This window comes from Cupressus sempervirens, chromosome 7 (assembly GCF_028749045.1).
Source record: "Cupressus sempervirens isolate cs-2001-9-10 chromosome 7, ASM2874904v1, whole genome shotgun sequence".
Taxonomy (NCBI): Eukaryota; Viridiplantae; Streptophyta; class Pinopsida; order Cupressales; family Cupressaceae; genus Cupressus; species Cupressus sempervirens.
In genome coordinates, this window is record NC_143124.1 from 770,110,448 (window position 1) to 770,182,536 (window position 72,089).

Sequence of the window (72,089 nt, forward strand, 5' to 3'; positions counted from 1 at the left end):
TGAATTTCATGAGACATTGTTCACTTACCAGGACCTTATGATCATCTTTCACCCAAGCAATCTGATAGGGCTGGAGATGTTTCTCCCTCTTGAACTTCAGCTTAGAGACCATCTCCTCTGATACCAAGTGATCAGTGCTACCACCATCAATGATCACATCACAACATTTATCCTCACACTTGCATCTGGTACGAAACAAACTCCTCCTTTGTCTTGGTTCAATCTCACCACTTAGTAGGACCCTTTCATTTACCAAGGTATCTCCTCTCTTTGCATCCTCTGAATGTGATGACTGTGCATCCTCATCCACATGAGCAACCCTAGCTTGACCCTCAGCTCTCCTATCTATCCTTCCTTGTTGTTGAGGGCATTCAAAGGCATGATGATGTTCTTCATTGCAATGGAAATAGGTACCATGGAAGCCTCCTCTTCCTTGTCCACATCCTCTACCTCTTCCTCTTTGATTTCCAAAGTCTTGATCATGAGAGTAGCTGAAACATTCATTCCTCTGGTTCCTGCTAGTACTCACATCTTCATTTTTCTTTTGGGTTTCATTTTGGCCTCCAGATGACCTACCACTTCCCCTTCCTCCTTGACCACACCCTCTTTGTCTCCCTTCAAAACTCTTATTTAGCTTCTCTTCAACTTGTAGGGAAAATTGGTATGCCTCTTCAATGCTGATCATTCTTACCAGACTTAATTCCTCTTGGATGCTAGGTCGCAACCCACTGATATAAAGAGCAACCTTCTCCTTATTTTCTTCTGCATGCCCTGCTCTAATCAAAAGTCGATAAAACTCCTTTGTATATTCTTAGACTAAACTTCCTACTTGCTTTAGCCCATGCATCTTCTTAAACAAATCAAGCTTGTAGTCCACAGGAATGAACTGCTTCTTCAATTTGTCCACCATGCGATCCCACCTTGTGATCTTCTCCTTTCCTCTTCTATCTCTTTCCAATTGAACCTCTTGCCACCAAATTTTGGCACGGCCTTTCAGTTTTTCCTTTACAAACTTAACCCTATCTGGGTCCCTCATATCGTCATACTCAAAGTATTCTTCCAGTTCATTGATCCAGTCGATCAACTCATCTGGTTTCAGATTTCCTAAAAATACACCCACATCAATTGTAGGTCTTTTCCCAAATTTAGTAATGGCCCTAAAAAGCCTTTCCTCTGCCTGATTCAGAACTTCCCCATCAAATTCCCTTCTGGTCCAATTTCTTCTTCTTCATTGTCATCCTCACTGTCATCACCTGCGGCAACATTTGTTCCTCTATAGAGCTCCTCCTGCAATGCTTGTACCTGCCTTTGGAGGGTTCTAACCTCCTCAGGATTAATAGCTCCAGCCCTTCCACCACACTCTCTTCATGGAGGCATCTTCTTAACTCAAACCCACAACCACACAGTCCTAGTGCAAACTGCCTCACAGTCAGCGCTCTGTCTACACACTCAGGAAAACTAGCTCTGATACCACTTGATGGGGACACGACCTAAGTACAGAATGAACACAACGAGAAAAGGGAAATTGTATTAACTTTGAAAATAAGCTAGTGCATTCAGTACAGAGATAATAGACTTCAAAACATGCCCTAAGGGCTTAGAATAGCACAAAATTGGAGATAATTTCTCCTTTTGGTACCTCCTCTCAAACTCCACTCCGAATTTCCTTTTACAATGCCAGTAATGTCCTTAAATAGACCCCAGAAGGTTAAGTACTAGGAGTACATTCTAGAAAGTGATAGTAGGAATCCACTGACCAAGTAGAAGGCTCTAGAAGTCGCGTTAGAAGTTGATGCAAATCTAGAAGAATCCAAAAATGGTAACCGAACTTCCGGGAGGCATAACTTTTGAACCGTAGCTCCGATTGATGAACTGTTTACATTTTCGGAAAGCTCTCGAAGCGCTCTATAGCCCTATGGACCAGCTTTGCTCATCCTCCTTTTTTTGGACCTTCTCAAGGTTATTTAATGCTCCTAACCTGATTTTGAAGAATTCTTAAGAGGTCTCCAAAAATTGAAAAACTGCAATAACTTTCAAACCGTGGGGCCTTTTGACCTGATTCTTTTTCTAGGTTGCTCTAAATTATAATTACATTCATCCAGCCAATTTACACCTTCTAGTTCACTAAAATGATGGCTCAATTACATACTCCTATTTTTTTGGCATTTACACATATCCCAAGGTGTTCAAATACTCTATCCTAGAACACTGATAGTGGAACTATGAGAGTTGGAACCTTTATTTGACCCAAATGGGTATCCAAAAATGAAAACACATGAAATAGAAACTAAGTACATTTTTTTTTGGGTGACACATGATTGCCCTTATACCTTTGGATGCTCCTGCATCATTATAGTTGCTTTAGATTTATCTCCAACAATCTAATCCGGTGCATGATGTCTTCTGACATACTTAGCTAATATAGGTTCCTTTCCTTTTGAATGCTTTACATTCTCATCCTCTTGTATTTCAACTTCAAATTCTAGCTGATCTGTCTATTGCTCGGGTCCTTCATACTTGATAAGCAATGACTTGGTAGCATTAGAATGTGACTCAGGTTCTCGTAGCTCAGTTTGAACTTCCTACAACTCAGTTATTGAAGACTTGGGCATAGAATATTTCTAATCAACAGGTGTATCTAGCACTGTATCAGGTTTAATAAAAACAAATCTACTGTAATCTTCTAGTTCCTTTTTGCTTTCTTCTTAAGTTCTTTCTACAAACTCATCAACTTTCACATGTGCACTTTCTATGATTTTGTGAGTAGAAAAGTTTAAACATCTATATGCTTTACTTTTGCAAGAATAACCCAAAAAATTCCTTCATCACCCTTTACATCAAATTTACCCTTTCTAGATTCTTTCAAAATGTAACATTTGCTTCCAAATACTTTTAAGTAACTTACATTGGGTTTATAGCCATACCATAACTCATAGGAGGTTTTGAATGAGTCCTTCTTCAACTGTACTTGGTTCAAGGTATGAACTATAGTGCTGATAGTTTTCTTCTAGTATTTGATAGCAATGCTCTTTTCAATCATTAGGGTTCTTGCATAGTCCATGATAGATCTATTCCTTCTTTTAGTTACTCCATTTTTCTTGGGAGTTCCAAGGGCTGATACTTGTCTTTTGATTCCCCTTTCAATGCAAAAGTTATTGAATTCATGGGAGATGAATTAACCACCTCTGTCTGATCTCAAACATTTTAGCCTTTTGCCTATTTCCTCCCCAACTCTGGCCAAATACCATTTGAACTTCTCAAATGCTTCTGATTTTTCTCTCAAGTACATGATAGTCATCAATCTTGAGTAATCATCAACAAAAAGAATGAAGAAATTTTCACTAGTATAGCTTTCAATTTCAATAGTTCCACACAAATCAGTATGCGCAATTTCTAAAACTTCTTTAGATTGATAGTTCTTACTTTTTAAGCTAGTCTTTTCCATGTTGCTAATTTAACAATTCTTGCATAGACCAACCTCAGGTTTCTTTATGTTAGGAATGCCTCTTACTTTCTTGAATTTACTTATTTTCACCAAGTTATCAAAGTTCACATGACACAACCTCCTATGCCATAACCAAATTCCTTCAACTTGAGTAATAAAGCATGAAAATTCACCAAGTTCAAGATAAAACAAGTTACCATTTTTTTGGGTGCCTGATCCAATCAGCTTTCCTTTATCATCCAATAGTCTTTCTTTTCCATGCATGAATTCCACTTTGAATCCATTATTAAGTAGTTGTGCCACACTCAACAAATAGTGTTTTAGTCCTTCTACCCAATATGCATTATCACATACAAGCTATTTGGTTAGTGAGATTCTTCCTCTTCCTTTTATGCAACAAGGTTCATTATTACCAAACCTCACACTGCCACCATCATAGTCTTCAGAATGTTCAAACTTAGTTTTATCATTAGTCATATGATGAGAACAACCACTATCTATGATCCATGTATCATTTTTTCTCACATGACAAATAAGTGTTTTTTCCTCATCATTATCAGACTCATCTTTTACAACAATGTAAACAATTTTATCTTCTTCTTCATCATCAAAATCATTAGAATTCTTAGCCATAAAACATGTTTTCTTACCTTTGTCCTTGAATGATTTGAAGTCTTTCTTGCCATTGCACTTGTGACCTTTCTTCTCATCCTTGTTCTACTTATTTGGACACCTAGCAGCAATATGTCCAGTTTTTTCACAAGAAAAATAGATTAGAGGAACCTTACCTTTGTATTTTCCTTTGCCTCTTGAATATTTCCTTGCTAGTAGAGCTTCAACCACCTCAAGATCACAATCAGAACTCTGTTCTGATTCATCTTCACTTTCTGACTGAAAATCTTTTATCTTCTTGCCTTTCTCTTTGAGTGAAAACTTGGCTTCAAATGCTAATTCAATGTTCTTGGTAGCTAGAACATAGTTATCATAGTTATCTAGCTCAAATGCAATCAATCTTGCAACTGTGGCTTCTAGATTTATCTTACGTTTTGCTTCACATCTTCTTTCTTGAATTGTAGAAACTCTAATTGCATAAATGGGAAGTAACACTCTAAGAACTTTACTTATTACTATTTCCTCTTTGGTATCTCCTCTAGAAGCTTTTATTGCACTAACACTTGCTTTGACTCTTTCAACATATTTTGCAATGCTTTCATCCTCTCTCATCCTCATCTGATCAAATTTTCCTCTTAAACTTTCTACTTTGGCTCTTCTCACATTATCATCTCCTCCATATATTTTTTGCATTCCTTGACATCATCAAATTCTTCATAGCTTAGGGCAGATGCAATGTCTATCATCATGACGTTATGAGTCTTCTTCTTAGCAATGTCATTTGTAGATAATCAGTAGGAGTTACATATGCTTCATCTAGATATTTTAGTCTTGTATCTCTAATGGACACCAGATGGAGTCTCATGAGACCTTGCCATGCTAAAAAGTTATCCCTATTAAGCCTTGGAATTTCACTCTTGTAAGACATCCTAATCTTTAGCTTAGGTCCTTGAAATCCTTCTTGCAAGTACCAAAAGTTCTGATACCAATTGTTGGAAATATAAATGGAGTAACTGGAGGGGGGGGGAGGGGAGTGGGGGGGGGGGGGGGTGAATTAGTTTCCACAAAAACAAATCCACAGATCCCTTAGATGTCTTAAATAACTAGTTACTATTGTCCTTCGGTAGCCACACAGAGAAATGTTGTAACTTGGTAGATTAACTTGTTACTAAACTTTAAGCATTCACAATTATTAACATGAATGCAAAAGTAAATAACATGAACACAAGAGACACTAGACTTAACGTGGAAACCCACTATGGGAAAAATCACCAAATAACTAGCTACCAACTTTCACTCTTCTCAAGTGAACCCTATTAGGAGTCAACCCTTTTAAAGGTTCAAAATAGACTATTAGGTGTGACCCTGTTAGAGGATTTAATCACCCTACTAGGAGTGGCCTTGCTAGAGGACTTTAGAACAATTCAGTAGAACTATCCACCTTGTTACATGATTTACAAAATGGCTATTAGACCAACTCTATTAAGATTTAGGAATTACTCCTACAATGGTGAGAAAGTAACAATAAGTGACCTGAATGAGATGCAACTTAACCTTGCTGGTACAAATATTTGCTTTGCTTCAATAGATCCTCCCTGATCGAATAAAACTCTGCTTCTCTCCAAGGATATCTGATCCTTCTCAAAATTTTCTTACACATCCTCTTCACATAATCAACTCATTTTCATACTCACTCATTCATACATCCATCCATACAATTGAAAACACACCTTGACCTTCTATTTATACATTACAGATTATCAAGTCAGCTCATTTACAAGTTACATTTACCAATAAACCATACATCAGTCAGCTACAAATATTACATTAAACAAATAAACTTTATTTCCCAAAACAATGAAATCCTTCATTGGCTGACCCTTCTTGATAAACATTGCTTTAGAAAATGATTTCTAGTATTAACCAAGTGAAGCTCGGTAAACATTGCAAACTCTACAAAATCCTTTGGAGACTGAGTGAACTTGGTAAGAACTAACTTTCCTTTGTTGACCTTGCTAGCTCGGTAGAAATTGATCTCTACTACAAAAGCCTTCAGCGTCAGAGTGAGCTTGGCAGAAACTATCTTCATAGTGTAACCTCCACAAACACTTGCTAGGCTCTATAATTCACTTTGCTAACCTTTTGAGCTTAGTAGACTCTGTCTTTTTCCTTATTGACCAACTAAGATTGGTAGACTCTAACTGATAACTGATATGACATTTGTGTAACATCAAAGACAACAGACAATTGAACAATTGTATCCAACACAAGTATCACTACTTGAGAGAGCTCGTTCAAGATAAAAAAGTGAAATTAGAATATGTGAATACTAAAGAGAAAATTGCTGACATATTCAATAAATATTTACCTGAGGATACTCATGAGCATCTTTGAGTTAAATTAAGGGTGATTCCCCTAGACAAAGCTACTTAAGTAAAGATGGCACTTTGTATCAAATGTGTTCATCAGATTATCTTACACATTGATGTAGAAAAATCTACTTTAGGAGTTTCCTAAGGTAGTAGTAAGAAAGAATAATACAATGATGGATCAGTCATACAAAGATGATAAGTGATGAAGAAGAATTTAGAACTGGCATGAAAGTAACTAGTATAAGTTTAAAGTGTCTTTGGCATTGTTGTCAAAGAGGGAGAGAATATCTATGTTACCATGAAAAGAGAGAGAGAGAGAGAGAGAGAGAGAGAGAGAGAGAGAGAGAGAGAGAGAGAGAGAGAGAGAGAGATCATGGGAGAGAATATCATAAAGGTTATCTAGATGAAGATGATCAAAATGATAGAGGGAGATAGTAAAAGCTAGCAGCGATATTCAAGTAAGAGGAAGTGATTAATTAGAGGGAGTTTATAAGATTAAATGATTGTGTTTCTAGATCAAAGATATGAATAACAATAAAAATAAGGATATTAATGAATACTTGATACATTGAGGGTGTTACTCGAGAATGTACATTTTTTGGATTGTATGATAACTTGAAGTATTCTAGAAATATTTTAGAGGTTTTTCCATCAATGCCAAAGAAGGATACTAATCTAAACTACAATTCAAACAATTGTTATTTTTTCATTGGTATCAAATCTATTGGTGAGACAATTTTATATCTAATCTAAATGTTATATCTATTTGATTTATAAAGAGGATTTGAGAAGTTGTTCATAACAAAAGAATCTACAGGAAAGGTTGAATTATCATGAAGAGGAAACTAAAAATGGGAATTTGATTAGTTGGACTTTGACAAGATAAATAGATTGTTTAAATCATGTTACAAGTTGAGAAGATATTAATATTCAAGTCTTGAAAGTGTAATCAAAGATAGATGAAATGTATAGGCTTGACCAAGCAACAAGCAAAAGACTAAAGAATTTTGAAGTACATACCAAGTGATGCTAGTGTCAACCAAACTACAATAAGTGCCAAGAAAAATTAGTGTTGTCTAAGAAACAATATCAACCAAGTAACAATACATGTGTCAAGCAAGAAGTTTGGTGATGACCAAGTGTTAGAACACGGTTTTGGTCAAGGAAAAACATTTTAACTATTTATGACAAATCATAATTTCAACTTGACTAGGTTGATTTCTTGGGATATGGAAATCATGTTGAATATAAGGATCAATGAGTTGGATCATTTAATTCCAAGCAAGGATTAGGTAAAAAACCTAAGAGATGGATTACAAGATAATCTTCTAGAAAAGAAGAGAAAAATAAAATGATTATAAGATACATTGTATTTGATGGATCTAATTGTAAACCCTAAGATCTATAGTGTTGTTAAGCATAAAAAGATTAGAATTACCTATTTAAGGAGGTACAATGGAAAACTTTTGATAAGGTTCCATAGGATATGTTGTAGAGAGTTGGAGATGATGGTGATGTGATTGACTCGCTACCCTAAGAAGGAGGTTCAAACAAGTTGAGAAGAGGATAAGTGTGATTGCTTAAAGGGTCACCAAGAAAATCTAAGATTGAGATGACAATGGAGGCCTATTAGTGAATCATCTTAAGAACTTAACATAGATTTGTACATGTAAATTAAGTTGTACTTAACATATCAAAGTCTTGTTGTTACTTTCTAACCATTATAAACAATATTGAAATCCTTTAATCAAGGTTGACCTAACATTCATATGTAAATCTTTTAATAGGGTGACATTCTAATGGAATGTTCTAAAGTCCTCTAACAAGGACACTCCTAATAGGGTGAATAAATCATTTTAAAAGGTCACATTTAATAGTGTTTTTTGTAAACTTTAGCAAGGTTGACTCCTAATAGAGCTCACTTTAGAAGAGAAAATATTAGTGACATGTTGCTGGTGGTTTTTCCCAAATTGGATTTCTATGTTAAATCCTAGTGTCAAACTTGTGTGGATGTTCTTATGCTATTTTTTATTAATTTTTACATTCTACAAGTCTATTATATTTAGAACAGTGGACATCTAGTTGATGTTGCTAATAGTTTATGGTAGAGATTGAGCAATGGAATGATAAGATTTGAAGTTGTTTAATGCTTTTTTTTTTAATTGGTACATCTAGACCTTGGATAATTGATTCAACCCCCCTTTCAGTTATTCTAAATATTATAATAAATACACCATACTTTTTTCATACAAGATACCCTTGACAACTAAGGATGCAAATGTTATATTCTTCAAAAATGTGGTTAATTTTTGGGGCATTCTATTGAACATAGTAAGTGATTGGGATCCACAATCCACTTCCACATTTTGGCAGGAGCTATTCAAAATCATGGGAACTCATTTGTTTGTACCTAGTAGAAAATAGAGAATGTTAGATTGTGGTGACTGATCCAAAAAGTACTATACATACTTCATAAAAGAAAAGAAAAATTTGGGCCCTATTTTATCAAGATTTTGGGCCGATGTGTAATTATTAATTATAACCCTAAAGTAGTTAAAATACTTGTAAAAAAGGGCTTAGGGTTAGGGATTGTTTCATAAGGTGTGATGTGAAATTGGTTCTTATGGTGCTATTGAGCTATAACGGATTATTGATTGTAATCAGGTTGTAATAACTAGATAATAGAAATATTGGACTTGCTATTTAGTGGACATAGCCCAGGGATTGGGTGAACCATGTTAAATCTTGGTGCCTTGTGTTCTTTTCTGTGCGATCTATTATTTTTTGTTATTGGTTATATTTGCATGTAATTTTTATTTTTGTCTGTGGTTTAATCCTAATAGAGAAGACAAAAAGAAAAAGGAAAAAGCATGTATGACCTAAACCTAGAAAAACACCTTAAGTGCTTTAGCTTCCTACATCTTCACCATGTTGGGAGTGTCTTCAATATTCTTATGAGTGCTAAATATGTTTCCTTTTGTTCTTGTTGAGCTGAGTGCTGGTCCTCTTGGTTGGACCCTTTGCAATCTTTTACTCTTCCACTTTTTTGCTCAGATCAACCTCAAGCTCAATACCTTCCATGTTTGCTTTTCCTTTTCCATTCTTTAGTTTCAAGATAAAAGAACATATTTTATCATCATTGTTCTTATGGATTTTGTGAAACCTTTTGTCAAAATCCTTAACTTGAGATGGTATATCCTCATAATTTCCTTCCATGTTCCTTCTAAACTCCCTTTCTTCCTCAATCCTTTCCTAGGAGGTAGTTACAAGGGATTTGATCATTATATTTTAATAGCCACACAATTATTGTAAGATATAGAAGAAATTGGAGGGTATTATTTTCCTCTTTTATTTGCATTACCTTTAGTAAGTAATGTTATATTATTTCTAGATTGAGATTCATCGAGACTCTTGCTGCTTCTTTGCAATCTAACAATGATGCATGATAGTGGATATTGTATTAGTTGGTAAATCTAATTTTATTCTATAGAAATTGGTATTTGAGTTAGCTAAGAATACATCAAAACAAGTGTTATCAATGGAATAGACAAACCAATGGGAGTTGTGCTAGCATAGAGAACTATTTCAGCATTTCATTGGATAAGCATCCTTTTGTGCTAGTTCTTCTAAGGGAGGGGATGCCCTCCTAAGACCTCCAAATTGTGAGGAATTTATGTTGTTTTAGATTCTAAATTTGTCACTCATGGTGATATATAGTAAAGGGTATGCCCTTATTGAGCTAAAAAGAAAGGAAATATGTTTTAACGGAAGGAATGTCCTTCTAAGACCTCTTTAAATGAGGCAAATGTAATTAGTGGACAAGGCATTATCACCCCAAACTAGATTATGGGTTTTCTTCCCCATTCTTTTCCCCCTTAATGTATGCACTTTCAATAGGTACAAAAATATAAATTTATATATATATATATATATATATATAAAAATAGAATTATATATATCAAAAGAGTTATTTTTTTGAAACATTACTATTTATGCTAAATAACTTGCTATTAATATTTCTTAATTTTTTTATAAAAAATAAAAAGTACAAGTTTACAAATGAATTTAAATTAATAATATTAAATTATTTTATAATTATAAATTTTTAAAATTATATTGATCTATTATATATAAAATATATATTTTTGATAAATATATAAAAATTATAATATAATTATATCTTTAATATATGATAATTAATATAATACTTACAATCCAATATGATAAAAATATATTTGTAATGTTATATATAGTGTTATGTGATCTCTAAACATTGTTTTTTAAAATAGTTTTATTTATAAATAGTGATAAGAATTTTTCATATTATAAACTTGTAAATTTTTTTTTTTATATCATTCTAAAATGTATTATATTATATTTAAACACCCTATAAATTTTATTTTGTTTCAATATAATTTATATCTCCACTTTTTATAAATAAATAAAAATTAATGACAATTTAATGCAATTTAGCATTTTTTTTCGCTCTCGTTATTTATCATTTGGTTCTAAAAGTCTAAACTAATAAATTAGTTTTTCCTATCATTTCTATATCATCTTTAATTTGTTAAAGTTGCAAAAAATAATTAGGATTTCATCAAAAATATGTTATAGAATTCAATTAAATTTAAAAATTACAAGAATATCTACATTAATATTATTAGCTTAACCAATCAAATTAAATATTTTAATTTGTAGAAAGAAAATATTTTACTATCTTAAAGATAACAAAGTATATTATGGCCCAAAAGTTGGGATAGTAATTTTCTTGAAAAAATTGACAAAGAAAAGAAAATAGCAAAAAAAATGACCACATATTTCAAAACTAAATTAATAAATACAAAAATAAAGTGTACGTCAAATATAAGAAAGTGCAGTTGGTCTAAGAAGATAGAAATAATTCTTGTGAATAAGAAAATGGTGAAGTGAAATATGATTGCAAACTTAGTGCAAAACTCCTAGTTATTATCAAAAAATGAATTTTTTGCCCTCACTAAACCATTCTCCACATCAAATAGGATTGATGTCTTCTAGAAAATGAAGATCCAAGTCATATCATTAAAAAGAAAACAAGAAGTTCTCTTTTTCTTCAAATTTACAAAACTAATTCATCCCAAAAGGAAGAAGAAGACAATGTAATAAAGAAGCATATTGATTTCTTCACGAATACAATATACTCAAAGAAAAATAAGAGAAAGAATCCAAAAGAGAAATCTCTAGGACCTTCAACAAAATGAAATAAAAATCAGGGTTCATGCCACAAAAATAAGGTGAGCTACAATCACATCTATTTGAAAGTTCTTTCATAGATTGCAGGAGGGAAAATGGATTACATTGATAAGCAAAAAAATGTGGAAATACCCTAACAACCATAGACATTCCATGGCCTATAGACCTCCTCTAGTCCAAATCTTTGAATCAAATAGGGATCCTTTAGGTCTCAACAAAATATTCAATCCACCCACAAAAAATAGGATTCTCCTAATCCTTGGCCATTCTACCCACTTTCCTAAACATGTCATTAATGAAACCCTATTTCCACAACATCCTCTGCACTCATGCCAAGCATTGATTTTGTCCTCTTTCCCCATTAACTTTCTCACCCCTATTCCATTTGAAACATTTTAGTTTAGATCGATAACTAAATGCCCCAATCTTAGAAATGGAATAGAGGATTATATTAGTGGAAAGAAGGATAAGACCTTTACACAAATTCCAATAGATTCTAACATGCTAAGTGGTACCAATACACATAAAAAATTCAGAGATAATCTCCTAATCGTCAACATTTTGTATAGAAAAGAATGCTAGTCTGAATACTTGGAATATGGAATTATTGCATTTTGTAATGAACCTAAAATAAAGGATCCTAATCTAACAAAATAACCATAAGGTTTTAGCAAGAAAAGGGTAAGTATATTCTCTATTTTATGATAGAAATTCAACCTCTCGCTAATCCCACAATATTGAAGTAGAATAACATAGAAAAGATAGAAATAAGACTAGAAAGTAAAATATGTTTTCCAGAAGGATAGCATGAAGAAGGGAAATAGTGGAATAAATGGAGGAAGAGAACTAAAATTTTCAAGAGGGAGATCAAGAAAATTGCCTAAATGACATAATAGTATTATTAGAAAATCCAAGGGACATTGAAAATGAGAATAATGGAATCAGTTTCCATAAAGACAATATTGAGAAACTTCAATAGTATGATCAATCTAGAAGTCAACAGGTGTATATTGAAGACATAAAAGGAAATCTTAATCTTTATATAAGATTGACCCAGGATCTCATTCTCATACAAAATGGCCTAACATATCAAATAATATTCTGTGAAATAGAACCTCTTAGTACACACTTAAGTAGTAGCAATAGAAGACATGGCAACTCAAAGAAATATATTAGTGAACATCCTCAATCTAGAGATATAGTAAAAGATCAAATCAAAGAAACAACTAAGAAAGTAACCTCTCCTAAGAGATAAGACAACAATGAAAATGATACCAATTTAGCTTAAGATACTGTAGAGAAGGTGGAACATAATTTTGAGACATTCCTTGACCCACATCTCACAATTAGGGGTACAATCAGAAAGGAAACATACTTTAGAAGAATCTAAAACACAAGAAGAGAACATAAATGACCAAATGGAAACTTAATTTGGTTAACAAATTGTGCTAAAAGGATGAGTAGAAACAACATAAGTAAAAAAATGTTGCATGGTAACTATGGAAAATTATCAAGGTGCACATGAAGAATAATAGTTTGTAGTAACACCAACATGTGAGTAAAAAAATAGAGTAAAGAAATAAAACAAAATCATTACAAATTTTGGCAAACTCCAGCAGGGGGAAGAGACCCATTTGAAGAAGATAATATACAATCAAACCATTAAGACAAAGAGAAGTAGATGACTCATCAACATCTAATTCCTATAGAGATAGAAACCATTATTAACAAAAAAACATCTGGCCACCAAAATGGTAACTCTAATATCATAAAGGAAAATAACTGGGAGGAATTTAGAGTACAGATAGGATTAGATAACAAGAAAGATAATTTAAAAAGGAAGAAAAATACAAGCCATGAAAAGTAGAGGGAAGATACAAATAATAACAAGATAGAAAATGAATTTGAGGAAGAAATTAGTGACATAATTTTGCAAGAAATAAAAGAAGAAAAGGAGGAAATAGAAAATGATACAATTGTAGGGGTAAAAGCACAAACCCGTGTAACCCTTTTACAGAGGAAAAGGCTAACAAAAGTATAATTGCTCACCTTCAATGACATAAAACTAGTATTATTATTTAGAATTTGAAAATGAAGTAAACAAATGAAATATGTGGAAATGGATGAAGTTTAAGATTATAATTTTTAATAATTATTTGGAATAAAAAGTGATATATTTTCCTATTTTTTAAAGACAACTTTTTAGTAGCTAAAAAATGCTAGAAATTAGGGGTCTAGTTCCCACCATGAAACTACATGGAAATAAACCTAATTCCCTTTGATCCCATATTATGTTATAGATAACATATGTAGCTAGAATAATAAAAAATAAAAGTTGGCTTTAGACCTCTATTTTCTCTTTTATAACGATTCAAATTTTGGCTTATTCAAATCGATAGTTTCCATCTCTCACCATATTTTTCAAAATAAATCTATTACAACCAAAAGAAAACTTATATATTCTGAAAGAGGACTCTCTACTCTAGAACATCATATAATTTTTAGAATTTTTTGATTCGATATAATATTTTTTTCTTTTTTCAAAATTGACATCTTCTCGAGTGTTAAAATACGTACTTCTAGATTTTTTTTATTACAATATATACTATATCTAATTAAAACACTGCGAAATCTAGATGTGAATATTCTTGACTTTTACCTCTATAAAATAGTGTTTATATGTTATTAAAAAAAATCATAAAAAATAGTAAGAGTTATTGAAACATCAATTTTTTGAAATAATTTTTTTTCTTTAGTAATTGGATACTAACTAGTATAAAACATGTATTTACTAGACATTTCCAATTGGAAAAGTGTGAGACCATGTATAAATTATCTAAAATAAATTTATCAAGATCATATGTTTGAAAAAAAATAAGTTTTAGATAGAAATACTCAAATTCAATTGTTTTGATAAGTCATCCTGAAAGTTGACACAACTTTGTACTTTTACCGATAGATAGTATTCAAAATGCAAGCAACAAACTAGACAAGGTAGGAATTGAAGTAATAGAGAAGGTATAGAATAATAAATATGTGGGAAACAAAGTAAGAAGAGAGAAAGGAAACCTTTGGTTGAACTAAGAATTGTTATGCGCAGAGAAGGACACCAAAAAAATATAAAGGACATATTTCATGTAGGGAAGTGAATTTCCTTTACATGGATCTATGAGAATCGCTACTTGGAATGTTAGGGGTCTAAATACCCCTAACAAAAAGATCTTACTCAAGCATAATCTATCCCGTTTTTAATCTAAGGTTACAATAACCCAAGAAACCAAATAAAAAAATGAAGAAGGAAAAAATCTAAGTAAAAAATTAGAAATTTGGAAAACTAAATTAATAAAAAGTAGGAGAACTATGAGGTATGAGGGTAGTCTAGGACCCTAGAGAGGTAGGCTACATATCAATTGAATCTAACAATAGATGAATTAGTGGAAAAATAGGAAGTTAAAAAATGATATTCAATTTGTAATAGTTAATGTATATGAACCAATCCCGATTCTAGATAAAATAGTGTGGAGTGAAATAAGAAAATTTATGGAATCCAACACTCTTGAAAGATTTGTCCTAGGAGAAGAAATTAAAGTTAAATTTTAAACTTTGATGAAAAATATGGAGGTTCCATGTTAGTTACAAAAAGTTTTGTCAGACTTTAGAGAATGGTATAGCAGAAGTAACTTAATTGATATTCCAACAATAAATGGCATGTACACATGGGACAATAGGAGGAAAGTTTTAGTTTATATAGAAGAATGTTTAGACAGATTTATTTTCAAGGGATATCTAAGTACAATCAATTGTTCCTTTAAATCTAATATACTCCCCTTTGTAGGATTTGATCATTTCCTAGTAAGATGAGAAATAGAAGAAAAAACTAGACCCTCAAGGAACCCCTTTAAATGTGAAAAGATGTAGTTCCTAGCTGATAATTTTCTAAACTACATAAACCAATGGTGGCAAGAATGAAATTATAAAGGCTAAAAAATGTTCAGTTTCATAGAAAAATTAAAGTGTTAAAAGAAAAAATTCTAAAATGGAACAAATTTATTTTAACAACATATTTAAAGAAAAAGTAGACAATGAAGAAAGTTTGAAAAACATTAATGAAGAAATCATTAAAAATGGAATGGCTAATAAAAAATTTATTAGAGAGAGAGAAAATGGAAAAACAAGAAGATACATTAAATAAAGAAGAAATATTTTGGAAATAAAAATAATGTGAAAAATGGTTAAAAGAAGGAAACAAAAACACTAATTTTTTTCATAACAACATGCTTAATGATAGGAACACCAATAATGTAACAAAAATGAAGGATTGTGAATGAAATGAAGTGGAAAACTCTAGTCAAATAACATATTTTTAAATTAATTTCTACACCAATATCCTTGATAATTTTGAATCTTCTAACCAAATAGTGCAAAACAAAATGAAATTATCTATTCCTAAACTCCTTACCAAATAAGATTACAAATAATTACACAAGAATTTTATGCAATAAGAAATTAAAGTAGCCCTTTTCTAAATGAACCTTGGCAAATCTCTTGATCTCAATGGATTTGAAGCCTTGTTCTACACAAGATATTTGGACATTCTAGGACATGACTTATGGGTAGCTATTGAGGCTACTAGAAACTCGAGCTCACTGTTAGTAGAAATCAATAATACTTTTCTAGCATTGATCCCCACAAAAACTAAAACCAAAGAAACTAGGGATTTTGGACACATAACACTTTGCAATAAAATTTAAAAAAATGCTATCGAAGGCACTAGAAAATAGACTAAAAAATATTCTACCTAAAATAACCTCTTAATAACAAACTAGTTTTTTTCCCCAACAAATCCGTTCTTGACTGGATAATTTTATTATCCAAGAACTCATTCATTCAACACAAATTAACAAATCTTTGTGTATGCTAATGAAACTAGACATTCACAAGGCCTACACCAAATTAGATTGGGGATTTCTATGCAAAACTATGGAAGCCTTTGACGTCTCTTAGCAATGGATAATCCTAATATTTAATTAGATATACATTCCAAAGATCTCACTCCTCATCAATGGCTCATATAATGGTTTCTTAAACATATCTAGAGGAACAAGACTACGAGATCCTATATTACCTTTTCCTTTCCATCATCATGATCAAAGCCTTTGGTAGGGTCATAAAAAAATCTTAGTCTAAAGGGAAATTAAGGGTATCACAATTACTGAGGAAGTTCCCAAAATAACACATCAATGATTCGTTGATGATACAATCCTTTTGTAATATTTCGCTCGAGAACCCAAGAGAAATAAACTTAATATCTTACAAAGTTTACTGAATAATTTTTAAAAAAAAGTTTAAACAACATCAATGTAACAATAATGTGGAAGCAATATATACATACACATCAAGAACACATAATCAATTACAAATATAGTTTCAATTCCTCAAGGGTTCCTTCACATTGAGTCACATTTAAGAAAGTTTTATTAATAGGTTTAAATCTCAATTACATTGTCCATAATCATAAAATGAATAAAGACATACATAGTCATATAAGAAAATGCATAAGTACAACTAATAATATGAAAGCACATCTAATGAATAACATCCACTGCACATGTCATAGTGTATGTGAAAATAGATACAAGTGCATCAATATAAAATAAAATATCCCATATGCTCTCAAAACACATGATACATGGATACATCAATTAATGAATATAAGTCTTCAAGATAAGAGGAAGAATGATAATGGTCCCACTATATCAAGGAGGATCCAACATCTGTCAAACTGAGGGGGACCCAAATGGTAAGAATACACTACCTCCCAAACACATTGTCACCTAATCAAGCTCCCACTCCCATCGTGTAGGAGAGATAATGTATGATCCAGAAAAAAATATTAAAATCATGAAATAATCCTAGGAAAGGAATCCTGATAGCCAAAACTACCTCCAAGGTAGCACTTACTAATCAAGAAGATAAGATACTCCAAAAGGAAGAACACTCAATCCAATACCAACATCATACATAAACCAAGAATAGATCAAATCACCAAAATCATAAGATAAAGTCAATGAAAGATATCCACCTCAAGAAAAAAGCCACATGCCAAAAGTACATCAACCATACATCACCAATCACCATTAATGAAAGTAAATAACCACATTAAATACATCCAACAACAAGTACACTACCAATAATAACACCACTAGAGGAAAATACAAAAAAAAACTACATAGGAGACTCAGGATAAATTATAGGGAGTGTCATCACATGGTCAAACTAATTGAGGTACCTTGGAGTGATCTCTTAATAGATCTCGAACCCTCAACCATTGAGTTACCCTAGACTAGTTACTCTGAACCTCAAACCCTTGACATGACACATGCAAAACTAGAAAACCCTTTGAAGAGGATGAGGCAAACTAGTCATATTGTCATCCCATTCCCATCCTTAGTCTATACAAGCACTCAAGGCATGGACAAGGAAAATATCTCTAACTTATCTTTTTAGTGTGTTTCCCCAAAATATGAATTACTAGATTATCACTTATTACATAACTTATAATAGGTTACCCTAGCATTGACCACTTCGGGTCCCAGACCCCTATTGTAAGCCACTCCAAAGGATATGTACCTAGACAACCTCCTAGAAATCACAAACCACAATAGTGTCCCATACCACAAGAGCAATATTGATTGAATTTGGTTCCTTAATAGGCAACCCAAATATAACATTGGTTCTCAAAACTCAAGTTCTCATAAATGCTCATTAGCATAAAGCTCATGTCTGAAATGGTTATGACAAATTTCTATGACACGTAAGAGCTATCTTTGCAAAAATTGATGATGGGTGAACAAGTGAAGAGATGTGCCAGTTGATCATTGAATATTATACACTCGAGTCTCCATCTAGCATGCAGGGTTCAAGGAATGGTAAAACCCTAATATGATTATTCTTTGGAAGTTTCCCTAAAAAAGAAAGTGCATGATATAAGAATTTTTAGGGTTGCAGATAGGAGAGAGTGAAAAGTGTATTGTTGGTTGCTATTGGATTAGCTTTCCATGTTCTAAAAGAACTTGCATTGCAAGTGTGTTGTAACCCCTGTGTTGAAGATAATACATTGTGCAAGTTTTGGAGGTGTAGGGTTGTTTTACTAAAAGTTTTTTCCCCACCGACATATCTTTGTGTTGATGTGTTTTCTTTCTCTATCTATTTTTTGTATTCATGGTTGACTATAATATTATTGTTTACATAATATCACATCTAAAATTGTAAGGATTTAATAGGAATTTTCACAATACTTTTCTTAAGGGATTATTGTAGGAAGCTATTTCTACACCTAAGTTTCCTTACAAGTGGTATCAAAGGTTGATCAACTTTTGATCCTAGTTGTTGGGTAGGGTTTTTTTGAGATAATCTCAAGTTGAGTAGGAGTTTTGTGCAAAGCATTCTAAATCTTATTTGCAGATTGAGATGGCTAGATCATCATATGGAAAAATGGAGGTGGAGAAATTTAATGGCAGTAATTTCAAGTTATGGAAACTTAAGATGGAAGACTTGCTTGAAGATCATGATCTATAGTAGGTAGCTTCACTTGATGTGAGACCCACAACAATATCTTAAGAAAATTGGGATCTCAAGGATTGGAAAGCTAAGGGTCTCATTAGACTCTATCTATCTGATTCAATTCTCCTAAATGTTCTTGATGAGAAGACTAGAAATAGTTTGTGGACATGGCTTAGGTCTGTATATCAAGCCAAATCTCTAGTGAACAAGTTGTTCCTGAGGAAGAAGTTGTATTATCTAAGAATGGAGGAAGGAGGATCTGTTATAGATCATCTAAATGCTTTACTTTATTGATTGCATAGTTGACATCATCTGATGTCAAGATAGAGGAGGAGGATCGATGTATGACCCTATTATGTTCCTTGCCAAATTCATGGAACCATATTGTGATGGCTCCTAGAAGTACTTTAGTCACTTTTAGAGTGGATGATGTGGTGTCTTCACTATTATCTAAGGAAACATAGAGAATGTCTTTAGATCAATTTCACTAAGAAAGCTCTTGTTGTTCATGGTAGATCCAATGATAGAGGGAAAAAAAATGATAACAAGTCTAGAAAGGGTAGATCCAAATCTTGTGTAAAATAAAAGACTCCTAGAAAGTCCAAGAAAAAATGTTGGAACTATGATAAAATTGGGCACTTCTATAGAGACTATAAAGAGACAAAGAAAAAGAAGAAGGCCTCAAATTTAGGTTTAGAAAAATCTCAAGAAGATGGCAATGCTTTCATTGCTACCTTGGTAGTGCATGCATCTGATGATGTGTGGTTGATAGACTTAGGGGATTCTTTTCAGATGACCTCTCATCAGATCTGGTTCTCAATGTATGAAGCTTTTGATGGTGGAAATGTGTACTTGGGTGATGATTCTCACCTAAAGATAGTTGGATGAGGATGGGTCACTATCAGATTCTCTAATAGATGAGTAAAGGGGATCAATGGGGTAATGAACATCTTTGGTTTGGCATGAAACCTATTATCTATAAGTATGTTGAATGATGTAGGTGTGCAAGTTCTTTTTTCTAAAGATGGATGTAAGATGATGAGAGGAGCTAAGGTGCTTGCTAAGGGTACTAGGAGATGTACTCTATTTTAGCTTGATGCATGCATTTCTCAGTGCAATAGTTCTTCTATTTCAAAGAAGAGAGCAGTTATCACTTCATCACACCATCTTAATGAGCAGTAAAGAAGATTGTGGTTATTGCTTTCAATGGTAGTGCAACATGTATACCTAAGGGTGCAAACACATTGGAAAGCAAGCTTCCTGTAGAAAAGACAATGCTGTGGCATATGAGATTTGGCCACATTGCTAAGAAGGGTCTCAAAACCCTAAAAGAAAAGGACCTCATTGAGGGGTTAAATGATTGTAATCTTGAGTTTGACTTTTGCAATCATTGTGTACTGGTAAAAAAAATCATGTTCAGTTTTACCCTAGTTCTCACAAATCTTTTGATGTTTTGGATCTTATTCATTCAGATGTATTTGGTCCTATAAAAGTTCCTTCAATCTCCAGGCCTGTATTTTTTTTATCTTTCATAGATGATTGTAGTAGAAGGACATGGATTTATTTTTTGAAAAGTAAGATACAATTCTTTAGTCAGTTCAAGGAATTTAAAGCCCTTGTAGAGAATCAGACTAGTAAGAAGATTAAGTGTGTGAGAATTGACAATGGTGTTGAGTTTTTCTCAGAAAAGTTTGAATAGTTCTATAAAATAATGAGGTATTGAGAGGCATAAGACAACTCCTTATACCCCACAACAAAATGGAGTTGTAGAAAGAATGAATAGCGAACTAATGGAGAAGGCTGGGAGTATTCTTAGTGGAGCTAGTCTTGAACAAAGGTTTTGGGTTGAAGTTGTGGCCACTACTTCCTATTTGGCTAACAGATCTCCTACATTAGCTCTTGTTGGTAAGACACCCATGGAGGTGTAGTATGGTAAGAAGCCTTCAGTTAAACATCTTCATGTTTTCGGTTGTGAATCTTATGCACATATTCCAAAGAAGAAAAGACCTAAGTTGGAAAAAAAATTTGTCAAATGCATTTTCATTGGATATAGTGTTGGTGTGAAAGGATACAAGCTTTGTTACTCTATGACTAGTAAGGTGTTGTATACAAAAATGTTATTTTTAGAGAGCTAACATCTTCTCCTATTGTGCTACAACTAGATGAAAAAGGGAAGAAAGAAGATATTGTTTAGTTCCTCCTATCCCTGAGAAGACTGAATAGAAAGACCACGTTGGGTCTAATGATGAGGAGAGCTCTAGTATCTCTAATAGTTTAAAAGAAGAGGAAGAAAAATCTCAACCTTAGCCCTTGAGGAGATGTATGAGAGTAAGAAACTAGGAAAAAAAAATTAGTTATTCTATGTTACATTCTAGTTGTGCCTTTGCTTTGATTATTAAAACTAACGAGCCTAGATCTATGAAAGAGGCTTTGGATATGGGAGATGCAAGTTCCTAGATTGAGGCCATGGATGATGAGATGACTTCATTGGATTTAAAAAACTTGGGACCTTGTACCTTTTCCTAAAGGATGGAAAACTATTGGTAGAAAATAGGTGTTCAAGAAGAAATTTTGTGCATATGGTAGTGTTGAAAGGTAGAGAGCTAGATTGGTTGTGAAGGGGTACTCAAAGGTAGAGGGAATAGATTATGGTGAAATATTCTCTCCTATTGTAAATTTGGCATCTATTAGATTTCTATTATCTCTTGCTACATCATATGATTTAGAGATAGAATAGATGGATGTGAAGACAACTTTTCTTCATGGTGATTTGGAGGAAGAGATTTATATGTCACAGCCCGAGCACTACATTGTTAAAAGTAAAGAATCTTTGGTTTGTAGATTAAATAAGTCTTTGTATGGTTTGAAACAATCTCCTAGGATGTGGTACCTTAAGTTTTATGCCTTTGTGTTGTCAATTAGATTTGTAAGATCAAAATTAGATCATTGTGTTTATATCAGAGTTAAAAATGATCGCCTTCTTATTGTTGCATTATATGTTGATGATATGTTGCTATTTGGGAAGGGTACAGGTATGATTTCAAATTTTAAATCTCTGTTGTTAGCACAGTTTGAGATGAAAGATCTTGGAGTAACAAGGTACATCTTGGGTATGGAAATCAGTAGAGATAGGTCTAATAGAAAACTTTTGTTGAGTTAGAGTAAGTATGTGAAGTCTGTGTTGGATAGGTTTAGCATGGCAGATTATAGACCATTGTTTGTTCTTGTTTATATGGAAACAAAGTTATCTATACATGATTTTCCAAAACCTCCTAGTGAGGTGGAGGACATGAGTAGAGTACCTTATGCTAGTGTAGTTGGTAGTCTTATGTATGCTATGGTTTGTACTAGACCAAGCATTATCCAAGCAATGGAAGTTCTGAGCTGATTTATGGCTAATCTTGAACAGGTACATTGGGATGTAGTTAAGTGAGTATTCAGATATTTGAGGAGTACACTAGATTACTCCATTTTTTTTTATCATGGTAACTATTCTAGAGCTCTACATTTAGTTTTTATTCATGGTTTTGTGGATGGGAAAGTGATATTGATAGTAGGAGATCCACCAGTGCTTATGTGTTCACTATGTTTAGTTGTGCCACTAGTTGGATGAGTAGCTGACAACCTGTGGTTATTTTGTCCACTACAAAAGCTAAGTACATGGTTGCTACTCATGCTCGTAAGGAAGCCATTTGGCTTAAGAGATGTTTTTTTGATATTGGTGTTGATGTAGGATAGATTACTATTTGGTGCAATAGTCAGAGTGCTATTTTCCTTGTAAAGAATCCAACTTTCCATGCGAGAACAAAGCACATTGTTGTGCAGTTTCACTTAGTGAGATATATGATGGCAGATGGAAAGGTAAATTTGGAGAAGGTAGATACTATAAAAAATGTTGCAGATGTGTTACAGATGGTGTTAAGAGTCTATGGGCCTTTTAGCCTATAGCAGTTAGTTCCTATTATGTTCTTGTTGCTCTTACAAGGTGTTCGAGAAGTGGGAGAATGTTAGGAATAAGTGTCTCAACCTTAGATAATTCCTATTCTTATTTTTTTTTTGAAATTTTTTTTTTGCAAATAATGTAATTAAGTGTGAGTGTACATGTCTAGTTGGCATGTTGATGTGTTACTCCACTTGCATGTGTTGGCATCTTGAATTGTGTGTAAGGAGATCATGACTAAAATGGTTATGGCTAATTCCTATGGTGTGTAAGAGTTATCTTTGGAAGATTTGATGATGGGTGAATATGTGAAGACATGTGGCACTTAATCATTGAGTATTGTATACTTGAGTCTCCATCTAGCATGTAGGGTTTGGGGAATGGTAAAACCCTAATATGGTTGTTTTTTAGAAGTTTCCCTAAAATGGAAAGCATGTGATATAAGTATTTTTAGAGTTGCAGATAGGAGAGAGTGAAAAGTGTATTGTTGGTTGTGACTAGATTAGCCTTATGTGTCTTGAAAGAACTTGCATTATGAGTGTGTTGTAACCCTTGTGTTGAATATAATACATTGTGTAAGTTTTGGAGGGGTGGGGTTGTTTTATCAAAAGTCTTTTCCCCACTAGCATATCTTTGTGTTTATATGTTTTCTTTCTCTATCTATTTTCTGTATTCATGGTTGACTACAATATTATTGTTTACACAATATCAAATTTGAAATTGTAAGGATTTAATAGAAATTTGTACAATACTTTCCTTAAGGGATTAGTGTAGGAAGTTATTTTTGCACTTGAGTTTCCTTACAAAATATTCATAAAAGAAATCTCAAAAAGTACCTCTAATTCACATCCTAACTTGGCCAACTAAACAATCCACAAAGAAAAACCATCATAAAAATAAACATCACAAGACTATAAATAGAATATTAGAAAACACATAGATTTTAGCCACATGATTTAATTCCATTGATTTCTCTTGTTTAATTTGGGTCATAAAGATGTGTTTAGAAGTAAGGTAAGAATATACATGTTAATATAAATTGTTATGCTAATATACTTATTTAAATCAATAAGTATTTAAATATCCAATCTCTTTGCATATAAAATATCATGCAATATTATTATGTTATTAATTTAAATAATCTTAAATCATAAATGATTAAAACAAAATTTGATCAGTAAGAAGCTAAAGCCAAGATTAATTATTATGTATTATTATTTTATTAAGCACAGGTAGATTCAAACCCAAGACCTCTTCGATAAGAGGCTCACAATTTACTATTGTGTTGTAGGCTCTTGCCTTGTAAATGATTTAATTAATAACATAAATGTATATTATTAGATTAAATACTAATATCAATTTCATTTCTAAAATATTAATTTGACTTCTATTTTAGTCCAATATTAACATTTAATATTCCTTTGATTCATAATGTAAAATAGAGATAAAATTATAAATTTAATTTAATTATTTATAATTTCTCTCATAAAATCAAATAGTTATTAACTAAATAATTACAAAGTGAACTCTACCACAACTTCTCTTAAAATATAATAAAATTATAAATATTTATTTATTAACTTCCCTCTTGCATTAATAATTATAAAATCATTTATATGCAACTAAGAGTTTAATTAAACTTAAATAATCAGTAATACTAATATTCACTTTATAACTAAATGGATACTATTTATTTCATTTTAGAAATTAATAAATTGATGTTATTATTATTTTAAATAAATAAATCTGAAAATTAAACCATATAAAATAAAACTACACATGTAATTATTATTTTTGCATGTATTTAATGATTAATCACTCAAATGATGCAACCATACTATACTCAATTTTCTATTTTTAGCATATTTGTTTTCACATGCATGTAACCCTACTATACTTAGCTTTCTATTTTGCTTTCTATTTTTAGCCTAACTGTTTTCACATAAATGTAAGCATAGTATACTTAGCTTCTATTTTTAGCATAATTGTTTTCACATGCATGCATAAGTTTAGTTAAAACCTGCTTTCCTCTCAATTAATCTTTTGCTTTTTCCAATAAATTTTGTGATTAAATTATTTTAGATATAAGAATAATGTTTATCTATATTTAGAAAATTCATGATAATCTCATGGTTCTAATGAATAATTTAAAATTGAAACCCTAATTATTCAATTTATTGTTTTCTTTCAATTTTCAATAATCAAATTTTTGTTATATTAGAAAGGGGGTTTATAAGAATACAGTACAAAAATTTTCTACAATTTTCCTATAATTTTCCTCAGTCAAGTTTTCATGATTAATAAGTTTTCCTTTTCCAAAATCTACAACATAATTCTTTATTCATTAATCAATACAATAAAATTAATAAACAATCTGCAAACATCCAAGAAGACACAAAGTAGACAAATATTTCAATAAAATTCTACAATGGTTTTTCAAACCCTACCTAAAAACCACAACTAAAATTTGAGACAATCTATGAATGCATACAAATCTTGACATCCTGAAACTTTCAACAATTCTTTTGATCCAATTCTGAATTTTGCTCCTCAAAGCCTATGTGTAGAAATGAGCTCGAATCTCTTAATAAAGAGTTTAACTCTACCTAGGATTTCTAGTTTTTGAACATGCAAAGGTCTCTTGTTAAAATAAACTTTTATTATTTAATCCTTCCATGCACACTTAAAGAACTTTTAATTAAAATATTCTTTTATATTTTCTTTTCCTCTAGTTTATCAATTAATGTAAGCACTTATTAAAGCATAGTTTATTATTTAAATTAATAATAATAATCAAAGTTCATTGTTTAAATGTAACTCTAAATTAATTATTATTATATAAATAATTAAAATAAAGCAATATTAAACCTTTAATATTTTAATTCTTTTTTGTCTAACTTCTTAAATTAGATTTTTAAATTAAAATTTTTAAGATAAAGTACATATTTAATTAATTTTTAATTAATTAAATATCATCGTATTCTAATTTCTCTTTAACCAATTTTCTAAATTTAGACTTCTAAATTTAGATTAAGACTTTTAAATTAAAGTACATATTTAATTAATTAAATATTCTCATGCTTTAATATTTTCTTTTTAATCAGATAATATTTAACAATTCTCAATATTATATTGTTGTGGTGTCCATAACACATGCCCCATTCCTCACTAGAAATGGGGACCCCTTACCTTTTTTTCAAACTCTCGAATTCATAGTTTAAGAGTTAGGAGAAAATTGTTAGAGCTAAAAGTATTAGAGTTGTCAAAATTTGAAAAACAAAAAAAAATTAGAAAATTGAAAAAACAATTTATTTATTTATTTTTTTTTAAATATAAAATTTCAAAAAAAAATCATAAAAATCAAGCACACAAACGTGCAAGCATGGGCAAAGTGTACACCACACACCCCACCCAATGTAGGGTGAGGGGTAATAAAACCCCTTCTCCCCTTCCCCTACTTCATTCATTTTACTTGGCATTTTTTTAAAGAAGTGGCGACACAAGGTAATCTACACCCCTCCTCGCTTTGGCACCAAAGTGCTCTCCAAACCGCCAGTGCTATGGGTTGTGGGCCATAGGCCATAGCTATGGGCTACGCATTAGGGATGAGTGCCCATGGTGTCATGCATGTCTTTTCCCTGTCATGTTGTTTTTCACTGTGAGACCCCATCATGTCGTGTGCCTCAATGTTGCATGCCTCGGCATCATGCAACACAAACTCATTTTTTTTAAATTTTAGAAAAGCCAAATTTTAAAAAATAATTTAAAAAATAAGAAAAATTTAATAAAATAAAAAAAGGAAAGATAGAAAAATAAAATAATAAATAAAAAAGCCCAAATTGGGCGTTTCATTTTTAGCTTTTATGTTTATTTCTAACTCTTTTTGTTGACCTGACTAACGTTTCTTTTCCTATGATGTGCAGGTGATCAAATGGCGTCCACATCCAAAGTAGCACCCAAACTAGTAGTTTTTAAATTCCAAGTTATACCTTCAAAGTTGAGATTCCATGATGATTACAAGGAAATCAAAGATACCGACCTCAGACACACAGATCTAGGAGATTTTTTGAGAATTTACAACAAGCCAATAAAGAGATTAGCTTTGGTATCCACATTGATCTGTTCTGGGTTGGTGAATGTAGCATCACATCCTATGTCAATACAATCAGCTGAACTAATCATGACTCTATCACAACATTTTGTTCCTAATCAAAGAGTAGTCAAGAGTGTCACCAGAGAGGTGGTTTTGGATCTATGACTTGACAACATTAATAGGGTCTTCCAACTTTTGAGAGCATGTCAGTTCATTAGGCTCTCATATGAAGCAGCTGAGATATGGTACAAGGAGCACCAATAGGAGGCATCAGACATAATACAATCTTCTTATCTCATTGAGAAGCATTTGAGGGGAAAGATAACAACCAAGGTAGACATGACTCGGAGATACATGAAGGAGGACATTGGTTACTCCAACATTCTTTTGAGCAAAGTCATGGACTTACCTGTAGTAGGTCACCTTAGCACCTTCATGGTCAACTTCATTTAGACCATCAGACAGGTGAAGATGCCATTGGATTGGGCCACCACACTAAGTGAAAACTTGTGTGAGCAATTGAGGATAGTGAAGGATAGGAAGAAGTTTTACATGACTTCTTACATAGTGTACCTACTTGCAACGAGGGTGACAAACTATCCCAGCTTGTATAGAAGAGACAATATGTAGGATCCCAATGCCTGGCCATATATAGTCTACCCTTAGTTGGTGAAGAAGAAACTCTCAGGGAAGAGCCAAAAGTACAAAATCATGAATGATGTGTTCATTTGATTAATTGAGGAAGACTATAGGAAGAGGTTATCTAATGAAGCCAAAGTGCAACTTACAACTCTTAGAGCCTACTTCATTGAGTTCAAGATGTTCACCTATCTACGGGTAGCTAGTGCCTCTATTAATCCTAAGAAGATCCTAAGATATCCTAGTGGCAAGTTGGTGCTATTGGAGATTTCCCAGAAAATTGAGTCAGCCTATGAGAAGATAAAGAGACAACAAAGACCTTGCTGGGCATGGCCATTGGTCATTGGACCATATCAGGTAAAGAGGAAGTAGGATATTTTGTCTTTTGAATGGGAATGGGAGAACTATCCCCTTGAAGAATATAACCATCCCTAGCCCAATTTTTATAATGTTGGGAGAGTGGAGAGACTAGCAGGAAAACACTTCCACCATGAGGATGCTATTGAAGATCACTAGATGAATGCCACAAATGACTGTGCTGTCCAAATTAGGGCCTATTGTAGGATGACTTTTTATTTAGTAGAAAAGACTCTCTAATTGAACATCCTAGAGGATTTAAAGAAACATATGTCTAAAGAGTTACTGGATCCCCTATTCAATGCTAACAAAATTAGTGAAAGACCCATTATGAATGTTGAGGTTAATAGGGAGGAGGCTGATGATATTAATCATCAAGTGAGGCATGTCATCAAAATGACAAAGGATTGGATCAAGAAACCTTTTCCACTTGATCCAATTCTTGATATAGTGATCTTCCATGACATGCTCACCTAGAAAGGGGTAGAGGGAAGAAAGTAAAAATTCCTACCTTCGTAGCCCAATCTCCTATCAGGCTAGAAATAGTGTACTAGCTTGATCACATGGTTGGATATTATCACCCTCTTGAAAGGAAAGGAAAGAACAAAAGAAAGAGGACCTCTCCTCAGAGGATTTAGATAAAATAGGTGCCTCCCCAAAAGTAGGAACAAAGCCCACAAGGGTCCCAAGATATTGGAGCTACCCAAGTATAGGATGAACTACAATTTCCTCTCATTGTGTCTAGCTAACCAGAAGGGGGAGAGATTCCACAAGTCTCCATTTCTCTAGTGCAAGAAGAGCCAACCTCTCCTTCTACCTCCAAGAAATAGAAGAAAAGAATTAAGATTTGGATGAAGAAAAAGAAAAGGATTAGTAGAAGATTAGTGCCTAATCCATCTATTCTTGAAAGCATTTCGAAAGGATATGAAGAGGAGGAAGAAGAAGAATCAGAAGAGGAAGAGGAACAAGTGCCCCTAAAGGGTAGAACTTGGCTAGCTAGAGCCACAGAGTTGCAAAGGAGAAAGAGTGTCATTGACACCCTGCCATCCACTCGAGAAGAACCCTTAGAATTCTCTTCTTTGAAAGATGAAGTAAAACAATGGGTGGATGAGAAGAGTGAAGAGGATGATGATGTTTTCTCAATGTTAGATTTTGATTTCATGCTCATAGGTACAAAATTGATTGGGGATGATATCAAGGACACTCCTATGGGAGGACCACAACAGAAGGACTGAACACAAATGTTTCTAGATACATAGGGTCCTTATCTTACTCCTCCATCTCCACCTCAAGTTACAGTGGTAGAACAGGGCTCGATAACTCCTCCCCTTAGAGTTTAGAGGAAGAGAAAGTTTAGAAGAAGTTATCATTAGAGGAGCAACTAGAAAAAAGGGTGATTGATGAAGTACCAAAGGAGGGACAAATGGTGGAGTATTACCAAGCACTTTACCAAGATGCTAAGGTTTAGGCTACAAGGTCTAATGAGACTGAGGCTACACAAGGGGAGCCCTCCCAATAGGAGATGACTCCAAGTAGGAGCGATAAAGGGAAGGAAGTTGTAAAACATACACCTTCATCATTAAGAGCTAGGTCCTCAGTAGGACACATCCCTAGATGGATCCAGAAGAAAATAATAAGGAATATGAAGCCTCAATTTTGTGCTTTAGAGGAAGACATTTGTGACATTGTAGAGATTTTGAATAAACTTGAGTCTCCATCACACAAGAAAACTCCATTGGCATTTATCACCACCATATAGAACCAAGATTTATTTGCACAAGTGGCTCTCCCTCCTGAAGGCACAGATGTAGAAGGCCTTGGTCTCAAAGATAATGAATTGAAGGATGTTACGTTGGGATAGCCTACATGGGATTCAACTTGAAAAATGATGATTATGGTAGTCAAAGAGGTTCTTAGGTACATGGAACAAGAGGAGGTAAAACTCCAAGCACTTTGAAGGTAGGTTGAGATCTTAAAGGGATATCTGGCTGAAGTTGTTGCTCCTCTTAATCCTGAGCACCATAAGAAAACTTTGAATACCATACTTCGAGAAGGGGGAGGTGTGCAACTTGACCCATTTTTGAAAGCTTTTCAAGAGTGGTGAGAAAGTTTTGAGAAGAAAGGTGTTACCATTATCACAAGGAATTTAAAATTATTGCATGCTACACAAGAGAATGTGAATAAGATCATAGAAATTTTGAAGTAGGATTTCAGTATTATGGATGAGGTATGTGCCTGGAGTAAGGATTTTCAAACTCTACAAGCCATAAAGGGCCAAAGATATTGGGTTTTGATTGATGTATATACTGGAGAAGAATTAGATATGATTGATGATTGGATAGAGAAAATAGCAAATAACAATAAAGTAATGGAGACATTACATGAGGAGATTCATTAGCTCAAGGACCAAGCTTGAGAATGAATTTTGGAAGTAGAGAGACACTACAATGATGCATGCTTGGATATTTTTGAAGATGAGGAATGAGAAAAGTTGTTACTTGTATAGACAATAGTGGAGAATTTCAAGAAGATTTTTGTGGAGATTACTGATGATGAGGACATTCGACAAGCCTTCAGAATAGAAGAAGCCTTGTTAGAATTGGATACCAAACTCGAAGATTTTGCTAATACCCAAATTGAGGTAGACAATTATAGACAACAAGTAAAAGATAGGTATGAGGCTTTAGATCTTCCAAATGTAGCTAAGATTGCTAAGATGATAGAGAAATTCAAGGGAAAATATCCAAATGTAGCTTTGGGATGAAGAAGAACAAAACCCAAATGCTAGAATTTCAATTTTGACACTCAGTAAAATTTTGAAATTTTTGACCCTATCAAGGTTCGTAGCTTTGTAGCTTCACATGTGTGTAGGTATGTAGGTTTGCAACTCTGCAATTTAGAGGTCCACTGATAGTTAACTATTTGCTCCAAAAATAGCACTTTCCATGCAATGGGAACATATTATGATGATAATTTAACTCGACACAGGCCTAGTAAAGGACTAGCTTCTATTTTTGGCACCTCCAAATGCTCCTACTTTGACTGAAGGCTTCCTCCTACTTTCTCTCTCATGTTTTCTTTGTTTTTGACATGTAAAGGGCTCATGCATCCAATTGAAAAATAAAATATGGATGGAGTCCCTCTAAGCACCAAATTAATTGTTAGATTGTATATATTTAGTTTGTTTTAATATTTTAAAAACATTTTATTGCATGAAGATATCTCTCACTCTCAACACAAATTGAGGAGATGATTTCTTATAAATACCCCATTTTAATATGAAACAAAGGCCACCATTATTATGCAATAAAATTATTCTTTTGGTGCTCGTATTTGGAGTGTAGTGATTCTTGCCTAAATATGTCATTATTTTGTGAATTTTGTTCATCAGATTGTTATTAAGCCAAAGGTTTATTGTGTTGTTTCTAGTTGTGCGATCTTTTAGTTCTAGTGTTTGCTAAAGATTTACAAATTCCACTAATGTATCAAGCTTGAGAAGAGATCATTAAATTGTGCCTACATAACTTTTTGTCTCACATGAGTGCACTTTTCGTGGTCTTTTGATTTGATGAAAGGTGAAATATGATATGATTATTAAATTTTCTCACTGACGATTGCATCAGTGGATTCTAGGAAGTGTTGCTCCTATTTTCATTGTTTTCCTATTGATTTCTTTGAAAGTTTAACTCACAACATGTTGTTTTCTGTAGTTTATGTCTGTTAGCTTTTCAATTTCATGTTATTTGCTTTTAGTTTCATTATTTTCTTTGCTAACCCCTTGCTAGAATAGGAACTCATTTTAGTTGCATTGTTAGATTACATTCATTGAAGAAACCAAAAAATATAAAAAACATTATTCTCTTGTGTTTTATTTTGAGACAATGAACAAATTTACTTCATTTTGAGATCATAATCGAACCAGCAAAGGAATCCTCATGAACAATCACATTTATCTTCAACTGAGTAGACTTTGGTACATCACAAGATAAATACTGAACCTTGGAGTTGTTCCCAAAAGATTAGCTTTTCAAGAGAGGAATTGCACAATGGATTCCTATTGTCAACCTCATGCATAATGACTACCCAATAGAAGTGGTGCTAGAAGGAGGGCCATTTAGACCTCCAAAAAGGAAGAAAATTTGTCAAAGTTTTAGAATTTTTACACTTCTACAATAATCTACACTTTGCATGAGTTCAAGAATTTGTTTGAGTATTTTGAGAAATTTAGGTCTGCAACTCCATAGATCTGCAACTTCATAGGTGTGCAAGTGTGCAAAACTCTGTGATGCACATAATTTAGAAAGGTGAGAAAGTTTACTTCTGTAGAGGTGCGCTTTTTCTAGAATTGATGCAAGTTGGAGAATATTGATCCAAAATTCCCATTGCAATGAGCATTAAGGTCTACACCAAGTGTACATGAGTTTCTCAAGCTTACCCACTTCCAAAAACCATGAAGTGACAAGGGAACATCCCAAGTTCAACCACTTCCATTCAAACTTTTATCATCTTCTTCAACTCCACCTCCACTCCAACCACCTGGTGGACCACAACATACTCCAATAGCTACTCCTCAACAACCACCATTAGGTCCACCAAACCCTCCAATGGCTTATTTTGCAAATGATGTAGACCCACCAATAAACTTGAGAGGTGCACTCCATGACCTCCCTAAGAATCCCGAGAAGTTTTGCCCCAGATTCATCTATGGTGAAATACCAACTACTGAAGATCATGTCAATGTATTCAAGGAAATTTGCAACTACAAGCAGATTACTAATAAGGATGTGGTTCTTCATTTATTCCCCTACTCTTTGGGGCAAATGTCCTTCAATTGGTACGTTAATCTACCACCTAGATGCATTGGAGATTTTAATACTTTCAAAAAATTGTTCTTGGAACAATTTAAAACATTCATCAACTTAGCTATGATACATCAACAATTCATACCGATCAAAAGGGACCCAGTTGAGATAGTTTCATACTTCAACCATCACTTTCATATGGCATATCGCAAGATAGAGGTGCCATACACTAGACCAGTTGAAGCTGCTATTCAAGTTCATCTGAATGCTAGGAACCATCTTACTGTGATTTTTCTGAGAACATTTCCTCTAGAAAAATATTGACACATTGGCTAAAGTCTTCACAGAAGTGATCATGTTCACGAAGCAAGCTAATTCTAATGGAGGAGGAATGATGCTTCCAATGCAAGTAGTCACTACAATACCAACATACCTTTTGGGAGCACCCATGGTGCCTAGCTAGTTCATACCTATGAATCCAGTTCCATTACAGTAGGAACCCACTCCAAAAAATCATGCGATAACATATCTAGGGTATGATACTCCAAAAACAACTTTCTTCAAATAGAAGGCCATAGTTTCTATGGAAATAGTCAATAACCTTATTTCAGAAGTTGGTCAAATGAAAAAGAGTATGTCACAAATTAAAAATGAATCAACATGTCTTAGATTGTCACAAGGACAAAATAACAACTTCCAAAGAAACAATGTTGGCCCCTAAAACAACAATTTTGGTCAGAATTATAATAGGAATTTCAATGGGAACAATAACAACAACAATGCAGGAAACAACATCAAAGGGAACAACTTCAATCCTCCTAATTGCAACAATGGCTTCCTAAGGTAGAACCAACAATGGAACACCCATCCGAATAATGGAAGCATTCCTTCTAATAACAAAAGAAATAATGTTTAGTATGCTGATATCAATCAGTATGATGATAGCCAAAATGCACTCAACAATGATTGTTCTTACTATAATGGCAATTAGGAGATGAATCAAAATTTGCAAGTAAATGACAATCCTCCTCCTATAAAATTCAATGCTATGCTATTGGAATCCTATGATTTTGCATAGAATACACAAGTGGAACAACCATCAAGTGAAGAATTTTCATTTCCATTTAGTCAGTAACCTAATATTCAGCATGATAGGATGTTTTCTTTTTGCAATGAGAATTGAAATACGTATAATCTAAGAAATAGAAAGGATCCCTTGATGGATGAAATTCCTCCTAGTTTGCAACCAAATCCATCTGATCCAAGAGCAAGTGATAATCTACTACTAGTAAGACTAGTGTATGGAGGACAAAAAATCAAAGTCAGGTGAATATACCAACAATACTAAAGAATCTCACTTGGTCCACTGAAAAGTACAATGTGGTAGAGGATTTGAAAAGGACTAAAACCAACGTCCATGTTTTACATGTTAAATAATTGTCCAAAACAATGAGAAGCTCTTATTAAGACATTGGATCATACAAAGGTTTCTCACAATATGAATATTGTTTCTCAAATGACAGTATCTCAACAAGTGAAGGCTATAGAAGCGATGCCCATTATGTTCAAAGACAAAGTTGAGGTACCCCCACTTTTGCTTAGCATTAGGATATACATGAAGAATCTTCATAATAGCCTCATTGATTCAGGAGCTTCATGTAACATAATGCCATTATCAATAAGTCAAAGGCTAGGAGTTAGTCCTTAACCCTTGATACAGTTGGATAAAATAGAGGTAAAAGTCATTGGTGTATTGAAAGATATGTAAATACAGTTGGCAGTTGACCCTCAGATTTAGGATGTTATTGACATGCATGTGGTTGATATCCTAGAAACATATGGGTTGCTTCTAAGAAGAGAATGGATGAAATGTATGAGAGGATGGTTTTCTAAAGACTTCACTCAATTGTGGTTGCCATGGAAAGGATTGAACAATCAAATCAAGATAGATGTTGAGCCCAAATTGAAAACAATGATTACATATTACAATGCCCCAAATGAGATAGCATTCTTACAATCAGATTTGGGTTCATACAAAGTAATGGTATTGGATATGGTTCCAACCAATACATGTCAAGATTAGAATGAAGAACCTAAGGTGCTAGTACCCAAAAGTGAAACCGTGACACAATTCATAGACACTATGGTTACTAATTTACAATATTTAGGAGAGGAAGCTAATCCTAGCATCCTCCTTCTTCCAATATTTTGTCTATTGCATAAAGTTAGTCACTCAGAATTTGAATATTCATCATGCCAAGAAGTAGTAGTGAAGGTACTAACACACATAATGGAAAACAAGGATAAAAACACCTCAACAGATGAATTCATAGAAAGCCAAAATTTGGTGAACTCATCCAACCTTGTTCAAAAAATCAAAGAGAAAGCAAAGATCTAAATGTGTCATATAGTGATACCTCTTCAGATGGTGGAGTTTGCCTTCTCCACCTCCGAGGATGATTAAATTTCAAAGGAGAAGATGATATGTAAAAGGTAAAGGGTGGACTTTGGTAGTCATTCATCCTGAACCCAAAGTTGAGGAAATCAAAGAACTAATAGGGGAAATTCAAGATAAACAATAAAAACATACACTTCCTCTATCCACCAATTATGAGGCAGAATCATTGAGTCCTACACAAGGAAAGTTACAATGGATTCCTAAGAAACAGTCAATCAAGGCTCAAGTGAAAGAGAAGTTAAGGATGAATAAGCATAAAGTTAGAAAACCCAATAAAATGCAATTTGGACACTCCACTTTGATGGTGCTAGGTGCAAGATCGGGGCTAGTGCAGGTATCGAATTGGTCAACCCAAAAGGTAGATCTTTCTATGTTGTGTATCGATTAAAATTTAGATGTACTAACAATGTTGTAGAATATGAGGCATTAATTTGAGGACTTCTCTTTGCACTAGAGAAAGGAGTCATAGCTCTCATAATAAAAAAGGACTCTCAATTGGTTATACGACAAGTAAAATCCATATACTCTTGCAATGATAAGAGATTACTTGCTTATAGAAAAAGGGTATGGGATATATTGGATGATTTTGAAGCTTTGAGCATCAAATCCATTCCGAGAAGAAAGAACCTAGTAGTAGATGCTCTCACCATTTTAGAAAGCATTTTACAACCAATTGAAAGAACCAAGTTGAAAAGATTTTCAGTAGAATTGGTTGCTGCTCCATCCATTCTTGACACTATCACAAACTTTTAGGTCTTTCAAGATGATCAACATATACTTGAGTTTATCATGTGCAGTCACCATTATGAGGGACAAGAGATTGATGATATACCATATGAAAAACTTGGATATGATAAGCTTGAGGATGAGGATGGGATTCTAAATTTAAAAACTAACACTATTCCAAAAGGAATAGTTTAACTAGAAGGAATCTTTGATTGTGATGAATCAACACTCAATAGATGGGTAACCCAAGAAAAGGGAATCGTAGAATGTGACTCGTACAATTTGGGTATTAATGAAGAACATAAAATGGTATAGATAGGAAAAGTGTGCAACTCATAGGAAAGGGAAGAAATGATTAAATTACTCACCGAGTATAAGGATGTCATTGGTTGGAGCTATGAAGAGATAAAGACTTATGATCCTAAGATTATCAAGCATGACATCCCACTAAAACTAGATGCCAAACCATTCTGACAAAGACAAAGACTAATAAATGCTATCATAGAACCATTGATCATGAAAGAAGTAAAGAAGCTATTGGATGCTATGATCATATTTTCTATCTACCATTCCACATGGGTAGAAAATTTGGTTCCTGTGCGAAAGAAGACTAGAGAGATTCGCATTTGTGTTGACTTTCATAACTTGAATCTAGCATCTTAGAAGGACAATTATCTGTTACCCTCACTTGATAAGGTTCTAAAAATTGTAAATGGTTCAAATATGATGTCTTTCCTATATGGATATTTAGGATATAATTAGGTGATGGTTGATGAAGAAGATAGGCTAAAAATGGCCTTCACAACAAAGTGGGGAACTTTTTCTTACAGAAGAATGCCCTTTGGATTGATTAATGTGGGAGCTACATTTCAATGAGTGATGGATGAAGCTTTCAAAATATTGATTAATAGATGCATGGTCATCTACATGGATGACTTGAATATCTTTTCAAAAGATCAAAGTACCCATATTGCTGATCTAAGATAGGTATTCAATAGATATCATAAATATAACATATATTTCAATCCCAAGAAATGTTCATTTGGCATTACTAAAGGAAGCTCCTGGGACATGTTATTTCTAAAGCTAGAATATCCATTGATCTAGATAGAGTTGAATCTATTTTGAAATTAACACCTCCACACAGTCAGAAGGAATTGAAGTCTTTCTTCGGAAAGATAAACTTTGTGCAAAAATTCATAAGTGGATTTGCAGAGATAGTTCATCCCCTTAATGATTTACTCTAAAAGGGGGCTAAGATAGTATGGGTGCTATAGATAAAGAAGTCATTTGAAGATATCAAGGTTGCCATTTCTATAGCCCCAATTTTGGTGAGTCCTGATTACGAGTTACCTTTTAAGATCTATTCCTTTGCTTCTAAAAACTTGTATAGGGATCTTCACATAGAAAAGGGAAAAAGAAGATGAAAGACCAATTTCTTTTTATGAGTTTCCCTTTGAAGAATGTGGAGTTGAATTATTCAAACCTTGATAAACAATCCTTTGCATTAACCAAGGTAGTAAAGAAGTTTCATCACTACATACTAAGAAGTAAGGTGTATGCAATTGTACCTAATCTAGTAGTAAAGATGCTTTTGATGTAGAATGAAATCGATGAAAGAAGAGGAAAGTGGATGGCTATACTTCAAGAATTCAATCTTGAAATTCAATCTATGAGATTAGTCAAAGGTCAAGGATTGTCAAAAATGATAGCTAATAACCAAGATGAAAAAAAAAAAGGAATTCAAGTTTGGCAATGAAAAGAATGAGGATGATCAAAAGTAGATGGTTTTATCCCAAGATGACATTAATTTGGGTGTGGTGATAGATGTTTGATATCAAAACATTTTTTATTATCTTCTACAAGACCAATGTCTCAAATGGATGAACAGTTCACAATGTGGGGGACTTGAAATGAAGTGTGAATCTTATATGCTACATGACAACAAGTTGTATAAAATTAACTACAAAGGGATCTATCTGAAATGCTTAGGATGGGAAGAAGCCAAGAAGGTCTTGGAACATTTCCATGATAAGTATGGTAAAAGACATGGTTCGACAGAAGCAATAGCTCACATGATTCTAAGATCGAGTTATTTTTGGCCGTCAATATTCAAAGACACTTCTAAACATGTGCATTCTTACCATATATGTTAGACCAGTGCCAATAGAGAAAGGAATTTGGTAATGCCCTTATAGCCTGTGTATGAGATATGCCTCTTTGAAAAATGGGGGTTAAATTTCATTAGTCCAGTCAACTCACCATCATCAACTGGACATGCATTTATTCTCATAGCTATGGATTACTGCACATGATGGACGAAAGTAGAAACATTCAAAAATTACATTGCTAAGGGGGTGATAGACTTTTTGGAAGAACACATTATTACTAGGTTAAGAATGCAATTCACTCTTAGGTGTGATAACAGGTTTGCATTTGCATCCACATTCTTGACTCAGTGGGCATTTGAAAACAAAGTTATTATCAAGTTTTCTTCATTATTACTTGCAAGGAAATGGGGTAGCGGAATCTACAAACAAGAACTTGATCACAATAGTAAGATGTTTGTTGAAAGAAAATCTTAGGGATTGGCATACATAACTCAAATATGCCTTATGGATAGATCGATTGAGAGTTAAAAATTATTTGGGAACTTCTCCATATTTGCTTCTCTATGGACAAGAACCAATGTTCCCACTTAATCTCAAAATTCTTGTTTTGAAGTTCATGAGTGGGTATGTTGAAGATGCTGACAAAGTACAAAATAGATTCATGAATCTTTTAGAGATGGATGAAAAATGAATAGCTGCATTGGAGCACATGGCTAAACATCAAGCTATTGTTAAAAGATGGTTAAACAAGAGAGCCATGATAAAGTAATTCAGGATTTTTGACCTTGTTCTACTCTAGGCTAAGGTAAAAGAAAAGTGGAGAAGTCATACTAAGTTTCAATGCTTGTGGATAGGCCCTTATTAGATTGTAGAAGTTCTTGGAGAAAACACTTTTAGGCTCAATTCCTTATAGTGGAAATTTCTTCCCTTGCCCATAAATGGGCAGTTATTGAAGCATTATTTTGAAGCTTAAAAGACAAAAAAATAAAATAAAATTACTTAGATTTCATTTATGTATTTAGCTTACATTTTCATTCCTGCAAGTGTGTTAATTTCTACCAGTGTGTTTGCTTTCATGTTGCGTGTTTGATTTCAGTCATGTGGTTCTTTTCAAAGTTGTTTAAGTCCTAGGGGGTAAGGTGTACTTGAGATTTTCTCTCAAAATTTTACTAACCACTCTTTGGTTCCAATTTCAGGAAGAAATATTTCTTTGTCAAAACATTTGGATGATTTTGTGTCTTACACCAACTGAGCAACTGATATTTCTTGTGGAAATAGGGGACTTTCAGTCTTGAAATCATAAGCCTAGACTTACAAGTTTTCAATACTTTGCAAATTTAAAAATTTGATTGTTTTAGGTGCTATTGAATCTGAGTCAAAGATGACGAGGGACAATCCAAACTTCAACTGGTTCAAATAGGAGGGGTCTCCTCGAAAGGCTCTTAAGATCATTGATTGGTGTGAGAGTTTCTAAAAAGTTCTAAAAGAGGAACACAAGGGGTGTTCATAAGAGATCAAATCCAAGAAATGACATTGATGTCCTAACTACACTGTCTAAGTGTAGTCAAGATACAAAAAAACTAAAAAAAAAAAAAAAAAAAAAAAAAAAAAGAGAAAATATGGTGTTAAGACTAAAGGATTTTAAAGGTCTGAAATGGCAAAGATACATTCTCAAAATAGAGTATCTTATATTCAAACTATTTCTTCATCAAAAGTAACATTCTAAATGACTTGGAGCAATTATTCAAATGGCTAGAAAATTAAAATAATGTGGCATCCTGCCAAGAGCCCTTGAATTGATTCTCTCATTTGGTCAAGCAATTGATTGATAAATAGCCTTCGTGAAAATTCTGAATGAATGAGCTAGGAGGAGTGGAAGATTGTTTCAAGTTGTTTGAAAACTTTGATAGACTGCATCTTGAGGTGTCAAAGGGAATTAATACACAATGCACACACTGAATTTGAAGGTTTTGAATTTTAAGATTTTGATTGTAAAGTCATTTGAAAGATGCTCAAGATGTTCAAAGTTTGGTTGGTGTTTGACACAGATTGGAAGGATTTTTTCTGATGAAGAAATGCCTTGGTCATTTCTTCCTTTTTTCGGGGCTATTTTTTGTGGTGTCCACAACACACACCCCATTCCTCACTAGGATTGGGGACCCCCTACCTTTTTTTCAAACTCCCAGACTCACAGTTTGAGAGTCAGGAGAAAATTGTTAGAGTTGAAAGTATTAGAGTCATCAAAAATTGAAAAACACAAAAAAAAAAAAGAAAATACAAAAAAATTGAAAATTAGAAAAAATTATAAAATTTCAAAAAAAATCATAAAAATCAAGTGCACAAACGTGCATGCAAGTGGGCGAAGTGCACACTGTGCACTAGCATGCATGGCAAGGCACACCACACACCCCGCCTAGCATGGGGTGAGGCGTTATAAAACTCCTTCTCCCCTTCCCCCACTTCATTCATTTTACTTGGCATTTTTTTTTTAAGAAGTGGCGATGTGAGGTAATCTGCGCCCCTCCTTGCTTTGTCACTGAAGTGCTTTCCAAACCCCCAGTGCTGCAGGCTGTGCACTACAGGCCATGGGTCATGTGCCCTTGGTGCTAGCCATGGCTTTGGGCTTGGTGTTGCATGCCCCTTTTCCCTGTCACGTTGTTTTGGCACCATGAGACCCCATCATGCCACATGCCTCTGTGTCGTGAGTCGCCTCTTGGTGCTGCACACCACACACTCATTTATTTTATTTTATTTTATTAGAAAAGCCAAAATAATAATAATAAAAAAATATAAAAAATAAGAAAAAAACTAATAAAATAAAAAAGGGAAAGATAGAAAAATGAAATAATAAACAAAAATGCCAAAATTGGGCATTTCATTTTTAGCTTTTACATTTGTTTCTAACTCTTTTCATTGACCTAACTAATGTTTCTTTTCCTATGATGGGTAGGTGATCAAATGGCATCCACATCCAAAGTAGCACCTTTGAAGTCAAGATTCCATGATGATAATGTCAAAATCACAAATACTGACCTTGGATACATGGATCTAGGATAATTCCTAAGAATTTGCAACAAGCCAATAGAGAGATCAGCTTTGGTATCCACATTGATCCATTTCGAGTTGGTGAATGAAACATAGCATCTTGTGTCAGTACAATTAGTTGAACTAACCATGACTCTATCACAACATTTTGTTCCTAATGAAAGAGTAGTCAAGAGTGTCACCAGAGAGGTGGTTTTGGATCTATAACCCAATAACATTGAGAGGGTATTCCATCTTTTGAGAGAAAATAAGTTCATTACACTCTCATATGAAGTACTTGAGAGATGGTATAGGGAGCACTAGCAGGAGGCATTAGACACAATACCATATTCTTATCTCATTGAGAAGCCTCCAAGGGGAAAGTTAATAGTCAAGGTAGACATGACTCGGGGATACATGAAGGAGGACATTTGTTACTCTGTCATTCTTTTGAGTAGAATCATGGGCTTAACCGCAATGGGTCACCTCAGTACCTTCATGGTCAACTTCATTGAGACCATTAGACGCGTGAAGATACCATTGGACTAGGCCACCACACTAAGTGAAAACTTGTGTGAGCAATTGAAGATGGTGAAGGATAAGAAGAAGTTTTACATGACCTCTTACATGGTGTACCTACTTGCAGTGAGGGCGAAAAACTATCCTAGTTTGTACAGAAGAGGCAATATGCAGGATCCCAATGCTTGGCCATATATAGTCTACCCTCTATTGGTGAAGAAGAAACTCTCAAGGTAGAGCAAAGAGTACAAAATCATGAATGATGAATTCATTTTTGCAATCATTCTATTCATTGAGAGAGACTATGGGAAGAGGTTATCTGATGAAGCCAAAGCACAAGTTATAGCTCTCAGAGCCTACTTCATCCAATTCAAGATGTTCACCTATTTGCAAGTAGCTGTTGCCTCTATTAATCTTGAGAAACTCCTAAGATATCCTAGTGACAAGTTGGTGCTATTAGAGATTTCATAGAAAATTGAGTCAACCTATGAGAAGATAAAGAGACAATAGAGAACTTGTTGGGAATGGCCATTGGTAATTGGACCATATCAGGTAAAGAGGAAGAAGATTATTCTATCTTTCGAATAGGAATGGAAGAACTATCCCCTCGAAGAATATAACCATCCCCTACCCAATTTTAATAATGTTGGGAGAATGGAGAGTCTGGCAAGAAAAGACTTCCACCATGAGGATGTTGTTGAAGATCATTGGATGAATGCCACAAATGACTATGATGTCCACATTAGGGACTATTGTAGGATGACTTTGTATTTAGTAGGAAAGGCTCTCCAGTTGAACATCCTAGAGGAGATAAAGCAACAAGATTCGAAAGAGTTACTAGATCCCCTATTCAATGATAACAAAATTGGTGAAAGACCCATTATAAATGTTGAGGTTGACATAGAGGAGGCCAATGATATTAATCATCGAGAAAGGCATGTCATCTAAATGACAAAGGATTAGATCAAGAAACCTCACTTGATCCAATTCCTGATACAGTGATCTTACATGCACATGCTCACCTAAAAAGGGGTAGAGGGAAGAAAGTAACAATTCCTACCTTCGTAGCCCATTCTCCTATTAGGCCAAAAATAGTGTACCAGTAGTAGGAAAGAACAAAATAAAGAGGACCTCTCCATAGAGGATTTAGATAGAATAGGTGCCTCCCCAGTAGCAGGAATAGAGTCCACAAGGGTCCCAAGATATTGGAGCTACCCAAGTATAGGATGAACTATAGTTGCCTCTGATTGTGTCTAGCCAACCAGAAGAGGGAGAGATTCCACAAGTCTCCATTCCTCTACTGTAAGAAGAGCCAACCTCTCCTTCTACCTCCAAGAAATAGAAGAAAAGAATTAAGATTCATATGAAGAAAAGACAAAGGATTACTAGAAGATTAGCACCTAATCCATCTATTACTAAAAGCATTCTGGAAGGAGATGAAAAGGAGGAAGAAGAAAAATTAGAAGTGGAAGAGGAAGAAGTGCCCCTACAAGTTAGAACTCTGCTAGCTAGAGCCATAGAGTTGCAAAGGAGAAAGAGTGTCACTGGCACCCCTCCATCCACTTGAGTAGAACCCTTAGAAATCTCTTCCTTGGAAGATGAAGTACAATAGTGGGTGGATGAGAAAATTGAAGAGGGCAATGATGTTTTCTCAATGTTAGATTTTGATTTCATGCCCATAGGTAGAGAATTGATTGGGGACAAGATCAGGGACACTCCTATGGTAGAACCTCAATAGGAGGACTGGATTCAAATGCCACCAAATACAAAGGGTCATGATCTTACTCCTCCATCTCCACCTCAAGTTACAATGATAGAATAGGGCTTGGTAACTCCTCCACCTCAGAGTTCAGAGGAAGAGAAAGTTTAGAAGGATTTATCATTAGAGGAGCAACTAGAAAAAAGGGTGATTGATGAAGTATCAAAGGAGGGACAAATGGTGGAGTATTCCCAAGCACTTTACCAAGAAACTAAGGTTTAGGTTACAAGGTCTACCGTGATTGAGGCTACACGAGGGGAGCCCTCCTAATAGGAGATGACTCCAAGCAAGAGCAATAAGGGGAAGGAAGTTGTAGAACATACTCCTTCATCATCGATAGTTATGTCCTCAATAGGATGCATCCGTAGATGGATCCAAAAGGAAATAATGGGGAGTACTAAGCCTCAATTCCATGCTTCAAAGGAAGACATTTGTGACATTATAGAGATTTTGAATAAATCCGAGTCTCCATCACATGAGGTAACTTCATTGGTATTTATCACCAACATATGGAACAAGGATTTATTTGTGTAAGTGGTTCTCCCTCCTAAAGGCACAGATTTAGAAGGCCTTAGCCTCAAAGATTATGAATTGAAGGATGTTATGTTGGGAAAGCCTACACAAGATTCAACTAGAAAAATTATGACTATGGGAGAAAAAGAGGTTCTTAAGTACATAGAACAAGAGAAGGTCAAACTCCAAGCACTTCAAAGGTAGGTTGAAATCTTGAAGGGATATCTGGCTGAAGTTGTTGCTCCTCTTGATCCTGAACACCCTAAGAAAACTCTAAATACCATACTTAGAGAAGGGGGAGGTGTGCAACTTGACCTATTTTTGAAAGCTTGTCAGGAGTGGCAAGAAAGTTTTGAGGAGAAAGGTGTTACCATTATCTTATGGAATTTAAAATTATTGCATGCTACACAAGAGTACATGAATAAGATCGTAGTAATTTTGAAGTAGGACTTCAGTATTATGGACGAGGTATGTGCCTGGAGTAAGGATTTGCATACTCTACAAGCCATAAAGGGCCAAAGATATTGGTTTTTGATTGATGTATATACCAGAGAAGAATTAGATATGATTGATGATTAGATAGAGAAAATAGAAAATAGCAATAAAGTAATGGAGACATTACATGAGGAGATTCATCAACTCAAGGAGCAAGCCCAAGAGAAAATTTTGGAAGTAGAGAGACAATGCAGTGATGCATGCTTGGATATTTTTGAAGACGAGGAATGAGAAAAGTTGTTACCTATAGAGACTGTTAAGTTTCAGAATTTGCACCCAGTACTGAACTGAAAGAGTTCAACAATCTTGACTTAACATGGGAATCACTTCACTATGTGGGATGTGCTAATGAAATGAGACCTCCAAATTCTAGGCCAACTCTTATTTGATATTTTAGTGAAATCCCTAAAATACTTAATTTAAACTTGCAAGGAAAAGGAGAGAAACTGCTAAAAGTAAACCTAAGACGTGTAGCCTAAATTAAGAAAGAGTTGATACACCAAAAGTGATTATGGAAACTCAAATACACTTGATGGAGAGAATTACATAGCTATTTGAAATGCACACAAAGCACATCTTCCTGTAAAGATTTGCACAAATAATTTATAATAATGTTTTAAGAATAAAACAATAAAAGGAGGAACATAAACACCTCACTTAAATCAATTTCACTTTTAAATACACATATTATAACCTACAAATACACTTACTTTCCTACAAACAGGTGCTGGAATGAGACAAAATGATAAGGAATAATGAAAATTCTCAAGTTATTCTATCAAACCACTCAAATACACACACAAAACTTACAAAAAGAAAGAAGGCTTAACAGTGAACACAAAATAGCATAATCACACTGCTATGACTTGTATTATATCTCCAAAAAATGAATTACAGATTCTACAAGAAAGTTTAGGACTCAAAAAAGTAGTCACAAACTACCTCAAAAAATCAGAACTCCTTCTAGATGAGTTGTAAAACTCATTAAGTACAAAAACCAACCCTTGGGTCAAATGCAGAGAAACAACCTCAAAACAAGGACTTAAAACTCACATAATGAAGTCCTACCTTTAGGAAAACTCCATTACCTCATAAAGAAACCAATGAGTCACTCACAACTGCCCTAAAAATGCTCTAATAGCCAATAAATCTCCTCCAACTACCAAGGCAAAGTCAAATTCATCCCAAAAAGCCTATATTCCCTCCTAGAAGGATTCCTAACGTCTACAAAATGATTTCTTCCATGAAGGACCATAACAAATAAGGTCAATCCATCAGTTCTTTTTTGCATTTTCAAAATAGAAAAACATAAAATGAGTTATAATTATCTCATCTAAATGTTTTCCTTTACAAAATATAACTATGAAAAAGAAAACAAGGAAGGACTTTATATTAATTAAAGTTTTAAACCTTAAGGTAACACAAGAAAAAACCTATCTCGCTCACTTCAAATAAACACAAACATTTGAAAGGGATAAATTATAAATCCCACAATACCCCCTTGTCAACTTCAAAGGGAAGTAAACTATGAAAAAGGGCATGAAAAGCTCAAATACCCCAATATTGACTCATTTCATTGTTTTGCTCTTGCTTTTTTAGAGGTTCTGGAAAGTTGGATAAGAAAATGAGGGTTTCCATCCATGAATGAGCTGCCATTACAAGGAATTTTTCTCTTCTCACGCCATGAAAGTATGATGTTTTTCACCATAGCCACCACTATATTTTGGAAGGATTTTCCATGAGAAAATGCTTTAACATGCCATGAAATGTTGGTACGGGTTTTAATATATGCAAAACATTTGCATTTCCAATTTTTTCCACGACCTTACATATGGGCTTTCTATATTTTGAGCTTGCATTATATGCATTTGTTGCTGTTTGCACCTCCTAAATGCAGCCATATGATATACTTTTTCTAGGTTCTTTGCTTCGAATATGCCACCATGAACATTTAATGTGTTTTGAAACTTTTTTTTTCCCTTCTTGCTTGCTCTTTGAAAATCTTATGCCTAGTTCTTATTCATCTTCTTCAAATAAATTATATCTGCTAATAAGATCTTTTAGTATCTTGTTCAAGGTGGGCTCAACATGCAAATTATACGTTGGCATAGAAGAGTCATTGTGAAGAATCAAACATTTTTGCTATTCAAACTTTTTAAAAAATTGTTTGATGAAGTAAAACCCATATGACGACTTTGTTTTAGATTAAGGTAAAAGAAGGTTTTGAAGGGGCCTCGAAACCCTTTACATGAAAAAGAAAGATATATCATGAAGCTCTACCGAGTTTTAAATGGACCTGAAACCAATAGTACAGCAAAACCAGGTCAAACAGGGACCTGGAACCAACAGATAAGTTTAGAAAGAGAAACCAAAGAGAAACCTAGAACCTAGAAAGATAGACTAGAAAGCATAACAATCAGAGAATCCTCCCAGACCAAAAAATAAAGGACTAAGATTTTGATTTCACTCCCTTTTCATGAGAGCGCAAATACATATCAAATTGAGGAAGGGTCTTTTTATATCTTTTTGTTGTCACAGGTGTCCATCCCTCTTCAACCAATGCAGCCTTTGACTACCACTTTTGAGAATCCAAAATAGTTGGAAAATCATCCAAGCTATGGCAAGGACCATCTGCCATCACCACATCCTGCAATCTAGAGCTGCAACCTTGTTTACCAGTTCCAACAACAACATCAAAAGGACATCCATCCTTTTGGCCAAGGCAATTTTCCTTCAAAACATTCACCAAATTGGAACCATATGAAGAATTTGTTGTTGTAACTATATGGAGGGTTTTTCACTGGTATTTATACCTTATTGCCATAAATAAGTCTCTAGATTTGAAACTTTTTTGTTTATAACTTGGGTTTTTTTTTAAAATGAATTCTAAAACTTTTTGTGCATAAGAGGTATTGAATTATTTGCTGTCAAATTTGGCCATGAACATATGTTGAATTCCATAAGAATATTTCTAGCATTTTAAAACTTTGATCACAAGGAAGACAAACAAGTTCACCGAGAGTCACTAGTAAGAACAATAGATGGCGAGCAAGAGCAAGATCAGTGAGAGTTTAGGCAAGAATAGGATTTTGAATCCCCTTGTACCTAGAGAAAAGTCTGGGAATCTCCCTATCAAATTTGGGGATGATGGAAAATCTAGGGATGCAAATGATGGTAGGTTCCTAGTAGATGTGGGGGGGAGGGGGGGGGGGGAATAGAATAAAAAATAGTCTAGCTTGTTTGGGTTCGACCCATAGGAAAATATGCTTTTTCACTAGTTAAAGACATTTCAATGAAGGAGAAAGGTAAGTTTTCTATTGAGATTCCTGATCAAATTATTGATAGAAACATCTCTTGTATGGAGTCTACCCTGGTTGGGCATTTCATTGGTGCACGGCCTAATATTGCAGATGTGCAGGCTTTTGTGCGAAGAAAATGGTGTTTGAAGGGTCAAGTGGATATTTCTACTATGACTAAAGGCTGCCTTTCTTTTTGTTTCTCTTGTGATGATGATAAGAGAGATATTTTGTGTAGTAGTCCTTGGGTTATGGAGACGCATACCATGTTTCTACAAAAATGGACCCCTAATCTTTACTCCTTGGATGATTCAACTATTCAAGCTCCTCTATGGGTGAAACTTCATCGTCTTCCTCTTGAGTTCTAGATGGAAGATGTTTTCAAAGGCATAGCCAAAACCTTTAGGGAATTTCTCTCTTTAGATCCAGTGATAGTTTCTAGGAGGAGATTGAACTTTGCCAAGTTTTGTATGGGAGTATCCTATGGGATAGCCCTCCCAAAATCTATTGCTCTTAAAGCTAAACTTGGGGTTTGGGACCAGAGGATTGAATATGAATCTATCCCTTTTGCTTGCATCCATTGCAAGAAAGCGGTTCACTGGGCTAAGAAATGTCCTTTATTGAAAGGTAAAGCTAATAAGAATGCTAAGAAGAGCAAGAAAATCTATGTCAAAAAAGCCCAACTTGAAGAGATAGTGGTGGGAGTTGAGGGGCCTCTTCCTCCTAAGGACATTGCCCATTTGGATAGTTGTTGTTCTTCAGTGGGGTAAAAGAAAGATCTATCTAAAGAGTCTGTTGTGGTGACAGTTAAGGTGCTTTCTCCTACTATGAACCAAGTTCATTTGGAAATCCCCAAGGAAGGTCATAAGGAAGTTGTGGGGCCTGTTCCCTTAAAGGACCCTGCTCATTTGGATAGAAGAAGTGTTGTAGTAGGGGGAAAGAATTTTCAATCCTTAGAGGTTGTTGTGGTGACTACTGAGGTGACTTCTCCTACTAAGAACCATGATCATAAGGAAATTTCTAGCAATCCAGAGGTTGTAGTGGATGCGGCTGGTGTGGATGTTGTTTCCCACCAAGATACCCCAGTATTGCATGATAGTTCAAAGGAGAATGGGGAGATTTATGACTTAAGAAATCAAGATGGGGAGGATATTTTTTTGTCAGGTCCCTCAAAGGATCTTAGTGCTACCTTACCTTTGTCTACAGTGGTTGATTTGGCTATCCCTTCCTTGGATCCTATGGAGGTTCCAGATTTGGAGACTTCTTTTACAGAGGATAGGATTAAGGTTTCTGATGGTTCCTACAAGGAGACTTTACCCCGGGCCCCTGTCATGAAGGATAATTCCTTTGTTAGTGGAGTGGTTGAGGACATTCTCACTATTTCCCATGTTGTGGAAGTAGCTATGAAGAAGGATAGTTCTGGGACCTGTGGGATAGTAGGAGGGAAGAAATCTAGAGGCAGAATGATTAAAGATGGAGATAATTTTACCCCAATGAATACCAACAAGAAGGGAGCCAAAGTTGATCCCAAGCCTTCTAAGGGTAAGATTGCTAAGAATGGTAGTGTTGCCATCAAGAATGGTGATGTTGGGTCTTTGCCATCTTCTACTGGTAGACCTTCTAATCAACATAAAAGAACAACTGAGGCTATTAAGAGTATTGTTGATGGATGTTGGAGAACTAACCTTGATTCAAAACATTTTTTTAAACTATGAAGATCATATCATGGAATATTCGAGGGTTAAATAATCCTCAAAAACATGATATTTTAAAAAATATGATTAGGGATAATAGACCTGATATTTTTGTTATCTAGGAAACTAAGATGCTCAAAGATAAGGTGGAATGTCTCTCTATCTTTAAGGGAGGAAAGATTTTTGGAAGTGACTCTGATGGTGCTTCAGGTGGTTTGGTGGTGTTCTGGATTAACAAATGGATTCAAGGGGAACTCATTTATCAGAATAGAAATATGATGAATGTGCATTTTGTTAATTCTAAGGATACTTTTAGGTTGGTTCTCACTAATGTTTATGCCCCTAATACTAAATGAGGGAGGAAAGCTTTGTGGGAAGAAATTTCTAATCAAAGAAAGCTTTTTGCTGAGGATAACTGGTTGGTGATAGGGGATTTTAATACCCCCTTAAAGGAATCTAAAAAAAGGGAGGTAATCAGTCCATTTTGGACAATAGATTAGATCTTATGCACTTTATTGGCTCCCATATGCTTCATGGTCTTGATTTACTTGGGGTTGAGTATACATGGATGAATAGAAGAGCTAGTAAGGATCTTATTTAGGTTAAACTTGACCAGGCCCTTGTCAGCAATGAATGGATTTTGAAGTTTAAATGCTCTCGTAATGCTTAGGTTCGAGTGGGCTCTGATCACTTTCAAATTTTTTTTTCTGCTGACCCTTTTAGTTTTAAAAAGAATTACCCTTTCAAATTTGAAAAAATGTGGATCCTTCATCCTAATTTGGAGATCCTCATTCAGGAGTGGTGGAATATTGATGTGGAGGGTACAACTATGTTTAGAGTGGCTGCCAAACTGAAAAATGTCAAGAAACACATTAAAATCTGGAATAAAACTACTTTTGGTAATATTTTTGAGAACAAAACCAAGATATTGGAGGAGTTTAAAGAAATTTAGAATAAGATTCAAGCTGATGGTTATGAGATGGTCTCTAGGGAAGAAGAAAGCAATAAATTGGTTGAACTTCATGATCTCATTTCTAAGGAGGAGATGTTTTGGAGATAACATTCTCGAAATTTTTTTCTTAAAGAAGGTGACAGAAACACCAAGTTCTTTCATATGACTACCTTGAAGCATAGGATGGCTAATATAATATCCAAACTCATGACAACTGATGGTATGACTGATAATAAATATGTCATTAAAAAGGAGGCCAAGGTGTTCTTTGGTAGCTTGCTACAATGTGATCCAAACTTGAATATGAAAAAGCAACAAATATTCTTGGACAATATTCCTTCCTATATTTTTGAAGCTCAGAACTCAGTTTTGACTTCCATTCCCTCTTCGGATGAGATTTCTAAGGCTATTTTTTCTTTTGAGGGTGATAAGGCCCCTAGTCCTGATGGTTTTCCCCTCTCGTTCTTTCATAAATATTGGCATATCATTGGTTCTAATGTTTGTAATGGTGTTAAGGAATTTTTTGGTTCAAGAAACATCCTTAGAGAATTAAATGGGACCTTCATTGCCCTTATTCCTAAGAAGCTTGGTGCTGACAATTTGGATCCGTTTAGGCCTATCAGTTTATGCAATTCTTTTTATAAGATTGTTTCCAAAGTTCTGACTTTTAGAATTCTTTCCATTCTTCCAGCTATTATTTTTGGTTAGCAAAATGGCTTTGTTCTTGGCAAGCAGATCTTGGATTCCATAATCACAGTTCATGAAAACATCCATTCTCTTGTGGCATCTAAGAAAGAAGGGTTTCTGCTTAAGCTTGATCTCTCTAAAGCGTATGATAGAGTTGACTAGAACTTCCTCCTTAAGTGTTTGCAAGCTTTTGGATTTAATAAGAGATTCATGGATATTATCTTTATGCTTATCTCTTCGGCTTCCTTTTCTATTCTAGTTAATGGATCCCCTTCCTCCTTTTTTAAGGCTTCTAGGGACCTTAGACAGGGAGACCCAATCTCTCCTATTCTTTTTATTATCTTGGCTGAATGCTTGGGAAGATTTATTAATAATATGGTGTTTAAAGGAGACTTTGTTGGTCTTATCCCTTCCTCCTCTACTCTAGTGTACTCACATTAGAAATTTTTGGATGATTCTATTGTCATGGGGGAGGCCTCAGTGAGAAATGCTATGAATATTAAGAAGGTTTTGACTGACTATGGGGATGCTTCTGGCCAAATCATTAACTAGAATAAAAGTGTGATTTGTTTTATTAATGTTAGTGAGGCTAGACATTTTAAGATTAAAAAGGATTACTGGGTGTGAAAGTGGATCCTTGCCTGGTACTAATTTAGGGCTACCTTTGGGTTTATCTCCCCCTGATAATTTTTGGAACTCTCTGATTGACAAGATTCACTTGAAACTTGCTAGCTGGAAGGGATCCCTCCTTAGTCAGGCTGGGAAGGTCATTGCTTTGAAATCTATCTTGCAAAGTGTGCTGCTCTATGCCTTGAGTGTCTTTAAAATCCCAAGAAAGTTTGCACTTTCTATTGAGAAAATACAAAAAACTTTCTTGCATATAGGTATGGAGACTAAAAAGAGACTTCCACTTATTTCTTGGGACAATGGTTGCATTCCCAAGGGGAAGGGAGGGCTTGGGCTTAAAAGGATTTCTTTTATGAATGAACTCTTATTGGCTAAACTTCTTTGGAGATGGCATAAGGAAGAGGGGGAATGGAGGAATATTTTGGATTATAAATATAATTGGAATAACTTTGATTTTCAGCATCTCCTCCTTTCTGATTCTGATCAAGGGGGATCTCAGATTTGGAAGAATGCTCAGAAATCTAAACATATTTTAAGGAAAGGAGTCAAATGGAAAGCTAGAAATGGGTTGAAGATACTTTTTTGGGAAGATATTTGGATATTGGATTACCCCCTATATGAGGATCCAAGATGGAATGGGTTTATGGAGCAGTGCAAGACTCAGTTTGGTACTCTAGTTAGTGATTACTAAAACAATGACTCATGGGCGAATCTTCTTAGAATGGATTTGAATCTTGTTGAGCTTGCTAATTGCTTGAATGCTTATTTTCTAAACCATGAAGATGATGTTCTAATTTTGAAAAAGGATCCTAGTGGTGTGTACTCTACTTTGTCAGCTTTTGCTAATTCTTTTGAAGATTATGAGGTTCCTTGCTGAGCAATGGCTTGGGTAAAAGTTATGACTCCTAAAATTAATATCTTTTTTTGGATCCTTTTGCAAAACAAAATTTGAACCCTTGATAATCTCAAGAATAGAGGATTCTTCATTGTTAATCGGTGTGTTCTTTGTAAGAATGATGAGGAATTGGTGGCTCATTTAATGCTCCATTGCCCCTTTACTATTGAGGGTTGGGATAAAATTTGGGACTTAATGAATATGGACTGGGTCCCTCATGCTAATATCCAGTTGTTCTTTTTGTCTTGGAAAGCTCCTTCTAAGAACCCTCTGATTATTAAATTGTGGGATTTTATACTTCCTTGTCTTTGCTAGGGAGTTTGGAAAGAACATAACAATAGGATCTTCAGAGGAGTGGAATCGAACTCTATTCAGGTTTTCCATAAAATCAAGGTCCTTCTACATGAAAATATCAAAATTTGCAGTAAGGGACAACAACCTTCTAATGATTGGGATGTGGGGGTGATGAATAATTGGAATATAAGGAGCCTAAAACTAGATGCAAAGGATTCTAACCCAAGGGAAAGTGCTAGATAAGATTGTCCTCTAACTAATTGGTTTAAGTTGAACTTCAATGGGGCCTCAAAAGGGAATTTGAGCCTTGCTAGTTGTGGAGTGGTGATTAGGAATTCTAATGGTGATTTTGTTGGTGGTATGGCTATACCTTTGGGTTGTCAAACAAATCATGTTGCGGAAGCCTCAACTGCTCTTTATGGTCTTATTTATGCCAAAGACCTGAATCTAGTTAATATTTGGATTGAAGGTGATTCCCTCAACATTATAAATTTCTTAAAGAAGATATATCCACCATCATGGAATATTAGTAACATTATATTTAAGACTGGGGATATTATTAATTCTTTTCAAAATTGCATTATTTCCCATAATTATAGGGAAGCAAATGGCTTAGCTGATTGGGCTTCCAATGTGGCATGTTATAATGATCAAAAAATCATATGGGATTCATATGCCACTTTACCTACTAATTTTCACGATTTTGTCAAGCATCACAAATGGAAATCCCAAAAAATACCTTTTAATAATGACACTATCAGGGAATTATGATTTTTACCTCTTTGTAATGAATTGGGCTTTTATTTTTGGAAATGCGAGCAACTCATACAGATTATGGGTTATTTCTTTCTATCAGTGTTCAATCTATGGTGATTGTAGGGTGATTGGGGTTCTTTAGTGTGAGGAAACCAAAGCCTCATCTTGCACAAAGTTTGGGGTTTCTTAGTCAGAGTAATTTAGGGTGTTTTTTACAAAGATTATGGGGGGAAAGAAGAAATGGGTTGAACCACCTAGTTGTGCGGAATGGAAGAATAAACTAGAGGTTTGGGATATCCTTAGGCATGGCAATTTTACCAGCTACATGGAGAGACTTAAAGGAAATAATCCTTCTATCACGCACCAGTTTGTAAAATCTTGGAAGGATGGCTCGATTTGGGTCGAGAATCAGAGGATGGAGGTTACAGTTGAGACCATTGTGGAGGCTAATGGGTTGGATTTGGATGGGATGAATTTTTGTAGGGAAACAAAGATGTCGAACAAGGCAATTGATGATTTTGTTGAGACCAAATAGGAAAGAAACCATCTAGTTAAGATAGGTACTTCTTACTTTAACCCAGCTTCTATGTCTTGTCCATGGTGGTTTATTTTCTTTGTCATTATGGAATATGTAACTTTGGATGGTTGATATACCAAATTGTATGGTTATCACTTTGTGCTTGCAAACCATTTTTGAAATAATATTAGGGTGAATTTTCCTTCCTACTTGTTGCAATCTCTTGCAATTTCTACTCAAGCCATTCAGCGTGACCCAACTGGGGAACATGTATGCCATGAAGGGCTTATGGTTTTGATCATGAATGTGCTCAAATCAAAAAAAATCTAGAAACCTAGGAATTTTAAAGTGGAAGATCAAGATACAAAAGGGCGTATTCAAGAAAAAGGCTATGACTTTGATACACAAGATGAGGCTGAAGGAGGTCTAGCTAGCCCTAAAATTGATTCTGGTGGCAAAAATAAGAAAAAGAAGAAGAATACTGAGAAGGAGGATTCTAACTGGGAGAGGGAAAGTGATTTTGTTGAAGAAATTGTTCACGAGCACATCAAAAATAGGGGAGGCAATAAAAGTAAAGGTAAGGGTTGTCTAGATGAGAGAGAGTCTATGCATTCTGATGATGAGCCTTTGGCTCATTGCTTGGAGAGGAAAAGGAAGCCTACACGATATTAGGTCAATAAAAATGCTAAGAAAGTTAAAGATGATTCTGATGCTGATATTGATGAGCAGGGATCTAAATTTGATGGGGGTAATAGTGGGTTAGGTTTTTCTAAAGGTATGTTTGGCAACCCAAGCTCTATTCGGAAGGACATAGGCATCATAAAGCATAAAATGTTTTTGCTTAACAAGGAAATGGAACAAATTTCCAAAACAACAAGAGGGAAAGAACTCTAGGATAGCATATTGACAAGCTCTCAGAGGTCATAGGAAATGCTGAGGAAGTTAAAAATTTGATGCATAAGTTTCCTATGTTGGAAGCTAAACAGAGGGTTATGGACAAGGATATTAGTAATGTCTAGGGGAAGGTGTCAAAACTTGAATCTAGACTGGGAAACATGGGCAAATAGCTTAAGCAGATGGTCAAAAATGTTTCTACCTTCCTGAAGAAGAATGTGGCAGGTAAAGACCAGGACTCTCCCTTGGGGGCTGATTCTCAAGGACCAAGTATGCATACCCAGGCCCATTCGAAGAAGATTGAGGAAACCAGTAGGAAAGATGAGGTCAAAGTTGTTGCTGAAACCATGCATTCCCTGGTGGACTAGGTGGTGAATCTGATCAACACTCCTTAGCTAGTTAGTTGATATTCCTTTGCTGGACTTTTGCTATTTTTTCTAGTACTGTCCTCTGTGACCTCTTTTTTTTTGTCTAAGGTTTTTTTCATGCTTGTTCTTGGTTTATTTTCTTTGTAGTTCTTTTCTCTTTCTTGTTTCCAGAACTTTTCTATTGTATAGGTTTTGGGTCCTTTAAAACCTGCTTTTACTTAATCAAAACAAGTTTGCTACTACCTTAGTTTGTGCTTCAGGGTTTCATTGAACTTTATGTTGCAAAAATCTTGTATTGACTGGTTCTTATTTCTGAAAAACCAATTTGAAATTTAAAACAAGTAATGGGTATTGTTTTAGCAGCAAATAGATGCATCACCGAGTTGCTTGAAACTAGGGTTTGATGTTGTTTTAAAACACTTCTCATCTACTATTTGAAATTTTTTAACACACCATTATTTCTCTTCCTTGAACACACCATGAATGCTTAATGGTCTTTGAGGCACCACCTTAGATGTAGAATACATCTTGAAACATTTGTCTTGTTGTATACTTTGATGTAGGATCTAGTGGTTGTCCTCTTTATGCCCACAACAAGACTTGGAAATCAGTTCAAATATTTCTTTTTTTCTATTTTGACAAAAGTGTCACTATTCTTACTATGTCTCTTTTCTCCTCGTTTATGAATTTGTCCCCCTCATTCTTGACATCATAATTCTTCCCTATCTTGGGAGAGTCATCATCAATTCAGCCTCTAGAACCATGCTTGGCATCTCTTATAAGAGAATGTATGTATGCAATTGAATAAATTTTAAAGGTATTGCCTTCTAATTTACATGCTTAGCTAAAGTATCTATGTTTTCCTATTTTAGGAAACACAAGTTGCTATCTATGTCTTCTCCATGTGAAACATGGTTTCTTGGTATGCCACATATCATTTTCTAAACAAGGTATTCATGTTTATCATTACTAGACAATAGTTTCTATAGAACAGTGCTTCCAATACTTGGTTTTTAGTTCAAACCTTCCTCTAGACCTTCCATTTCTTTCAAATCTATTGGTGTCAATTTTAATTCTCCCAAGTCTTCTTCAATGTCAATCACCTATCAAGAGTATATAGATATCCTTTCCCTTTCATTACAAATCTTTGGAGGCATATGATATCTCCATCTTGAAGTTTTTTTTCCTGTAGCATGTTTATATACCCTTTTTGCAATTTGCAATGTCAATCATTATTTATTTGCTATAGCCTTTTGTGTATCTTGTGATGTATCATCCTATAGCATATCACCTATGAGGTTTGAGCATGGGCTCGTGACACCCATAAATGACTTTTATTTTTTTGAAAAGCTTACTGCAACAATATCTTTTAGCATTGCATCCTATAGCTTACTTTCCTTTTGTAATGAAATGCATTAACATATAGAATATGTGTAGGGATAGAGATATTTAGTCATTTCTTAGATCCTTTGGGATCTAATTTCATTTCTCTTCATTTTTGTAGCTTCTGAAGAATACAAAACATGGAGCTGGATGATGAACATGCCAAGGATTCATAACTAGTCAAAGCAAAAGGCAATGACTGGTTATCTCTAACCTTATTTCTTTCTTTCAGACATATTTGTCTATTTTTATATTTCTTTATGAAAGAAAATAAGTTAGCTATACTCATGGCTTGTGTGAGATTTTTTCCTTTTAGCATATCAATTCATTTCATTTTTTGAAAACATTAGCTATGTATTTGAAAATGAATAATACAAGGACATTTTTAATTTTATTTTTGTCTTTTGGTGAAATGAATGGCATTTATGTACTTTTCTCATATGAATACTTAAATTTTACACATCTACAAAATTTCAATAACATTTTTTGGCGACCTCTACTATATGTCTGCTTGCTTGACATGTGACCAGTTTTCCATATTCATTAGGCATAGAGTCTGATTTATATATTCCTAGCACCTATACCTAACACAAAGTGACTTCTAAAGTTGTTGGTTCAGTTTTGGATGCATGCACATGAGTTTAGTAACACCTAAAACTCTTATTAGATTGATGGTTATGCAGGGTCAAAACTCAAGTATCAACTTTAGGAGTCAAAACTATCATAGTCAACCATTTTGTTCATGCATGGGTGAATGTATGAGCTTGAATGAATGCATGTATGCAATGGATGCATCAATATGAATATATATATATATGGCTGGCAGCCAGACATATTCATTTGCAGCGATTTGTATGTGTGCATGTGTGTGTGTTGGATATGTGTATGCATTTAAGCACACACATTTATGCATGAATGAATTAAATCAGCAAAAATGACTACTTAACAACATAAACCAGAAACTTGACTAAACTAGACTACCAAGAAAAATAGGAAACTAACCTAAAACATAAAACTAAACTAAACATGTGCTTGGACAACACTTAGGGAAAACTAAACTAAACTTAAAAATGCAGACACACTTATTGAAAACAAGGAAACTAAACTAATATTTACAAGGTAGGACTAAAATTTATACCTCAAAACAAATTTTGAGGTGAATCCCATTCACAATGATCGATAGTACATCTCCTTCCATGGTGGCTAGCTGGTATGAATTATGCTATTTACACTCAACAATCTGAAAAAGCCCAACCCACATATGATCAAATTTATTGTGTTGGCTTGGCCTGCTCTTGAGAACATCTCACTTTAGCACCATGTCAGCAATGTGGAATTCTCTAGCTCAAGCTTTTCTATGAAAGCTCTTCTTAATCTGCATTTGTTGATATTCCATGGTTTGCATGGCCTTTTTTCTGCTTTCTTCCAACTCCATGAGTTGGGCATACCATACTAAAATAGGATCACCTTCCTCAAACAGAACTAGTTAAGTAGCAAGATCAAGAGCTAGTGATTCTATTTCAATTGACAATCGGGCTTCTTTCCCATAGACAAGCCAGTAAGGTGAGTTTTTAATAACTTTCTTTGGGGTGATTCTATCAACCCATAAGGAAACCTTTAATTTTGAATGCCAATCTCTCTGATTTTCTCCTAAAGTTCGGTTAATGATTCTTATCAGATTCTTGTTGGAAGATTTTGCCAATTCATTACCTTGTGGGTAATAATTAGAGCTATTGCTGAGATATATGCCATGTTTGAATGCCCAGTCAGTTACTTTCATTCTAATGAAAGCAAGTGCATTATCATAAATAATTGAATCAGGTACTCAAAACTTGTTCACAATGTCATCATAAAAGTTGAGGACTGGTATTTCATTTACATCCTTTAATGTTGTTGCCTTAGTCCAGTGTGTGAAATGATCAGTGGTTGTGATTATCCATTTGTAACCCACACTTGATGGAGGGTTAATAATCCCTACAAAATCAACACCCCATTTTTGAAAGGGTTGTTCTATCTTAATTGGCTGAAAAGGAAAAGCTAGCAGCCTCTCCTTTACCACAAACATAACACATTTGGCACTTTTCCTAACATATGCATGACTATCCGTAAACATATGAGGCCAATAATAGCCAGATCAGAGAATCTTGTATGCTATTGTCTTAGGAGAAAAATGTCCTCCTAAATGTCCATCATGAAATTCATGCAATATATTAGCAACTTGATCTGAATAAATGCATCTAAGCAATACTCCATTGTAGTCTTTCTAGTATAAAATATCATTAATAAAAAAAAAAGGAACTGATTGCAAGCGATAATATCTTCATTTTGCTCTATCCAAAGTGGCTAGACATTCACTAGTCTTCAAAAAATGAACCATATCTTTTAACCATCTTGCTGCTCTATCATTATTTCTAGCAGCACCAATCAGTAAAACAACAACTGCTTGCCCCTCAAGCTCTAAAATTTCTTTTTCTACAATCTATTCACACAAGCCCTTGCCCCTTACCAACTTGGTTATCTAGATTTCCATGTCATACTCCATGACACATGTTATCCAACTAGCTCACTTCTCATTTAGATCCTTACTCAAGATGAACTCCTTGACACTTGCATGTGTCACACACAAAATCACCTTGTTATGTGTCAACAAGTGTCTAAACTTTTTAAGGCTGTACTACATATAATAGATGTCCTAACTCTAGTTATCCAAAGGTATGCAAAGAAAATTAAGAAAATTATTCTGTCAAGGAACATCAAATAAGAAAAAGCAAGACATGATAAAATGTGATAATATATGTAGACCCAAAGTATATTGTGGGCTAGGAATTAAGAACCATAATTATCAAAATAAAGCCTTAAAGGAAAAAATTATCTGGAGAATATACTAAGAACATGATAGTAAATGAGCTACAATAATGTATTATAAATATTTGAATAGATCCAACCCTCTCTCCTTGTTTAGAACTAGGAATCCTCCTAAAGGATCTAAAGTATGGAACTTTATGTTACAATATCGACCTTTGATTGCCAAGAACTTGACTTGGGATATCAGTCAAGGTCAAGATGCCTTATTTTGGGAAGAATTTTGGGATGGGTTCCCCACCCTAGATAGTTTAACCCTACCTCCCAACATAAAAATACCCTAACTAGTATATGGGGAAAACATGTAAGTAATTATAAGGTAGTCAACAATGAAGATCAATATGAAGGCTAGAAGTGGAAATCCTCAGCAGATACTAATCGACCTGGATAGGAAAAACAATTTAGAAAAAAATTTAAACCAAAGAACAACCAAACATAAGGAAAGAAAGGACAAATTAATATGGGGGCCATCTAAGAATGACATAAAAAATGGTTATGAATCAATATTTAACTCATAGAAATGGGAGAAAATAAATATTTTGTTGAATCTCTTCTTAGGACCCATCATGTCTCTCGAAGATGGGCATCTTTCCTTGGGAATCTCTATAAAAATAAATTCTTACAAGTGATAAAATAACTCGAATGGGTTTTGAAGGACCATGTAGATGTCTTTTATGTGAAAATGAATCCAAGGTCTAGTTGAACATCTTGTATTTCAATGCAAAATTAATAATAGATGTTGGACATGGCTTTGTCAAAAGTTAAATTGGAAAAATACTTTGTCAGAACACTTATGGAACCTCCTTAATAGTTGGAAAAAACATGGTTTCTCTAGGGTATATAGTAACCTATAGAAAATATCTCCATCTATACTCCTTTGGGAAATTTGGAAGGAAAGAAATAAAATACTTTTTCTAATGAGGTCATGGATATGTCTTCTTTCCTAAGTAACATAGAAGTTGTTGGTAATTGCTTCTAGATTAGATTGTGTTGGAAATTTTACCATCAAAATTTGTAATCATAAATATATACAAATCTATATATAAACCTATGTCAATATATAGGTTTGTATATATATATATATATATATATATATATATATATAGACACACACACACACACACACACACACACATCCATGTATTTACATATATAGGATATATCTATATATACATGTATATGTATGTATGTATGTATGTATCTATATGCACGTATACAAATATATGTATATATATGTGTGTGTGTGTGTGTATATATCACTTCTCGGGCTTCTGTTATGTGTGTGTTGTTGGGCTTTCTCTATTGTCTCATTTATTTCTTTATTTTTATTTTATTTTTAATTTAATTTATTGTTATTACTCATTCTTGTTCTTTTTCATCCTTTTTATTCTTTTTATTTTTATATTTAAAGTGTTTTAGGGTCACACCCTTGGTTTGTGTACTTTTTTCTCTCTCTACAGTCTCCTATATCTTTGAAGTTTGTTTCATTTTGCAACTTACTTTATTTTGTAGCTCTTGCTCTCTCATCCCAATGATGAATCATGTAGTATGATTCAAAAAATTTATGGTAAAAATTCCAACACAATCAAATCCAAAAGCAATTAAAAACAATTTTAATGGATTGTGAAAATCTAATCTCTTTGAAAGTAGAAGCTAGCATAATAGAGCTGGAAAAAAATTACTTGACAAATGCAATCATATCAAAAGGTTCTTTATAGATTGGGATGTTGATATGAGTAAATACAAGTTCAATTTATTAAACCCCCCTATGATTTATATGAAAGCCAATAAGGTAGAGAGGGAAACATGTAGATGGGAATCATCCCTAGTAGGCTAGACAAAGATTAATTTTGATAGGGCCTCCAGAGGAATTCTAGGAGATGCAAGGTTGGGATGTACAATTCATTCAGATATAGGAGAATTATTAATTGAATGAGCCAAATTTATAGGGGAGACTTCTAACAACTTAATAGAACTTGAAGGCCTAATTTAAGGTTTAAGCCTCATCTTGGAACTAGGTATCAACATGTTGGAAATGTGATGATACACAGGTGACTAAGAAGGTGGGGCATGAATCAACAACTAATACAACTTTTCACACATAGATTACTTCATCTTTAGCTATAATCTATTTCCATACATGAACATAAAGCAATAAAAAAATCAACACCTTAACGCTTTGACACAAGATATCATAACCAAAAAACCCTCCAAGTAGAAGGTAAAACTAGGTTAAGGATGACACCCACAAGCTTCACTATTGCAACAATAAAGTTTTCCTATTAGGGCTTATAATTGATCAATTCTAGTGACCTACTCAATTAGGAGTATGAAGGACTGTTAGGTCCACCTTATAAAAGGATTTTACAATACAATGAAGTATCTTCTCTATCAAGAGACTTAGCAAAAGACTGTTAGGTCCACCTAGTCAAAGGATTTGATTGATGCACTTGTTAAGATGAACCAACAAGTTGACCTCTAAAATACAACTCGATTTGCTAAATAAGATACTTTGAATAATATGAGCACTTGACTATGATGGATGAGTCTTTGCTCTACTCTTTATACTTCCTTGTAGCCTGATTATAGATTCTACTCCATATTCACTTCATCTCCAAAATAATCATGTATCTTCTATTCATTCATGTTACACTTCTTTTTTATTACACACATTTAGACAAATGAATTTTCCCTTCAAACAATAACTCTATACCAAGTCGGCCCCCACAAAAAATTCCTTCATAAATACTATTTAATATACCTTTAAGTTGGCTAAAGTACTAATTCTTGGTCAATACAATGCTTTTGATCTTCTGTTGACACTCGAGCAATGTAGTGAGCTTGGGTGACACTATTGCTCGATTAGTACTGGAAGCTTGGAAGACACTTGTGGAACTCAGGTGATACAGGAAGCTCAATTTACACCAAGAGCTCAATTAACTTTGTAAACTCAGTTCACACATGAACTTGTTTCCATTGAAAATACTGAATATCTTGGATCATACTATGATCTTGTTTAGCAAAGTCTACCTTCATCTTCTCAGGCTACATCGAAGTCTTCTCCTTGGTAGAAAGCTCAGTTGCAGTATTAACTAACCTTCTTGGATAGTTTAAGTGTTTTTTCACTTGACAATATGCCTTTCCATGAGGCCAACAATCTCTCCCTTCGGTATTAGTGATAAAAAACACTTATCTTGAGTAGTTCTGTTACAAATAAAACAATTCCTTAATCCATTTTTTTTTCAAACTCTCCCTTTACATGTGCTTGGTTCTATAACTTGGTTACAACTTTTTTGAATTTGGATTTTTTTAAAATTATTTTTGTTTGACTACTTTCATCTGATCTATATCATATACATATTCCTCTATACATTTCCTCATATACATATTTCCCCCTTGATTATATACATACTATGTTCCCCCCCTTTTTTGTTACAAATTCCAAAATGTATGAAGAAATCATTATGGACTTTAAAAATTAAAGACATAATTTTGTCCCAATTTTCCAAGTGTAGTTCAATCTAGGTTTCAGCTTATATTTCCATCATGAGATCTACAATTGAGAAGTTGGTTTTATGTACTAATGTCTTTGCAAGTGCCAAGTTCTTCTACATCACATTCATATGAGGAATTATCACACTCTGGATGTCTAGAATGGTTACCCTTATTTTGGCTTCATCTCTCAACAATTTTATCTATTAGAAATATGAGCTTCAAAAAATGATTTGAGCTGGTACTTAGGTCAAGTGCTAACTGATCAACACTTCTCTTCAAATCTTCATCAATTTTTTTCAAATTGTCCTTTATTTCCTTAGTGAAAATTGATGTATCACACAATTTTATAAATAATGAAAAAACATTCTTTAAAAATCCTTCAAGAGTTCCAATTAGAATGGATAGTTTTGCTTGATCAATAACAATCTTCTTTGCTACATTTTCCAAAACTTTATTTTCAAACTTCCTTTCTACCCTTTGCAAAGTTTTTCCTACCCATCTATATCCTTATTTTATTTTTGTACAATATATACTAATTTATCAATAATAGGGGCTTCATTATTTACCTCTATTTTCTTAACATCCAAAAATATGTCCTTGATGTCTTACAGAACTTCACCTCTGTCACTTTCTTCTCTCAACTTCTTCTGTTGTGCCCTTTTCCTCCATAGATCACTAAGGATCTCTATCTAATTAGCAGTGAGATTACATTGATCCCAATTTGAAATTTCAATCTCAGTATCCAAGTCCATGTCATCATAGATTTTTACCTTATCCCTACCTTTTATTTTTGTGCTAGGAGAGACTATGATTTCTTTATCCTTTTCATCATCTTTCTTCTCCTTTTCACTCTATTGATTGTGAGTTGCTTCAGTGCTTTCTTTTTCAACCTTGTCTGCATCCTTTGGTTTTTTCTTAGTTAAACCTACCCCAAAGGTAGATTGAGTCTACAAATTGGTTCTTACTTGGGTGGATGGAAGAATTTTCTCCTTCTTTTTTGATTTTTCTACACTAGGTGTAGCTATGGCTTGGCTCAGAGTGGAGGGTAGAGATGCAATCACAATTGATTCCATCATCTCTTTATTAGACTCTTCTATAGTTTGTACCTCTTTCTCTTTATCCTTCTTCAATTGACCTTCTTCCTCAAGAATGGTTTTCCACAACTTTAGTGTTGACTACACAACATCCTCAATATTGTTTGTCAAAATTTGGAAGGTTTTGAATCTTGGAGTCTACTTGTTCTCATGTTTTTTCATGACCTCCTTGATTTCTACTTTTGAGAGGTTATCCATGACACTTTTCCATGATTTATCTTTTATGTCCCTTTATATTTTCACAACATTTGTCCATCTCTATGTGACTGTCTTTAATAGGATATTAGGGGCTTGGCCTTTCAACTCATTTGGGTCATATTTCCATTTTTCCATCTTCTCCACTAGAGAAACTTCAATCTATAGTTTCTCTTCTCTGCCTTTGGTTTCATACTTGATGTATTCTTAAAACCTTCCATACCACTATGTTCCCTTAGTCTTTGCACTCATGCAAACATTAGTGGAAGCCTCTTCAATTAGATGTTAGAAGTGTTTTCCTCTTCACCATCTTCATCTTAAACTTCTAGCTTTGTATTGAATTTCTTGGTAGTTATGAATATAGGGGTAGTTTCCTTATTAGGTATATACTTCTTGGTTATCCTTGTAAAAAATTTTCCTTTATTCTTATGAGGTTCTTGCTCCTTTTCTTCCTCTTCTTGTTATTCCTCTTGTTTTTCCTCTTCATATTCACCTTTACACTTAGTTAGCATGAGAGGGTCACCTTTCAATTTCTTCTTCAAAGTCTCCATACTCTTCTTTCCTCTCTTCAAGACTTGATGAATATCTATCTCTAGAGATATCCTAGTCTTGGCTTCATCATAGGTGCCAAAGCATGTTGTCTTAGGGTCAATAGAGTCATTAAGAAGAGCCTCTATGATATCCTTTGTATCATCTATGTTGAATTCATATCCCAAGGTTTTACCCATGCAAGCTTTGGAATGATTTCTTGAATATGAGTGTTATCACAATCAATGAAGAAAAAAATATATTGAGAATATTGCTCAACCTACTACTAATGTATCCTATATTTGTTCATTATTTTCTCCTTGAAATTCTCAAAATATGCTTCCATTATTCCATCAAAATTTTCTCCCAATTTCTGTATGTAATTATTAATTTGATAAATTATAGGTCTATCCTTACTCCATACCACACTACCTTTGGATGGAAAAAAGTTTTGAACATAAAAGAATAAGAAAATGAGTAGGGATCAAAACTTAAATATGTTCTTCTTTGAAGCTCAGATGCTCTCCATGTTCTTGCTAAGCTGATTGATGTGCAACTTGGCAAGGTCAAATGATAGGTTGTTCTTTACTACCTTATAAGCCAAGTCAAAAGATTCAGAGGGGAAATTGTTCCATCTACTTAAACTATAAATCTTGTGGGCAATTTCATGGATCCTAAATTTGAACTCCATCTTAGAGACATTGTTTAGATTCATTCCTCTTCCATCCCATTTTGCTAGGGTTTTTGTCATTTTGGTTCTATCTAGCATAGGGTAACTTGTAACTCAGTGTACCCTCTTTTTTCCTAATCTTTACAGGTTGTTTGAGCTAGAAGGACATGTCATGTACTCTTCTATAAAAAAATATGATCTACTTTATCTTGAAATCCTTTCGTATGTATAGGGCATGTGTTAAAACTTTGATCTCCTAATGTTTATGACCTAGCTTCAATACTCCATTATCACATAGGGATTTGTATGTTTTGTTCATCTCAAATTTTCCTAACTCCTGAATAGTGCAATGATAGATCAATCTGATATCTTTAGCCAATAGTACCTTTGGTGGTATAGATGAATGTGCTCCTATGGGATCCTTTTTCTTAGTAAATGTTGGATAAGGCTTGAACTTGGATGCCTTGCAAACCACATTCTTCACTAATATTTCTAAGCCCTTCTTCATCTTTGAGCTAGAGCTGGATACCATGATTACTCGATAAACAATGAAATTTGCAATGACTAATTTTTTTACTTCAACTTCTCTCTTCAACACTAATTCACCTATAGATTGATCTAGTGCTTTAAATTGCTCTAAATATCAAATGCAAGGTAACAATAAAAACCCTCAATTTTGTCTTTTATCAAAAAAATTAAAAATTTAGGGCCTCTTAAATGCATCATATAGTGGATGGTGAGATAGCTTGGTCAATTCATTATGCTCAACATGAACTAGTCCTTTCATAACTCGGTTAGAACTAGGTTCTAACTTTTCTCAATGACAATAAGCTTGCTCAGTTACAAGAAAATTGTAACTCAATTAAAACATAATCCTATTACTTTTCCTTGTGCATTCTTTTATGCTGATTTGAATTTTTCCCTTGTTTACATCTGGAACTGATGTAAGATCTTCTTGATTTCTAAGTTCATGTCATCTCCTTGTTAGCTTAGTTGGATGTGGATACTTCATACAACTCATTAGATTGGATGGTGATAGGTACTTGATTTGGGCTTCCTTCTAATTTCCTTACCCATTTCTAATTCCTCTGAGTTCTAATTTCTTCTATCTTTGACTTTCCTTTGTTCTCTTCAGCATTATTTGTTGTATCTCTATTCATTCAATTTTTTTCCAAGTGACATATCTTTTTGCATGCATAGCATCTTATATTGGTTTCTATTTTTTTTATGTGAGTTTCTACATAATTTACTCCAATGTGCCCATATTCTCCACAATAGTGACATCTTCCCCATGTATTGTAGTCCCAACCACTAAATGCTCTTTTTCTAGTTCCATTATGCTAAATTTTTGGATTTGATCTACACTCTAAATATTTATGACCTTGTTTATGAAAAGTGAAACAATTCTCTTTAAATTTTGATTTGGTTCTACATTCATTTTCCTTGTGACCGTACTTGTTGCAATTGTAACACTAAATTTTGAACTTGGGTTGCATGGTATTGTTCCAACATAGATTTTAAGTATGACCTATTTTTCCATAGGTGTTGCGTGTAGGCTTTTTGGTCTTTTGTGCTCCTTGCTTTGATGACTCTCCTTGATTGGAATATCCTAAGCCAATAGTGCCTTTGGGTCTATTGAAATTTTTCTCATACATTGACTCACACTTTCTTGTGATCTAAATCTTCTCTCATTTAGTTACTTTTTTACTCATAGCTCATTCTGGAATCTTTCATTTTTTGCTCTCAAATTGGTGATTCCTTGATTTGCACCATCTAGTTGATCTACCATGTCTTCTTGATTTTGAGATAACTGTTGAACTTCATTGGTCTATTCCTCTAGCCATATAGCAAGTAGTTTTCTATCTTCATCTACCATTTATTTATCATTCAATGTTTTTTTCTTTTGTTCCATGAATTCACATAGCCTAACAGAGTCACTTTCTTGTTCTCTTTTCAATTTTCTTACTTCTTCTTGTAGAGTAGCATTTCTTACCAGTAGATCTTCTATGGATGCATCTTCTTCCTTTAAACTTCTTTCTTTGTATAGAACTTGTATTATTTATTCTATGTAGATATTTTCATTCATTATTATAGCTAATTTTTTCTTCTTCTTAGAGAGTGAGTGAGTTGTTCCTTGATTAACTTTGATTCATAAACAAGTCGAGCACTTGCTCATAATAGTTCATGAGTTAGATTTACAAAGACTACATTAGTCAATCTAACACCAGGATCTTTTAATTATCAATTTGAATCCAACATCTAAATTCAAATCTCTAATCTAGAAAGCTCAAAGAAATAACTACAAGAAAATCACAAAGAATATAACTAGGATGATAATGGAGTTCACCGAGAATTGGCTACGTCTCCGAATTCACCAGAAAAATGGATCAATCTATTGCCTTCAAGACTTGGAAACACCACAAGTTACAAAAAGAAGTTAGCTTTCACCTTGCAAGATGCCTCCAGAAAGCAACTTTGCCTATGCCAATAGCTCCTATGTTAGCAAGATGTCCTTCTAGAAGAACAAGAAGAAGCTTTGCAAAAGCTTTTACAAAATGTAGATTCTTTGCCAAGTCACAAAATTCCTCCAAGGAATGCTTGTCTTACAAGAAGAATTGCTACGAGAAGAGTTGGGAAGCATTGGATGATCAACTGATGGCCTCCTTAGGAAGACCCTCCTAGTCTCCTTTTATACATAAAAGTAAGCCAAAATTAGGCTTAAACAAATTATGATAATTTTAAGGCCTTCAACTAATTACCCTTTGGAAATAACCCTTAGCCATTTTAAAAGATTCGGCTATATGCAATTCTTGGGGTAACAAATTAACAATACCCTTAATTTAACAAAGGGTTGGTGGGTTTGTTAGTAGATAAAAATAAAATTTACCATATATATTAAAAATCTTGCAAATGGCGCAGTGGCCTTAAATATTTTGGAGGGGCGTCGGTCGGGGGTTCCAACCCCACCGGCGGCCCCTTTTCCCTCCAATTTTTGGCATGTACAGTTTAAATAAAAATTGTGGCCAGTGCTTATTAAAGTTAACTCGTGGTCTAACAACCACCACTTGGGTCTTAGGACTCTGAGGTTGTAGGTTCAAATCTGACTAAGTATTTTGGTGAAATCAATTGTCCCATCCACCACATAGGTGCCACGTGACACAAAACCATTTGCTCTTCTACCACATGGATTTCCTCATGTACATCTTCTGTACAACCCAAGGTTCCATGTGGGCTTCCTTGCCATACATGTGGCACCACATTTTTTCCATGTAATGCCACATGTCAAATTTTGACTTGCTAAGCATGTTGACTGTACTTGCAATGTCACTAGTCAACACTTTTCTTGGGCAAACTTTGACCGCTCATAACTTTTTCATATGAACTCCTTTTTTGATGAAACAAATGCCATTGGAATCGTGATGATGAGACCTTTTTGATGATGCTAACTTTGACCAATTTGGTGACGATGAATTTTTCCACTTTTTTTCTCATCCTTGATAACTAAGTTGACCAACCTTTGACCAACCTTTGATTGGAAATATCTTGCACAAATAGACTCATTTTTTGCCCATTCAAATTGTGCTAGATTCAAAATTCTGTGCTCTATGCGATGGCACTGCTTTCGAGACAAACTAGAACACTTCAATTTTTGGTCCTGAAGATCCTCCTAGATCAATCTTGAGTTTCTCCATATCCATGTGTAAATCCATTTTTCATTGTCAATAGCTTTCTCTAACTTGTATAGTTCCATTTCCTCAAATCTTTACTCTCTAGCTATTAAGCCTTTAATAAGAGAACCACACTCCGATACCAATTGTTGGAAATGTGATGAAAAACTAGTGGTTGATGGGGGCGGGGGGTGTGAATTAGGAACCAAAAAAACTTTTCATGTATGGATTACTTCAGTTTTATCTCTAATCTACTTCTTTTTACAAGCTAGGATTGTTGTTGTACCAAAATATCAACCTGTCAATGCCTGATACAACCACTAGCCTAATACAACACAAGAGGCAGTTGGGATAATTGGTGGTTAGTCCAACTATCCCCTCCTCAACATTACCCAAGGAGATTCAAACTTGTGACCAAAATTTGATACTACTTGTTACAAGCTAGGATTATTGTTGCACCAAAAGATCAACCTATCAAAGCCCAATATGCAAAAATTGACTTATAGAACACAAGAGGTAGTTAAGCCATGTCACAAGTCCATAAGGGAAACATTGGTAGTTATTCCAACACTTCCATGAATGAACATAAAGAAATAAAGAAATCGATGCCATAACACTTTGACACAAGATACGGTAACCCAAAAACCCTCCAAGTAAAAAGTAAAGATAGGGTGGGGATTACATTTGCAAGATTCACTCCTAAAGTAATAAAGTTGGTTTGTTAGTGCTTACAATTGATCACTCTTGGTGATCTACTCTGTTAGGAGTGTGAAGGATTGTTAGATCCACCTTGTAAAACAATTTTATAATACAATGAAGTATCTTCTCTATTAAGAGACTTAGCAATATTGTTAGGTCCACCTCATTAAAGGATTTCACTAATGCACCTATTAAGATGAATTAGTAGGATGATATATATAATGCAACTTGATTTACTGAATAAGATTAATTGAATAATATGATCATCTAACTATGATGGATGAGTCTCTGCTCTTCTCTTTATCTTGCCTTATAGCCTGATTACATATTCTGCTCCATATTCACTTCTTGTCTAAAAAATAATCATATATCTTCTATTCTTTCATGATACACTTCTTTTTCATACTTCAACTTTATCTCTAATCTACTTCTATGCATGATCATAAAACAATAAAGAAATCAACACCATAACACTTTGACACAAGATATGGTAACCCAGAAACCCTCCAAGTAGAAGATAAAACTGGGGTGGGGATGACACCCACAAGCTTCACTACTACAGTCATAAAGTTGGCCTATTATGGCTTACAAGTGATCACTTCTAGTGATCTACTCTATTAGTAGTATGAAGAACTATTGGGTCCACCTTGTAAATGGATTTTACAATACAATGAAGTATCTTCTCCATTGAGACTTAGGGAAAGACTAATAGGTTGACCTAGTTAAAGGATTTGACTAATGCACCTATTAGGATGAATCAACAAGATGACCTATACAATGAAACATGATTTTTCTAATAAGATCCTTTGAATAATATGATCACCTAACTATCAAGGATGAGGCCTTGCTTTTCTCTTTATACTTCCTTGTAGCCTAATTACATATTGTGCTCCATATTCACTTCTTGTCTCTAAAATAATCATGTATCTTATATTCTTTTATGTTACACTTCTTTTTCATTACACTCATTTAGACAAATGAGTTTTTCTTTCTTATATACCCTTCAAAAAATAACTCTATACCAAGTCAGCTCCCACAATAAATATCTTCATAAATACCAAATATAAATTTAAGTCAACTCAAGTATTGATGCTTGGTTGACATAGTGCTTTTGATCTTCCCACACTGAAGCTTGAGCAATAATAGAAGGAGCTCAAGTGACACTGTTTCTTAGTTAGTACTAGAATCTTTGAAGACACTTGTGGAACTCGGGTGATATAGGAGCTCAATTTAGATAGAGAGCTTGGTTAACTCTATAAACTTGACTCACACATGAACTTGTTTCCATTGAAAATATTGAATAGCTTGGGTCATACTATGAGCTTGGTTAACACAATATACCTTCATCTTCTTAGGATAAATTAAATTTTTATCACTATTGGAAATTTTGGTTGTAGTTTTAATTAACCTTCCTTGATAGTTCAAGTGGTTTGTTAGTAATTGACAATATGCCTTGACATAGGTTCAACACAACAAACTTGTAATGAGAGAGGATTCACAAATGATTGTTAATTAATTTGTTTAGAAAAAGAAGCACCCCTAACTAGATCCTCAATTCTAAATTGGAATATTCTCTAAAGATTATAAATAAATTCAAAGTCATTAGAATCCAACATATCTATAGGGAAGGTAACTTAAAGGAAGATTCACTAACCAACAGGGGTGCAGATGGACAATATCCACTCCTAAAGTATGTATACCCTAATAAGAATGAAAGAAATATATTGGAATTCAAATCAATTAGTCATTAATATTGTACTAGCTTTCTTCTTTGAATGTAAATATCAATATTATCAACAAATATATATATTTAGGTATTTTTGGGTTTATAAACTTCTAGAGTAGGTGTTCAATTTAG